Source organism: Callithrix jacchus, chromosome 11 (assembly GCF_049354715.1).
Source record: "Callithrix jacchus isolate 240 chromosome 11, calJac240_pri, whole genome shotgun sequence".
NCBI classification, from domain to species: Eukaryota; Metazoa; Chordata; class Mammalia; order Primates; family Cebidae; genus Callithrix; species Callithrix jacchus.
In genome coordinates this window covers 124,057,484-124,129,572 of record NC_133512.1, presented here as the reverse complement: position 1 = coordinate 124,129,572, position 72,089 = coordinate 124,057,484, and the positions used below count along the sequence as shown (strand labels likewise).

Sequence of the window (72,089 nt, the reverse complement as noted above, 5' to 3'; positions counted from 1 at the left end):
TTTGGTCTTAATTTTATTTTATTTTATTTTTATTTTTATTTTTATTTTTTTGAGACGGAGTTTCCCTCTTGTTACCCAGGCTGGAGTGCAATGGCGCGATCTCGGCTCACCGCAACCTCCGCCTCCTGGGTTCAGGCAATTCTCCTGCCTCAGCCTCCCGAGTAGCTGGGATTACAGGCACGCGCCACCATGCCCAGCTAATTTTTTTGTATTTTTAGTAGAGACGGGGTTTCACCATGTTGACCAGGATGGTCTGGATCTCTTGACCTCGTGATCCACCCGCCTCGGCCTCCCAAAGTGCTGGGATTACAGGCTTGAGCCACCGTGCCCGGCCTGGTCTCAATTTTATTTAGTTCTTCTGTGATTTTTGTTATTTCTTTTCTTCTGCTGGCTTTGGGTTTTGCTTGGTCTTGTTTTCCTAGTTCCTTGAGGTGGGACATTATGTTATTGATTTGTAATTTTTTTTGATGTAGGCATTTAGCACTATAATCTTTCCCTCTTAGCACTGCTTTTTCTGTGCCTCAGAGGTTTTGATATGTTATTTCCATTTTATTTATTTCAAACATTTAAAAAAGTTCCACCTTAATTTCTTTATCGACCCAAAGATTTTTTAGAAGTCTGTTGTTTAATTTCCATGTATTTTTAGTTTTGAAAGTTCCTCTTGATTTATTTTTAGTTTTATTCTGCCTGTTTGGAAAGATACTTGGTATGATTTCAGTTTTAAAAAATTTATTGAGACTTGCTTTGTGGCCCAGCCTTACAGTAGGGGACTTCAACATCCCACTTACTAGACAGATCCTGGAGACAGAAAATCAGCAAAAAAACTGAACTTAAATTGGATTTTATATTAAATGGACCTAGTAGACGTTTACAGAACACGTTACCCAGCAACAGCAGAGTTTAGGTTCTTCCTAATAGAGCATAAACATTCTTAAAAGTATAATTTTTGAAATTCATTTGTTTTTTCATTTAGGTGTGTTGGTGGTGACTGCTAGGCCCACTGCTATCTACTATAGCAAGACTTGCTATTGGAGCAAGAACTCCATGCACAGTTACAAACCTGTGATACTATTTAAGTGTTATTGTACGTTTACTTTTGGACTTTAATAAGATAAAATAGTTTAGTTGATACATCTCAGTTAACCTGCAAATACTATCAAAATTTGATGTTTGAACAAAGAAATACACTAACTTAATTTTTCATTTTTTCTTCAACCAAAATATGAAATTCCTTTTAAATTTACAAACTTAATTATATTTAAAACTAAGCAAAGCTAATTAAAAGACTTTTTTAGTATAAGACAGCCTGCCAAAATAGCAAACATCCTCTGAATTTAACTTATCTATGGAGGAGTTCCTATGGTTTCTCTACAATGTTATTTATTCATTTTGCAACTATTTTTTTTGCACTGTGTAAAACATGAAATTAAGAAGTAAACTAAAACTTACTTTTATCATATGTGCTTGTTTTTAAGCCATTGTCATTTAGTTTTAAACACACTCTTTTATATTTTGCCTTGTCTTAGTGGGTCTGGGGCTCTGCAGACTACATTTCCACCTTTTCAGCTGCCTTTCTGTTAGGCTTCCACAATAGTGAATACTAAGGGAAGAATGGAGTCCTGGAGGAAGTAAAAAGGGCATACGACTTTTCTGATTTCCTTCCTTCGACTGTCAGTGTCACCTGAGCAATGGTTTTTCACCCTGGAAACGGTAGTAACAACAGCAATTGGTTTCAGTTATTTCCCCCAGATCCCTACAACCAGCCTCATTTTGCCTTCTTAAAGAGACTAGCACCAGTTGACTGACATCCTATCTTCAGAATCCTGGCTCCCTGAGGCCTCTCCTCTAAGATCATGAATTACAAGCACTGCAATGCAATCTCTCCTCAAACGACTAGTTTTTAGTATTCCCACACTCAGCCCTTTTTTACCCCAGCCTTAGAAGTGGTACCTTGCTTACTGTAGTTGCCACTTTTATGATACTTCACTGTTCCTTTTTTGTCGGTTTCATCTGCTAGTGCCTGTTAAACACACTCCTTTCTATTAAATTCTCTTGTTAAACTCTCTGGTGTGATTTCTGCTTTTCTGACTGATAGAACATTTCTTAATCTATGCTTTTTTTTTTTTTTTGCAAATAAAAGAAACCTACTTTAACTGGGTTAAGAAGAAAACAGACTTTATCATAAAAATATAGGCTTCCCCTGGAATCCTGGGACAGGAAGTATAATTTGGCTTTGTAAGCTTTGGAGAAGAGCCCGTAACTAGGTTATTCCTTTTTGTTTCTCTGAAACTATGTGGTCTCCCACCTTTTCTATTATTTCCTCACCTTAAAAAAAGTCTCTTATAGTAAGTTTCTTCACCTTTATATCACAACACATCATTGCTCTGGGTTTGTTTTCAGGTCAAATGATGCTTACTAGTTAATTGGAAGTCCAGTTGCAGATAGGATGAAAGAGATCCTGAGTGCTCCTGTTTGCAGAAATGTCTGTACCTGGCCTAACCACCTAGAGTCATTACAAACACAGCTGTTGGTCTCCCTAACTGGGGTAAAGAAGGGCAGTGCTCAGAGAGAGAAATTTTGTGTTATGTGTACAGTTCAAAGAATTACTATTTTCCTTTTTTTTTTTTTTAATTAAAAGGGATCACACCTTAAGAAGATTTTTTGGAGGATATATTTGAGGCATAATCCATTGTGTACAATAGTTACTAGATCACTTTAAAAAAAACTTTGTTAAGTACATGTTCACTGCACAAAATTATAAATATAGATTAGTGGAAATAAAAAAATATAGATCTCATACAAACTGACTACACTGATATACATTACCAAAATTACATTGATTCATAAGTAAACCTTACTGTTTTTAAAAATTCTTTACAAGATGGGTTTTCCTATTAGCAATTATTTTGAATAACTTTACATGTCAACAAGCATGTCTTAAGAACCTCATTGTAAAAGAACTACTCAATAATTTATAAAACACAGTTACTTAATGAACCAATCCTGGATTACTGGACATTTTCAGTCCTTAATAATATAGTTACATTTTTATAGATACTAGTAATTATTTCCTCAGTAAAAAAAATTTAGAAATCTATATATACTTCAAGATATTTGACATATAATTTTTAATTGCCAGAAAGTTTGCCTACATATCACCCAGTTAGCAGTAAGGCAATATCAATTAACACTGTCCCCATCAATATAAGGCACTATCTGTTTTCATTTGTTTTTTGTTTTTAACACAGTATTTGTTATCAATTTTTAATATATGGCAACTTATGAGGTAGTAAACAGCCCTAATGTTCTATGGTATTTTCATGTATATTTTCTTTTTAAATATTTAGTCATTAATTATTAATATTTGTTGACCACAGTTTTTGTTTCATGAGTTGCCCCCTTCCACTAGTTGTTCTTTACTTGTGTAATTTGTAGCAGTAAGAGAAGATACTCACTTTTCATTTTAAGCTTTAATGTTTGATCTTTGAACCCATCAACTTTGAAAGTTCATATTATATTAACTTTGTAAGTACAACTGAGGTTTAAGCTAATTTCTCTGCCTTCACCTCCTAATCTCTTATTTTATTTAAAAAAAAATTCTATCACTGAAAGAAATGTTCATTACCTTATCAGGAATTGCACATTAACCTTCTGTAAGTGTGGTCAAAAGCTAAAATACAGATCACTTAATAAACAGCAGTCAAAATAATAAATTCACGAACAGAGGAATTGAATTAGTTATAAAGCTTACCTACTTAAGGCTCAATGAACTATGTATATTAAGTAATTTGATTACAAGATGTGTTAGTGAATGATAATGGCTAAAATACTTATTCCAAGTATCACATTTAAATTTAACAGGATATTTCTGGAGACTAAATATTTTAATATAAAAATTCATGAAGTTCATGCAAGTAAGACATATTATGGGCACTTGTATGTTCTCTACTGTTCAAATGCCATCAGCAGTCACTTACCAAGCTCATCTGGAGATGACAATTCAGTAGAGAATTGGCTAAACTTTTAATACAGAAAATGAAAACAAATATAAGTAAAAGCAAAGTAAAATCCTATAGAACATGAAATATAAAATAAGCCTAATTTAAATAATTCAAAATGCAAGGGAAACATTTTAAGCCCATGCAATTACTGGAAGATTATTGCAAAGCTGTAATTTAAATAGTTTGTAGTCATTCTTTCCTAATTTTTTATATTCACATTGCATAGTCTCAAGTAATTTAAAGCCCTTTGCCCATTTTCCTTGTACATGTGGCAGAGATGTTATCAGCAATACAAAACATTAAAAAATACGTTAGGCTTCTTAGGAAAAAAATCACCCCGAAACATTCTGGTTCTCTTTTGTTATATATCTTCTGATTCTGTCTTGTGAACAACAAATGAATCACACATGCTAATGTTTATCCTGGCACTACTTGAAAGAAAGAACTCTTGCTATTGCCAAAGACTCTGACTTATCTTATAGGAATTAGAGTAGTCTAATGAAACAACCTCAGACTTGATGAGAATTAAGTCTGGGAAGGCCTGAGATTGGTAGTGGTTCAGTGCAGACAGATGATGCTAGAACATAGGAAACAAAGTATAGTTCTCAATTAGGGAGGAATCTGTATCAGTTAAGAATATGCTCAGCCTGGGCGCAGTGGCTTACACCTGTAATCTCACCACTTTGGGAAGCAGAGGCAGGCAGGAGGATCACTTGAGCCTAGGAATTTGAGACTAGCTGGGGCAACATGTTGAGATTCCATCTCTACAAAAATAAAAATCAGTTGGGTGTGGTGTCATGCACCTGTAGTCCCAGCTACGGGGGAGGCTGAAGAGGAAGGATCGCTTGAGTCTGGAAGGTGAAACCTCCAGGGAACCATGATTGTGCCACTGTGCTCCAGCCTGGATAACAGAACAGGACCCTGTCTCAAAAAGTAGAGAATATTTTCAGTTGTTTAACATGCTATCAAGAACGAAGGATCTTTCCATCCTTATATTGTGCCTTTGTTTTCCTCCTATGCTTCTTACCTCATTTCTGTCACAAATGGCTGCTTCAGCTCAAGGTTTTACCTTTAAATTCTAGGAAGTAGAGAGGATGAATACCACCAGCTGCCTTTCTTTGTCACCCTTTTCTCAAGAAAGCTTTGACTTTTCTAGGCCACCTCTTTTCCTGGCACGCAGAGTTTTGCTTTCATCTCACTGGTTAGGACCCAGTCACATAAACAGAATTAGATGCAAAGGAGTATGGGAAGGGAGTTTTCACCTGAGCACATTGACTTCATTAATAAAATTTGGTATCTGTTGGCAAAGAAAAAGAGGGACAAAAAGAAGTAGTTGGTAATTCTAGAGTTTCTGCATACTATGAGGCATCTTGAAAAATGAAAATTCATTAACAGAAATCTTTATATGACTATTTCTTAGAGTTTTATTTTCTTTTTAGTTTCCACTGGCAATTATATGACTATTGAAGCCTAAGAATTTCACAAAAATGATAAATTGGTTTGATAGTTTTAAAACAAAACTGTTTTCTGAAGATAATAACATGTGGCAGGCCCTAAATGAAGGAAAAAATTGAGACAAATTTTAAAACTTAAAGGCATGTATATTTTTCTAATGAGGACCAAAAGTATAATTTCCTGAATTCTAAGAACATTATTGACTAATAGAAAGATGCAACCTTTGAAGCAAATACATTAAACACAAACATGAAGAATCCTTTAAGGAGTTACAGCTTACATAGTTTTTCAATCTTCTTCCTTACTTTAGGTGTAAAATTTTCAACATAAGGCCTTTGGGTAACATTTCAAATGTGTTTTACTTATGAAACATAGTTTTCCTGATGGTGTTTTGTTTTGTTTTGATTTAAAAAGCTGTTTTGGGGTATGGATACAAATAGAAAATTTTGTCAGGGAAAATTTGTAAATATTTAATCTATCGTGTCTGTAACAGTTAGTTGAAGATTTCTTACCACATTCATTAGCAAAAAAATCCTGAGCTTAAGATCACCCAAATCTAATATCTGAGCCTATATTTACCTTTTAAAAAATTATTGAAAAAAATTTAGGTAATATGAGAAGTAGGAAGTAGAGGGAAAACAAAAATCAACCCAATCTAATACCTAATTTGTATTTTTTTTCTGTTGTTTTTCAATGATAATTATGATAGCAACATCCTTTTCTGAGTACTTTTTATGTTCTTGGCCCTGTGATAAGTGCTTTAAATAAATTATTTATTTCCCTTTTTAAAAACCTCAGCTACATAGTTATTATTATCCTCAGTTATACGTAATGGAACTGAAAAGCAAAGAAATTAAGTAAATTATTGTGTTAATTTGGGTCCCCTGAGATGGAATTAGACATGCAAAAGATTTATTGGGGGAGATGTTTGTGACCTATCCAGAGAAGGGAAAGGGGAGGCATGGAGAGCCTTAGACACTTGTTAAAAGGGAGGAGAAGGAAGGACGGTTGTATAGGAAGAAACTCAAACCATAGAGCAGCCCTTGGAAAATCTCAGCCAGGGGTTGTCACAAATCTTGGCTCTAGGTGGAGGTGGTGCAGAGATGTCTTCTGGGGCAAAGTTTGCCTCTTAGAGGAGAATTCTGCCTTTGGGAGAAATGGCTTGGTTCTCATTCTCTAGCCATACTCAGTTGTTACATACGTACTTCATTATTACATACCCAATGCCAATGACTACAACGAGCATTTATACTGTCTGGAGGCCACCTGGGGAAACTGTTGTCATGGTAAAATTTGGGATAGATCTAATGATGGGGCAGCTGTCAGCCAACTTAATACCTCAAAGCAAATTCTCTTGAAAGCAAGTCTGAGCAACACATCATGACTCCCACACTAGCCACAAGTCACAAACTGAAGAGTATCAGTTACATTTCAGAGTTACAATTTCAATTATTTCCCAAACCTATGATATTAAAATCTCTACTATAGTTTGTAGACTTTACATAACTGATAACATACTACTTTTTGTACTTCAAATATACTGTGCATAATTTTCATGTCATTATTGTTGCAACAAAATTGAATCATTAAATAAAATATGACTTCTATTTTTGGCAATATGGGAGGCTAGTACCCTGATTGACATGCTCCCCAAAACAGCTAAAATTCTGGATAAAATGCTACTTACATTACACACATACACACACGCATGCATGCGTGCACACATACACACACACACACACACACATATACATACATACAGAGGAGAGAGAGAGAGAGTGAGTCTTGCTCTGTCACCCAGCCTGGAATGCATTGGTGCAATCTTGGCTCACTGCAACCTCTGCCTCCTGGATTCAAGTGATTCTCCTGCCTCACCCTTCCCAGTACCTGGGATTATAGGTTTGCACCATCATGTCCTGCTAATTTTTGTATTTTTTAGTAGAGATGGGGTTTCACCATGTTGACCAGGCTAGTCTCAAACTCCTGACCTCAGGTGATCCACCTGCCTAAGCGTCCCAAAGTGCTGGGATTACAGGTGTGAGCAACTGCACCCAGTCCCCTTATTTGTAATTTTTAAATGCATTGTTGAGCTTAGATCAAAAAGAAGCCAAGATGAAACTCAGAAATGGGACTGCTGAGAAAAATTTATTGTAACAAAACTTGGCTCTAGGCTGAGTGGGCAGGGATATCACCTTAGAAAATTGATAGCCAAAAATGTGGTCCCAAGATGGATTCGCAGCCCACATATCCATTACGTGTAGTGCCTTCAACTGTTTGGTAGAAAATAAAAGTAAAAAAAAAAATAAAATAATTGTTGGAGCAAGTGATAATCAACAAAGCCTCAAAATAAACTCCACAATAAAGTATCAAGGAAAAACATATTAATGTATGTGATGGTAACATTTTTCATCTATAGAAACATATCACAAAATATACAAAATAGACATGAAAAAGATTTACTGGGGAGATTCTTCCAAAGGACAAAGAGGAGAGGGAGAAGGACAAGGCAAAGTAATAAGAACTAAAATAGATCTATATTTATTGTCATATATTTAAGGGAAGATATGTGTAAAAGCTGGTACAAAATATGTTCAATTCAGTGCAAATGTTGACCACATAAGTGTTTGTGAAATTGCTAACATAAATGCTTATTATACTGATTAGCATTGGATATGTAATAATGAAGTACATATGTAACAATTTAAAGTATGTTTTACAATTTTTTTGAGAGATGAGAATGATCATACACAGTAAATATAAACTGATTTCTAGAAGACAATTAGGCTTATATGTATGAAGGCCTATATGTATGTATGAAAATACAAACACTTTGACCCATTGATTTAATTTACATAATTTATTACAAGGAAATAATAAGGGACATACATAAAGTTTTATTTACAACAACCATCATAAGATCATTTCGCACAGTAGAAAATCAGAAATGATGTAAATATCATAAATTAGGTTATCTGTTAAATAAGTTAGGGCATAGACGTATGATAGTACGCTATATTATGCCTGCTGGTTTTTAAGACTTTGTGTTTAAATTTTCCGAAATTTCACTAAGGTATCTATCTCCCTCCCTCTCCCTCATGTTCTCTGGATGTTTTATATTAAAGAAGGAGTTACCTAAATTCTTGTGGAGTGAATACCCCACACCCAGCTATGCTGAATTAGTTAGGATGAAAAATATGCTTCCTAAATATATATAAATACAGTTGAAAAATAATTTGGTTTTAATGTAACTCAGATAAGTCAAAAAGCACAGGCTCATACCTAGACAAGTTGGGAAAGTCTTGCCTGTGATATGTTCTGGAAAAGCTTTAGGTTTTTCCAGAATCAACTTTAGAAGTATATTTACTCAGCAGCTGGGAAGGGGAGGGGAATGGATACTTTAATGGACTTTTCTGGCCTCTTCATTCCCTTGGCAGGGGAGACTAGCAGCAGTTCCCAGCTGACAAGTGTCTTAGGTCATACCTAACCAGATTCTTCACTCACCATTTGGTTCTTGGCTTTCCCTAATCTAATATTTCCAGGGCAGCAGAAATCCTCTAAAGCAAACATGGCCATTAGTGCAAAAAAAAAGGTAATTGTGTAGCAGTTATAACCAAACCAAACTATAGGCAAGCAGTTTCATATAACTTAATTGATTGATTGATTACAGGTCAAAAATGTATTCAAAATCTTAAAAATTATTGTCTTTTTTTTCTTTAATTGTACTTTAGGTTCTGGGGTACATGTGCAGATCTTGCAGGATTGTTGCATAGGTACATACAAGGCAAGGTGGTTTGCTGCCTCCATCCCGCTGTCACCTGTATCTGGCATTTCTCCCCATGTTATCCATCCCCAACTTCCCCACCCCCTGCTGTCTCTCCCTTAGCCCCACCCCCAACAGACCCCAGTGTGTGATGCTCCCCTCCCTGTGCTCATCTGTTCTCATTGTTCAATACCCACTATGAGCCAGAACATGCAGTATTTGGTTTTCTGTTCTTGTATCAGTTTGCTGAGAATGACAGTTTCCAGATTTATCCATGTCCTTACAAAGAACATGAACTCATCCTTTTTTATGGCTGCATAGTATTCCATGGTGTATATATGCCACATTTTCCTTGTTCAGTCTATCATCAGTGGGCATTTGGGTTGGTTCCAGGTCTTTACTATTGTAAACAGTGCTGCAATGAACATATGTGTGCATGTGTCTTTATAGTAGAACGATTTATAATCCTTTGGGTATATATCCAGTAATGGGATTGCTGGGTCAAATAGAATTTCTATTTCTAGATCCTTGAGGAATTGCCACACTGTCTTCCACAATGGTCAAACTAATTTACCCTCCCACCAACAGTGTAAAAGTGTTCCTATTTCTCCACATCCTCTCCAGCATCAGTTATCTCATGATTTTTTAATGATTTTTTAATTGAGATGGTATCTCAATGTGGTTTGGATTTGTGTTTCCCTGATGACCAGTGATGATGAACATTTTTTCACATGTTTGTTAGCCTCATAAATGTCTTCTTTTGAAAAGTGTCTGTTCATATTCTTTGCCCACTTTTTGATGGGTTTGTTTGTTTTTTCTTGTAAATCGCTTTAGTTCTTTGTAGATTCTGGATATTAGGCCTTTGTCAGATGGGTAGATGGCAAAATTTTTTCCCCATTCTGTTGGTTGCCCATTCACTGTAATGATTATTTCTTTTGCTGTGCAGAAGCTCTTAAGTTTAATTAGATCCCATTTGTCTGTTTTGGCTTTTGTTGCCATTGCTTTTGGTGTTTTAGTCATGAAGTCTTTGCCTACCCCTGTGTCCTGAATGATTTTGCCTAGGTTTTCTTCTAGGATTTTTAAGGTGTAAGGTTTTATGTTTAAATCTTTAATCCATCTGGAGTTAATTTTAGTGTAGGTTGTAAGGAAGGGGTCCAGTTCCAGCTTTCTGCACATGGCTAGCCAGTTTTCCCAACACCATTTATTAAACAGGGAATCCTTTCCCCATTGCTTATTTTTGTGAGGTTTGTCAAAGATCAGATGGTTGTAGATGTGTGGTGTTACTTCCGAGGCCTCTGTTCTGTTTTATTGTTCTATATCCCTGTTCCATTGGCCTATATCTCTGTTTTGGTACCAGTACCATGCTGTTTTGATGACTTTGGCATTGTAGTTTAGTCCGAAGTCAGGTAGCCTGATGCCTCCAGCTTCGTTTTCTTGCTTAGGATTGCCTTGGCTATGGGGGCTCTCTTTTGGTTCCATACGAAGTTTAAAGTGGTTTTCTTCCAGTTCTGTGAAGAAGGTTAATGGGAGCTTGATGGGCAAGCATTGAATCTATAAATTACTTTGGGAAGTATGGCCATTTTCATAATATTAATTCTTCCTAACCATGAGCATGGAATGTTTTTCCATCTTTTTGTGTCCTTTCTTATTTCCCTGAGCAGTGGTTTGTAGTTTTCCTTGAAGAGGTCCTTCACATCCTTTGTTAGTTGTATTTCTAGGTATTTTATTCTCTTTGAGGCAATTATGAATGGGAGTTTGCTCATGATTTGACTGTTTGTTATTGGTGTATAGGAATGCTTGTGATTTTTGTACATTGATTTTGTATCCGGAACCTTTGTTGAAGTTGCTTATCATCTTAAGGAGATACTGGGCTGAGATGATGGGGTCTTCTAAGTACACAATCATGTCATCTGCAAATAGAGACAATTTCACTTCCTCTTTTCCTAATTCAATACTCTTTATTTCTTTTTCTTGCCTGACTGCTCTGGCTAGAACTTCCAGTACTGTGTTGACTAGGAACGGTGAGAGAGGCCACCCTTGTCTGGTGCCAGTTTTCAAAGGGAATACTTCCAGTTTTTGCCCATTCAGTATGATATTGGCTGTGGGTTTATTGTAAATAGCTCTTATTATTTTGAGATACATTCTATCAATACCTATAATTGAGAGTTTTTAGCATAAAGTGCTGTTGAATTTTGTTGAGACCTTCTCTGCGTCTATTGAGATGATCCTGTAGTTTTTGTCTTTGGTTCTGTTTATGTGATGGATTATGTTTACATATTTGCATATGTTGAACCAGCCTTCCATCCCCAGGATGAAGACTACTTGATTGTGATAGATAAGCTTTTTGATGTGCTGTTGGATTCAGTTTGACAGTATTTTATTGAAGATTTTTGCATTAATGTTCTTCAGGGATATTAGCCTGAAGTTTTTCTTTTTTAGTTGTGTCTTTGCCAGGTTTTGGTAACAGGATGATGTTGGTCTCATACAATGATTTAGAGAGGATTCTCTCTTTTTGTATTGTTTGGAATAGTTTCTGAAGAAATGGTTCCAGCTCCTCTTTGTAATTCTGGTAGAATTTGGCTGTAAATCCATCTGGACCTGGTCTTTTTTTTGGTTGGTAGGCTATTTATTGCTGACTCAACTTCAGATCTTGTTATTGGTCTATGCAGGGATTCAACTTCTTGGTTTAGTCTTGGGAGGGTGTAAGTGTCCAGGAATTTATCCACTTCTTCTGGACTTAGTGGTTGATGTTCATAGAGTTGTTTGTAGTAATCTCTGACGGCAGTATTTCTGTGGAGTTGGTGGTGATATCCCCTGTCATTTTTTGTTGCATCTGTTTGATTCTTCTCTCTTTTCTTTTTTATTAGTCTGATTAATGGGCCATCTATTTTGATTCTTTCAAAAAACCAGCTCTTGGTTTTATTGATTTTTGAAGGGTTTTTAGTGTCTCTATCTTCTTTTGTTCCATTCTGACTTGGTTATTTCTTGCTTTCTGCTAGATTTTGAGTGTTTTTTTTTTTATCTTGTTCCTGTAGCTTTTTCAATTTTGACAATAGGGTGTCGATTTTAGATCTTTCCTCACTTCTCATGCAGGTATTTAGTCCTATAAATTTCCCTCTAGATACTGCTTTAAATGTGACCCAGAGATTCTGGTACTTTGTGTCTTTGCTCTTAGAACATCTTTATCTCTGCCTTCATTTCATTGTTTATCCAGTTGACAGTCAGGATCAAGTTGTTCAGTTTCCATGTAGTTGTGTGGTTTTGAGTGAGTTTCTTAATCCTCAGTTCAAATTTGATTGCAGTGTGCCTGATAGACTGTTTGTTATGATTTCTGTTCTTTTGCGTTTGCTGAGGGCTGAAGATTTACTTCCAATTATGTCATCAATTTTAGAATAAATGTGATGTGGTGCTGAGAAGAATGTATATTCTGTGGATTTGGGGTGGAGAGTTCTGTAGATGTCTATTAGGTCCACTTGGTCCAGATCTGCCTCAAGTCCTGGATATCCCTGTTGATTTTCTGTCTGGTTGATCTGTCTAATATTGACAGTGAAGTGTTAAAGTCTCCCACTATTATTGTGTGGGAGTCTAAGTCTTTTTATAGGTCATTAAGAACTTGCTTTATGTATCTGGGTGCTCTTGTATTGGGTGCGTATATATTTAGGATAGTTAGCTCTTCTTATTGTATTGATCCTTTTACTATTATGTAATGCCCTTCCTTGTCTTTTTTGATCTTTGTTAGTTTTAAGTCCATTTTATGAGAGACTAGGATGGCAACCCGGCTTTTTTTTTTTTTTTTTTGCTCTCCATTTGCTTGGTAAATCTTCCTCCATCCCTTTATTTTGCATCTATGTATGTCATTGCATGTGAGATGGGTCTCTTGAACACAGCACACCAATGGGTCTTGACTTTTTATCCAGTTTGCCAGTCTGTCTTTTGATTGGGCCATCTAGGCTATTTACACTTAAAATTGATATTGTTTTGTGTGAATTTTGTTACTGGCTGGTATTTTGCTCATTAGTTTACATGGCTTCTTCATTGCATTGTTGGTCTTTATCATTTGGTACATTTTTTAGTGACTGGTACTGGTTTTTCCTTTTCATGTTTAGTGCTTCCTTTAGAAGCTCTTGTAAGGCAGGTCTGGTGGTGATGAAGTGTCTCAGTAGTTGCTTGTTCATAAAGGATTTTATTTCTCCTTCACTTATAGGCTTAGTTTGGCTGGATGTGAAATTCTAGGTTGAAAGTTATTTTCTTTAAGGATGTTGAATATTGGCCTCCACTCCCTTTGGCTTGTAGGGTTTCTGCCAAGAGATCCGCTGTGAGTCTGATGGGCTTCCCTTTGTGGGTGACCTGACCTTTCTCTCTGGCTCCCCTTAGCATTTTTTTCCTTCATTTCAACCCAGGTGAGTCTGACGATTAGGTACCTTGGGGTTGCTCTTCTCGAGGAATATCTTTGTGGTGTTCTCTGTATTTCCTGTGTTTGAATGTTGGCCTGCCTTGCTAGATTGGGGAAGTTCTCCTGGATAATATCCAGAGGAGTGTTTCCCAGCTTGGATTCATTCTCTCCATCACATCAGGTACACCAATCAAGCATAGATTAGATCTTTTCACAAAATACTGTATTTTTTGGAAGCTTTGTTCATTGAATTTACTTTTTTCCTCTAGTCTTGCCTTTTCATTTTATTTCATTGAGTTGATCTTCAATCTCTGGTATCCTTTCTTCTGCTTGATCAATTCAGCTATTAAAATTATGTATGCTTTGTAAAGTTCTCATGCTGTGTTTTTCATTCCCATTAAGTCATTTATGTTTTTCTCTAAGCTATTTATTCTGCATAGTATTTCATCTAACCTTGTTTTTCAAGGTTTTTAGTTTCTTTGCATTGGGTTCCTTTAGTTCAGAGAAGTCTGTTATTACCCACCTTCTGTAGCCTGCTTCTGTCCATTCATCAAATTGTTTTGTTCCCTTGCTGGTGAGGAGTTATGATCTATTGGAGGAGGAGAGGTGTTCTGGTCTTTGATGGTTTCATTCTTTTTGTGCTGGTTTCTTCCCATCTTCATATATTTATCTAGCTTTGATCTCAGGGAGCCACTTGATGATGCAGTTTGTCCTTTATTTGCCTGTAGAGGCCCTGCTGGCCTGCCACAAACTCAGTCTGGCTGCTGAGTAGGCTTTCTATGTTTTTTTGTTTACACAATGAGATTAGGCCCACCTCTATAATGGCGGATGCCCTTCCCCCCACCGAGATTGTTCTTTCTGGGTCAAGCTCTAAGTGAAATAAATGCTGGCTGCGAAAGTGAGAGGGCTTCACCCTGCTGTGCTTTGTTGTGGGAGGGACCCACCTCACTTATCACCTGTCTCCCTGCTTTTAGCACCCCCTCTCTCCGGGGGGCCTGTAGCTCCATTCCACAGGCTCTCCCTGCCAGTCAATGCATCCACCTAGATGTGTGCTGACAATCTGTGGCACCGGCTGGGGCTACTATTCAACTCTGAGCAGGTAACTCAGGCACTTTTCAGCCGGCAAAGATCTTCTGGTTTATGGATTGCAGAGGCTTTGGGAGAAGCTCAGTATCTGGACTGGTGTGCCAGAGTGGGGAGTCCCCCGATCCTCCTGTCAGATGCATTTCCCAGGTGGAGCAGTGCCCCTTCCCACCTTGGTTTGCCCTCTTTGGGCTATGCCCACTGTTCAACCAGTCTCTTTGAAATGAACCTGGTAGCTCACTTGGAGATGCAGACATTACTTGCTTTCTACATCTCTCTCACTGGGAGCTATGCACCTGAGCTGTTTCTATTTGGCCATCTTGGTGGAACTCCTCTAAAATTATTCTAACTTTATTTTTTTAAAGGATTAATTTGCATTTCGTTTTAAATGCTAGTAATCAACTTTTTGAGTATGGCTTAAAAACAGTTTTAGAAAATACTACTTAAAATATACATCCAAACCAGAAAATAATTTTTAAAATTATACCTTGTGTCCTGATTTTTGTCCTGCTTTGGAAAATGTTCACTATATTCTTTTAAATTGGAGAAGTTAACAGAAGTCAAGTTTTTACCTTTAAAAAAAATCTCCTAAAATAACATAAAAGAAGATGAAAGTTACATTTTATTTCTTATTTGTCTGCACCATTTGAAGAAACATGTATATATGGGATGCCTATATTACTGTCTGATGTTTGCCAATTGCTGCAAATTCCAATTGCTGCAATTTCCAATTGCTGCAATTTCCAATAAACACATTTAGGCATTATTGTTAGTTTCTAAACTTCTAATTTGACTTCTGTGAACTCAATGAGCAATAATGTTTAATGAATACCTATAATAGGTTTTGTGAGAGTCCACATATATATAGGTGATGTCACTGCCTTTAAGTTGCTAGTAAAAGTTAAATCAAAATTAAAATAAACTGTGTATTATAAAACTCAAGAATCAATATAAATACTCTGATATCTTAATATAGAAATTGACTCTAAATTATTCTGATTTTAATAGATTAGACCTTTCCCTAACTTTTGATTTTAGCCTTAAAACATAGTAAGAAGTATAGAAGTAAAAAAAAAATCCTTCCCTACACATCTTTTGGACATCAGTGATTCTCCACATTTTGGTGGACTAAAGATGGATTAAAAGATTTTCTCTAAGTGCTTTGATTTGGTATAACATCATTGATTATTTCCTTCCTGACATTACTTTGTGAAATTAGATTGGGACACACTTTTCCCTGAAGAGCTCTACATCCACAAATGTGTCCGATTACACGAAAGCCTTCAGCGTGTGAAGGGTCATCATTGGAGAGAAGAGTATCTGACTTTTCCCTATTGCCATGAATGATGGAATAAGATAATATGAGTTTAAATTGAAAGAGAAGAAGGGATTTGGCTTACCTATGGGCAAGGTTTTATTATTTAAACCTTTCTATCTTAGAGTAGCATGAACCTCCTACAGTTAATAAGAGCTAAGAGCTACATGTAACTTACTATGTGTCAGGGATTGCCTTAAGCCTCTTACCTATGTTAACTCATTGACTCTTTGCAGTAGTCCCCTTTTATCCATAGAGGATGTGTTCCAAGCCTACCAGTGGATGACTGAGACTGCAGATAGTACTGGACTCTATATACACTATATTTTTTTCTATACATACATACCTGTGATAATGTTTAATTTATAAATTAGGCATAAAGGAACAATAACAACAGTGATTAATAAACAAATAACAATATACTATAATAAAAGTTATGTAAATGTGATCTTTCTCTCTCTCTGTCAAAATATCTGCTTGTACTATACTCACTCTTCTTCTCCTGTGATCTGTTGATCTGATAACCCAGATAGGTACTTAGTGACTAATGGGCAGGTAATAGTGTTCAGTGTGGCTAGGCTGCCACTGCACAAATGAATGATTCACGTCCTAGGTGGGATAGAGCAGGAGGGCGTGAGATTTCATCACACTGCTAAAGATGGTGTGCAATTTAAAACATATGAATTGTTTGCTTCTGGAATTTTCCATTTAATATTTTTGGATTGCTGTTGATGGTGGGTAAGTGAAATTGCAGAAAGTGAAATGGTTGGTAATTGATATTACTGTATTACCATTATCCTGACTTGCAGATAAAGAAGCTGAAGCGTTGAGAGGTTAAGCCCCAAAACTTGCTGTTAGTGAATGGAAGAGTTAGGATTACAAACCAAGGAAAGAAACAGGCAAAGGAAAAATTTCCATGCTTTCAACTACTACATTTCTGGCACCTCACCCCATGCTGCCTTGGTTCCTCACTTACCCCAGCATCTTTCAAGCTTAACTTTTCTTATTGTTCCTACAGAGCTCACCTTCTCATTCTTGCTTATTGGCACTGCTTCTCCAACTCCTAGATGCTGAATCATGTAGTTTTAAATAACTCTCCCAGAGTATTTTAGAGGTATTACCCATTTAATGTTTTCTGGGGAGGTATATGCTAGGAAGAGTTCACCTCTACTGCTTTCTAATGAAGTAGTTCATACATTTCACATGGTCACCTAGCAGTAACATTTTCCAGTGACATTTTGTGTTTCTTTCTAATCATATTCATAAACACTTGCCTATTAGAGAACAAGTCAATTAAAAAGTATTTCAAGAAAGGTTTGGAAATAAAAATCTCTAACAAACAATATCAGATGACACATGGTTATGTTTAAGTTCTCTATAAAAGAAATTATCTATTATTTTTTTACAAAGATTCTAAAATCTCATATTATAGTTGACCCTGGAACAATGTTGGGGGTAGGGGTACTAAAGCCCTCACAGTCAAAAATTCACATGTAATTTTTAACTCCCCCAAAACTTAAGTACTAATAGCCTACTGTTGACCAGAAGCCTTACCAAAAACATAAACAATTGGTAACACACATTTTTCATATTATATATATCATATACTGTATTCTTACAATAAAGTAAGCTAGAGAATGGGAAATATTACTAAGAAAACCATAAGAAAGAGAAAATGTATTTACTATTTATTAAGTTGAAATGGATCATTATAAAAGTCTTCATGCTTGTCTTCATGTTGAGTAGGCTGAGGAGGAGGTAGAAGAAGATGGGCTGGTCTTGCTGTCTCAGGGGTAGTAGAGGCAGAAGTGGTGGAGGAGGAGGAAAGGGAAGGCAGGAGAGGCAGGCACACTCAATATAACTTTTTGAAAAAAATCAACATGTAAGTGGACACACATTTTAGGGTCAACTTTGTATAATACTGAAAGCTTAGATAATCTTAGTTAACTAAACTTAGTTTCTCATTGACTAGCTAAAGATTATGGTGCACTTTCTCCCAATATGAATCCTCATTTCCTTCTATGATGAGTTGTGCTTTGCTCCATTTTCCCTGCTTCCATCTGCTACTGGGCTATGATCTCATCAGGTTTCCAAGCCCAGCTGAGTGGGGTCTTCTAATGACCCTTATTTTGACAGCATCTAACAGCATGAAAATGATGATGGTGGTGAATTATAGCCACTTTGCATAAAGTAATCTTTGATACAGCATTTCTTCTTGTTTTGATGTGATAGGTAACATCTAAAACAGTCTCTTCTCTCTAATGAGTTCTCTTCTCGCTCTCTGGGTGTCTTGGTCCTACACAAAAGCAGAATTTAAAGAACCTTAGTGCAAGATTATGTGGCCAGGTAAAGCTCTAAATAGTTTCCAGTAACTCTGGATAAAGCACAGCACACTGAAAAAACATCAATTTCTTAAGGTTCTCTCTACAGAATTTCTCAATGAATGATCCTCTGCCACCTTCATCAGAACATTAAAGGTGGTTTATAAAAATGAAAGTGTTGGTCTCTAATTTTGTTCAATCAAAACATCTAAGCACTGGGGATGGAAACTTGCACTTTAAATAAGAATCACAGGCTGGGTGCAGTGGTTCACACCTGTAATCTCAGTATTTTGGGAGGCTGGGGAAGGCAGATCAAGTGAGGTCAGGAGTTTGAGACTAGCCTGGCCAATATGGCAAAACTCTATCTTTACTAAAAACAAAAAAAAAAAAACAAAAACAAACAAACAAAAAATTGAAACACCACCACCAAAAATCAACTAGCTAGGTGTGGTGGCAGGTGCCTGTAGTCCCAGCTACTCGAGAGGTTGAGGCAGGAGAATCGCCTGAGCCCAAGAAGTGGAGGTTGCAGTGAGCCGAGATCATGCCATTGCACTCCAGCCTGGTTGACAGAGAGACTCCACCTCGATAAAAACAAACAAATAAACAAACAAATAAATAAATAAATTAGCATCGCAGGCTAATCTTACCCATGTTTGGGAACTGATGTTTTATTTAGAAAATACCTACCTACAGAAGCAGTGATACCACAGAGGAATTGTGGACAAGTGCATCCTTTAGACACTTTCTTTAAAGATGAGTTTATGCTTTAAATTACTATGGTTTATCTAAGGTGAAGAAATTATACTAATACAGCTACCCATGGATCCACTGATGGATAGGTGGCCTGATAAAGTAAACATGTAAGGGATGAACATAAAAGTATGCCATCTGCTACTGAGATGACCTGCTACAAAATTCAGCCCAATTGGAGTGTTTCATAATGGGTGATTTCATCAATGTGAGACTGCCTCAGTAAGAAGTCAATTCCTAGTTTGAAATATCCTGGCTAAAAATTGGCACCTGTTCTGGTACTTCATAGAGCTCAGTGTAATCCTGGTCCTGGAAGTAATGCACATTTGTTGTTGTTGTTCTTTTCTCTTCAACTTTTATTTTAAGTTCCGGGGTACCTGTATAGAATGTGTAGGTTTGTTTCATGGGTAAACATATGCCATGGTGGTTTGTTCTCCTAGGTATTAAGCACAGCATCTTTTTGCTATTCTTCCTGTTGCTCTCCCTCCCCCAATCCCCCCAGCCCCCTGCCACAGGCCCCAGTGTGTGTTTTTCTTTCCCAGGTATCCATGTGTTCTCATCAATCAGCTAACACTTATAAATAAGAACATGTGTGGTGTATGGTTTTTTGTTCCTGTGTTAGTTTGCTAAGGATAACAGCTTTCATCTCCATCCACATCCTGAAAATGACATGATCTCATTTCTTTTTGTGGCTGCATAGTATTCCATGGGGTATACGTACGACATTGTCTTTATCCAGTCTATCATTTATGAGTATTTGGGTTGATTCCATGCCTTTGCTATTGTGAATAGTACTGCAATGAACGTATAAGTGCATATATCTTTGTAACAGAATGATTTATATTCCTTTTAGGCATATATCCAGTCATGGGATTGCTGGTTCATATGGTATTCTGCCTTTAGATCTTTGAGGAATTGCCACACTATCTTCCACAATGGTTTAATTAATTTACATCCCCACTAACAGTGTAAAAGCATTGCCGTTTCTCCACAACCTTGCCAGTGTCTGTTATTTCTTAACTTTTTAACAATTGTCATTCTGACTGGTGTAAGATGGTATCTTGTTGTGGTTTTGATTTGAGTGATACACCTTTGAACAGGAGTCAAGCCACTGAGATGGTTCTCATGCTTTACTTTCCAACGCATCCTTCCAATAAGCTGCTACTATCTCATTAGGCTCGTTTTCCCCTTGCAACTTCAGAGAGCTCAACAAAGAATTGTATAAAAACTAATTTAATAGTTTGCTATTCAGGACCAGCAAAAGGAAAGAGACCATCAGTAGAAGAAACAAAGCTATTTCCATTTTATAAAAACATCTAAGTCTCTAATGACCAGTTATGTTTATTTCTGCTCTCTTTTAATAGTAACAGAGCAAAAATTACAAAACCAGAATTCTAATTTGTATGAAAAAATAGTCTCGAAACTCAACACTTGGATATCATGCACTGAGCATGTTTATGGAACATTTCTTTAGAATTTTAAGGTTTTTTTTCCCAGGAAGATGCACATCGGTAAGGGGCTTAGGTACTTCCTAGCTGAATGTGGTTCAGTGAAGACAGCATTAGTGTAGAAGTTTGAAGAGTACTTCTCTTCTACTGTCTATGGGAATTCTTAAAAATTAATGAAACTAATAAACAAATAAACTCAAAGTATGTTAACAGTATATTGAATTGTTGGGTTGCAAATAGGAATAACGAAGTGGAAGGAAAATGTTCAAGAAGCAGAAGCTTTACTTCAATTGGAAGTCTCTGAGGTCATTGTTTTCTTCCTGGCTTTTGGCCAGGCGACCTCTTTCAACTTCTTGATTCACTCTCTGTTGAATGTGGCCCCCTCCATGTTAGCCAGCATGTCAAGTCTTTCTCATGCTTCGCATTTCTGTCTTTCTCATCTGCTTTCTTCAGCTGCTTGGGCTGATGTGATCACCTGGATAATCCATGACACTCTCCCGTTTTAATGTCAACTAATTAGTAACCTCAATGACCTCTACAAGGTCCCACTTACCATGCAATGTGCCATATTCATGAATATGATATTTCATTATACTCACAGTTCCTGGTATCAGGACAAGTGTTTGATTTCAATATTAAGAAGAGATAACTTACTCAGTTTATTAATCCAAGAGTATTTATGGATTATTTATTTTGGGCAAGGCCTCTTCTAAGTACTAGAGATTGAGTGAGGAGGAAAATGTTAGGCAAGAAGGTAGCTTATTTATGTAGGATGTTGTTTAGCATGGTCAGGACTCAGAGTTTTACTCTACTTTAGGTATCAAGGGAGATCATTGAAGAGCTTAATGTATGGGATGTAATGATAGGAGTTACATTTTAAAAGGACAAAAACTGGACTTTCTCTTCCATAAAGATGAAGCCAATGTCCTTTTCCCCATTCCTCCTGCTAAATACACTCCCCAGGTAACTCAAAATCCTGGATATTATATATGAAACAAATATAAGAGAACACTGAAAGGTGAAGATAAGGCTGACAGTCTAGGAACATTGGGACTCAAGAAACAACACGATGGTAAATTCTTTGGGTTTAAATTTGCCTTATATGTGCTAGCCATAGAGTTAAAGAAGTCAGCAACCAGAATATGCCAGTAGGCACAGACATAAATAGCCCCAAAGAAAGCCACCTCTCTCTAGACAAACGTCAATGAAATGAGCATCCAAGTAAGACAGAAAACTTTTAGACAATAGTTATTCTACTCTTAACGAAGGCCACAGGAATAAAACTGTGGTTTCATTTCCCCACCTCCTACGCTAGTAAAGGCCTAGACTTCCACCACTGATTGCCAAGCTGTAAGGAAATGTTTCAATTCCCCTGCTGGGAACGTGTCAGAGAAAGGCAACAGAGAGTGAGAACTTTCATTCCCACTGGGAATAATGAGACCTCCTCCCCACAGTGTCATTGGTTACCATATTGACAGAAGAGATTCTGCCCCATCCAGCAGTAAAGAGGTGTCCCTTCCTTTCACTGCTGGGCTGGTGTCCAGGGAGGGTTAATGGACAGTAATGACTTTTACCACTGCCCTTTGATATTGAGGTCACCTCTTTATCAGGGAGGCCACGTGGGGAGCAGTGTCAGGGAGGCCATGTGGGGAGCAGTAATGAAGCACTCTTGTCGTCTCCAGCCAGAATTGTTGACCACAAGTACAACCTGCAGAAGAGCACATGATTTGTTACAGTGATGACATCACTGGAAAGAAAAAGCAACAATGTGCTAGCGTGGTGAAGGCCTTAATAAGACACTAGAAGATAGGAGAGAAAGCCTATGAAGTTTAAGGAAATGAACACATAATAAAGCTTTTAGAGGCCAGTTGTCTCCTGTTGGCATAGGAATTCAGGCGGGTGTATCACGAGGTCAACAGATTGAGACCATCCTGGTCAACATGGAGAAACCCCATCTCTACTAAAAATACAAAAAATTAGCTGGGCATGGTGGCGCGTGCCTGTAATCCAAGCTACTCAGGGGGCTGAGGCAGGAGAATTGCCTGAGAGAACCCAGGAGGTGGAGGTTGCGGTGAGCCGAGATCGCTCCATTGCACTCCAGTTTGGGTCACAAGAGCGAAACTCCATTAAAAAAAAAAAAAAAAAGAATACACAGGTGTGGAAACCAAGGAATGGATGCAGCATTAGCTGCTCTTACTATCAATCACAATAATCTGCTGGGAGACTTTGTCCTTCTCATCTCCACAACTCTGGGTTTGTTCTACAAGGTAAAAAGTCCTAATCTCCAAATTATGCTCACTTTTTATAGGAGACACAGCAAAGGTCATGTTGAAGTACAACCTTGCTGCAACCCAAGCACTTTAGTGTCCTTGCATCTATGAACAAGTCAGAGAGAAGAGCAGTCAACATCTTAGCAGGGGTAATTGACACCAGTCAGAAGAAGGAAGGAGAAGGGCTGCAGTGAAACAATAGGGGTAGGTAGGATAATTGTGGAACTCAGGTGATACACTTAGATGCCTCTTGTCTTATTGTATTGTCAATGGACAAGTGAAGTAATCCACACCTGAAGCGTATGATGACAATAGGGACAGAACCCTTAGGAATGAGGCACAGACTGCTTAGGAATGTGAGTATGGGTCACACTACCAGTAAGTCAGGAAGAACTGTCAAGATGATGGCTAAGGGTAAAAAGAATTTAGAATACATTGTGTAAGGAAAAGACACTGACTACTACTAGCAGACCCAAGACAAACTGCAGGGATGAGGACTATCATTTATCCCACTAATAAATTTCCTTTTAGAGATAGAGATCCAACAGAACCATAGAGGAATTTCTCTTGAGTGTGTATGAAGAAGTGGGTCTGCACAGTGTAGAGGGAAGACTGTTGCAGCCATGGGGGTGTACCACTCTGCTCTCCTTCAGGAGACAACCTGCCAAAGGAGTACAGTAAGCTGACAGCCTCCAGTTGAGATACCTTCAGAATTTTCTACAAGCATTCAGCTAAGATCTTGCTCTTTCAGGCAATTTCCAGCCAATGAATGAGCATGTTGGGAATACTAGGCCTAATGTGAAAATACTCTGGCCTAATGTGGAACTCCTCTGTGAGTGACCTGGCTCAAGATCCTCAATGGGCCAACCTAGACTTTTTCAAGGGTCCTCACAGGCAGAGGCTTGACCTAGCAACCTTCCTTCCTTGCCCCTCCTTTTTCAGGTATCAGAACTGCCTTTAGTTTGAAGCCCTTTGCTATGTATTTCTGCTTCCTCTCTCTTTACTTTTTCTCAAGCAACACCTCATTAATTCTTTCATACGTCTTTGAATTAGCATCTGTTTCTGCATGATCAAAACTGACCCATACCCCCAAAGATCCCCTGCATCCCTACGTGTCCCAATATGTAATAAGAACTCAAATTATCTTTGGTAGACATAATTAAAAATTCCAGTTAATGTTGTAATCTCTCTCTCTCTCTCTCTCTCTCTCCCTCCCCCTTTCTCTCTCTCTCTCTCACCTGTTGGTTCAGTTGTATAATTAGTTCAAAATAGGTCATATTCTCAGCTTCAAAACTAAAGAACAATTGCTGTGTTTCCTTGTTGAAGTATTCATTCCTTGGACCTAAATCAGTCGAGTTTAAAGTTGTGGTGACAAAAAGGAAAATACTTGTGAGGGGATTCTTAGAAGTGCTAATAGCAGGAATCACTCTCATTTTCACCTGGTGATTTCTAGACCCAGTAATCTTTACCACAAGACAATCACCACCATGTATTAACTTATGATTTGGAGCATATAGTCCATACTGGAGGATATTATCCAACCTCACAATATGTTGTTAACTTGCTGACACTAACTGAGCCTTCAAAAGTCCATTATAGCATAGTATCAGGCCAGCTCAGTGGATTTCATTAGCATAAGTCCAGTGATGAAGTTTATTTGTTCTACAATGAGTTCCTTGGTAGAGAGCCATTCTCTGTAGAATAGCTTAATGATAAATAAATTTTCCATAAATCAAAAAATGGTGGTTTTGTTAGATGAATTAGTGCTAAGGGAGACAAATACATACCCAGAATAAGTGCCTGTTCCAATGAGAATGTAATGCTTTCTTTTTCATAGTGGAGTGGTGCTGTTTGTCTCCAGGGAGTTATTTTAGAGAATCAGTGTTGATCTCTGCTATTGGCCAACTGGGAACTCAGAAGTAGTAAAGTCTCAGTGAGTAGAAGGCCATGATACTGAGTGAAAGCAAAAACTCCACCCCTGCTGCCATGACTCCTTTGTGCATGAACATACTGCCAAGGATGGAGTCGACTGTGGAAAGAGGCCGAGTGACAGTCAGAAATGAGGTATCTGGGCCATTTGATCATTAAGTTCCTCTTTTGCTGAGACTGCTCATTAGTGAGTATTTATATATGATATAAACATTCTTACTCTCTGTGCCTATTCAGAGGTGTCACATATCTCACCCCCAAACCTGTCTGTCATTAATTTTCTAACAGTGTTCATTCAAAATTTTTGACATCAGACCAAACCATTATCAATGCTCATGAATCTGTGTAGATCTGCATACTGACACATGTCTTTTTCTAAGCAAAATGAAAAATCAGGAGTATTGTTCTAAAGTCTGACTACTGGAAGGATTTCCTTTCATCCTTTAGGTCTACCCCTGAAGTGGGGCTGTAATGTTGCAGCCCTTCATTTTTGGGTCATGCCAGAATATTTTGCAGAATACGATTTCTTCATCTGAATATTTTCTTTATCATTCAACTGGTCACAGTGAAAGTCTCATAAAATGACTGGTGTAGACTGAGAGAGAGGAAATAGAGCTCTAGTGGAGCTACGGGAGTTGGATACATTTGCTGATACTCATACCTCAGGACCTACTCAATCCTGATATCATCTCTACTACTTTTTCCTGATGAAGAAGTATTGTTGTGCTCATTCAACTTCATAGCTTGGAGGTCCGATAACTCCCAGTTCATCATGGGTAGCTCAGAAAACATGGTAAGTTTAGGGCCAGTGATAGATATTTCATCTCTATTTAGCCTCACTGGTAAGCCATACCTATTTTTCAAAAGGGAAATAGTTGTCTACAGTGGATAGCATTACATTGCACTAAAATCTTACAGGTCTTTGCTATATTTCACCTGTAGTGACTGGTCAAAGACTCCATTCAGCATCCATATATGCCACAGACACTTCGAACACCGGTGAATCTTCTGGGTCAGATGACCCATCTTCAGAACAACTTGCAAAGCAGCCTGGAACTATTGCAGAGTTGCCTTGTGCTTTGGGCCCACTCAAAACATGCAGCCTTTCACATTTCTTAGTAAATGAGATTTGGAAGAGCACACTCAAATAAATTAGTTGATGCCCCCAAATTACAAAGAAGCCTCTAGGTCTCTTTCTTCATGGTAGGAGAGGCTTTTTCACCATAAGGGCCAATGCAATGTGCCTAGATGACTGGACTCCTAGAAATTTCAGTCATGTGTGAGATCCCTGAATTTTCATGAGAGTTCTTTCCCATCCTTTGGTCTACTTGTATCATACCAGTGTTTCCATTTCCTACTCACCGGAACATTCCAGTCAATCTGACGTCACTGTTCTAGATGAGCATCATGTTCTGTGGGATGAAGAGGTTATCAGAGTGCTTGAAAAGGAAAAATGACAGACGGATGAAGAGTTGGAAACAAACTAATCCTGGTCATCTTTACAAGCAAGTGAAAAGAAAAAAAAAAACCCATTCACGCATTAGCTCAATTGCTGCATACCAGGTACCAAGGGCTATGTTGATTTATTCTAGTCAAGAGACCACATGTGGAATAGTTGCTGCAACTGGAGTTACCATCTGATTAAATTTATCATAATTCAGTGCATTCACATTTCTAGTGGCTTCTACTTGGCCTTTCCTACTATAATATCCCTCACTTAATGAGTCAGGAAACAGCTTTGAGGACTCTGCCAATTGTTAAATATATCTATTTCAAATTTGCTTTCTGGGACTGAAGAAATTATTGCAGCGTGGCGAATAGAAGGCCTACTGGAGCCACTGTCAGACAGACATGCATCAAAGCTGTATCATCTGGCTTCCATAAAACTCTGTCTGGACCAGTGGACAAGAAGTGGGCTTTTACTTCTCCCAAATTAGATATAATTTAGAGTTAGGGTTCAAAAATTACCTCAGAGTTTGGTGTTTTCCTTTTTTCAATGCATTTACTTTGGTAAATGTCCATAGTCCCCTTGGGGAAGGCTAGGAGGAAAAATTACAAGATAAATTTGGGCCATATAGGAAGTTCACTCCTCAAGGAAACCCAGGCCTCTCTATAAACTGGCTCAAGTCTGGGAATTGGTTTAAGGACTAGGACTCTCTCTGGAGATTATTTAAGTTAGATTTCTGTTTACTATGATAAGAATTGTTCTGATTATTCAAATAATGTACATTTGCAGCCTGCCTTATATTTTACTTTTGTTGTATTATTATTATTTTGAGATGGAGTCTTGCTCTGTCACCCAGGCTGGAGTGCAGTGGCATGATCTCTGCCCACTGCAACCTCCACCACCTGGGTTCAAGAGATTCTCCTTGCCATATATTTTAGAATTAGGATAGCCATAATCAGTAAACCAGTACCAAAGATCATTGCTGTTTAAACTAGTCTGCTTCCTATTATAATAACCATACCTACTTTGACTCTGGCAATTAAGATCTGAAACTTGGCTCTTATTATACTGGGATTGCATTATGCCAAACTGAATTCAGATAACTTATTTTAATAGCAGCATTTCCCACTGTTACTTTTGGCTTCTAGAGAGTAGCTACCACAGAGGACTTCGAGGATGCTGGTATTCCTCTTCCAGTCTAAGTATACTTCCTGTGATATATAATTAGAAGATGAGTAAGTCAGTTATACTTAATAAAGTCATTATAGCATTCAATTTCCCTAAATATTTGATAACTTTTTCTACAGAATACCAAGATAATTCTGATCTCTCAATTTCTGTCTGCATAGACCATCTTTAGTTCTGAGTTTCAGTCAAGCAATTGAATCGACAGAGCCACTCCACACTACTTTAGTTAACACATTAAATGAAATCTGGTGAATTCCACTGTATCATTCAATTTGGCCACTTTTTCTACCTGATTTGAAACTCTTAGAATCCACTATGGTAAATATTCTCCAGGTTTCAGTTACTGTATATTGGTAAAACCTTGCAGTTAGTATGTAAGCTACCCCCTCACAGTTTGTATTTTGTGCTCAATACTCTAGATTTTAATTATATTATATGTTAGGAGTAATGAGAAGAGGAAGATTAAGATTTTCCTGCAAGGCAACTGTCTTGGAAGGATCATTGCATATTATTTGGGCAAAAGGAATCTAATCTCCTTAGATTGCAAGAATGGGATGCTTCTATGGCAAGGGAGTCACAGTGGAATTTGGAGGTTCAGAGTCCCTAGCTTCTCTGGAATGTGCCCAGATGCCCTCATGGCAATTTTCATGGTTCTCACTTTTGTCCAATCAATGTCACTGCTTTAACATCAGAGAATCTGTGGCTGTGAACTCTATGTACATTATAATGTAGCCACCTGAAGCATTGGACTTTGGGTTTGTCTACAAAAATCTCAACCCTTTAGCTATAGGATATAGGACTTTTTGAAGGAAGACAACTGAAGCTTTGTGGTTTATTCCCTATACCTTGAGCTGGGACTTGAAAGCTCATCATTTTTTTTAATTCTTCTTGTTCAAATGGACACAAAGTTGGGAACAGTAAGACACTGGGAACTATTAGAAGAGGAAGTAATGAGGAGGGTAAGGGCTGGTAAAACTAATTATTGAGTACTATGCTCAGTACCTGGGTGACACGATCTCTCATCCCCAAACCTCATTATTTCCTTCCTTCCTTCCTTCCTTCCTTCCTTCCTTCCTTCCTTCCTTCCTTCCTCCCTCCCTCCCTCCCTCCCTCCCTCCCTCTCTCTCTTTCTTTCTTCCTTCCTCTCCTTAAAAGCAACCAACCAATCTCATAATTCTTGTACTCTTTATTTCCACTAAAACTTTAACCTTCCATAGGCACTTGACTCCAAATAGCAAAAAGTGATCTCATGGCTTATCCCTACAGCTGGGGGTGGGGATCCATCCAAAGCAAATTACATGACCAAGAATGAGTGGAAAACAAACTGTTTCATGGGAAATCAGGGTACTGTTGGTGGAAGAGGTAGGAATGAAATCAGACACATAGCCAGTTACCCCGTCTATAGTCAGTCTTTTCTCTCCAAAGTTGAATATAACATATATTATACTGTTACCATTATCTATAAGCTCCTTTTCTGAGGACTACACTAGAATGGTGCAGATTCAAGGCTAGGACAGGGGAAAGAAGTACAAGAACACAGTAGGAGAGACCGTAAGGAGTTTCTTGAATGATTAGAAGAGGCCAAGAAGAAGATGAAACTGTAGGACAGCTAGGCTGGAAGTGAAGACATAGGCTCTGCCTACTTTGCAGTTTTGCTTAGAACTATATCCAATAACAACTGAGCAGATGTCCTCATATCCAGCACTAATTGCCCAGGCTGTAGTGCGGTGGTGCAGTCTTGGCTTTCTGCAACCCCTGCCTCCTGGGTTCAAGCAATTCTCCTCCCTCAGCCTCCCGAGTAGCTGGAATTACAGGCATGCACCACTATGCCTGGCTAATTTTTGTATTTTTAGTAGAGACGGTGTTTCTCCATGTTGGCCAGGCTGGTCTCGAACTCCCGACCTCAAGTGATATGCCCTCCCCAGCCTCCCAAAGTACTAGGGTTACAGGTGCCTGGCCTCAGGACTAATTTTGAAGAATAGATAGAAACTTTTTTTAACACTTAAGAATATTCCAAGATTTGAAAAAGAAATGGTGTTGGGTCAAATATGTTTGAATGAGAACATGCTCTGTCCAGAAATATAAGTGAATTCTTACATTCTGGTATCATTCAAGTAATAATTACTGTTATTCCAGTTATTCAATCATTGTGTTCACTTTTATATTGGAATGGCATTTATGTTACTTTTTGGGGAGGAATCTGTCAGCTTTCTGCTTGTCACACATCACAGTCGCTTCCAGGTTATTGGAATGTGTGATGTTATTTTCCCAATGGTAATATCCTGATGGATGTCATTTAAGATTCTTAAATGTAGGACATATTTCATGGACTTCTCATAACTGAAGTGTATGATTTGGGGTACCTCCTAAAAACTATCCCAGCACTGACAAATTCTAATCAAGCCTCCTGCAACTCCCAAAACTTTGAACAGTTGCTATGAAATTTCAGAATAGAACTTTATCAATTCTTGAGTAGACTTAAGTTGGATGAGCTGGGTGATAGAGGCATCGGGCTTTAACTTCTGTTTTTCTGAAGTTTTACCAGAGGGATTTTTATAATGACTCTGTTTAGCCTCATTTTCATTTGTCAGTGTCAGCATCTTCTGTAGGAGTCTTACATTTACCTTCTATGACCTGCTGGTCATTTAGCAGAGCTAAAAGTATGAGAATACCATTTTAGGCTTTAGTGTCAGTTCTTATCTTCAGGAAACAAACCCTAAATACATGCTCTTAATTGCTAAAATTCCCATCTTGCTTAACTGCCAGACTTTCCTAGATAAAGTCAGTCACATTGTGCAGGTTTTTAAAAGAAACAGCTCTAGACATTTCAAACTGTCTTTGCAGCTTAATGTCATATCTTTATATTGTGGACAATTGTTAAGGGACTTGAACATTAGGTCAAGGGGTTTGTATTTAATTTGGTATGCAATGGAACAAAGACATCATAAAATGTTGTAATGATAACAGTATACTAAATATAATTTCATCACTTCGGTGGTTGAGAAATCCCTTGGAACTTTAAACAGACTTCTATTTGTTCATCAATAAGCTTTCCCTTCTTTTCCTTTGTTAATGGAATTTTCAGTAAGCCATTTGACCAATCAGTCTCCATCGTATTTAAATGTGGCCATGTGGATTATTTCTTACCAAGATTTGTCATTTAAAGGGAGAGAGCGTTCTCTCTTTTGGCCTCCTCCTTCATTCGGCTGCTACCTGGGATGTAGACAGAATATGAATGTATCTTTGAATCTGTAGATGCTCCAGGGATGAGAGAGGAACAAAAAGAAAAATGGAAATTTCCTGGGCTACTTGCAATATGCCTATTACAGGAGAAAAAAAAATTTATTTCACATTTGAGCCTTTTATTTTTGAGATGGAGTCTTAGTCTTGTCATCCAGGCTGGATGGAGTGCAGTGGTGCCATCTCGGTTCACTGCAATCTCCATCTCCCGGGTTCAAGTGATTCTCCTGCCTCAACCTTCCAATTAGCTGGAATTACAGGTGGCTGCCTCCACTGTTGGCTAAATTTTGTATTTTTAGTAGAAATGAGGTTTCACCATGTTGGCCATGCTAGTCTGGAACTCCTGACCTCAGGTCATCTGTCCACCTCAGCCTCCCAAAGTGCTGAGATTACAGGTGTGAGGCATTGTGCCTGGCTACATCCGGGCCGTTTTTAAATTTAGTTACTAGTAATAGCAGATCAACCCATACTATAGTGCAATCTGGTTTTATACATGTAATTAACTATTCTTTAGGATAGAATATTCCCATGAAGAATAATACAAAATATAAATATGATAGATTTAGTACCAAGAAGTTACCTCTAATGGTAATGCCTCTTTCTTTGTATGGTAATGACAACCTCAGATATGGTGAATATTATTTCCCTTTGCGTTATTTTCCAAAGTTCATTCAGTCTTATACGACCTTCATTATACTTATTAGATCCATGTCTGCTTTTAATATTATTGATTTAATATTGTTTAAAAACTGACTTTAGATAACTATTTTTGTTGTTGTTGTTTTAGAGACAGAGTCTCACTCTGTTGTCCAGTTTGGAATGCAGTGGCATGATCAAAGTTCACTGAAGACTCAAACTCCGGGGCCGGGCGCGGTGGCTCACGCCTGTAATCCCAGCACTTTGGGAGGCCGAGGTGGGTGGATCACGAGGTCAAGAGATGGAGACCATCCTGGTCAACATGGTGAAACCCCGTCTCTACTAAAAGTACAAAAAATTAGCTGGGCATGGTGGCGTGTGCCTGTAATCCCAGCTACTCAGGAGGCTGAGGCAGGAGAATTGCCTGAACCCAGGAGGCGGAGGTTGTAGTGAGCCGAGATCGCGCCATTGCACTCCAGCCTGGGTAACAAGAGCGAAAAAACTCAGTCTCAAAAAAAAAAAAAAAAAAAAAAAAAAAAGACTCAAACTCCAGGGCTCAAGTGATTCTCTCACCTCAGCCTCATAAGTAGCTGAGACTACAAGCATATGCCACACTGTTCAGCTAATTTTTAAATTTTTGTAGAGACAGGGTCATGCTATGTTGCCCCGGATGGTGTTGAACTCCTGGCCTCAAGTGATTCTCTGGTCTTGGCTCCCCAAAGTGCTGGGATTACAGGTGTGAGCCACCTCCCTGGCCCAATATAACTAATTTAAATAACTTATATGACTTGGATTAGACATTATTTATAAAAATCAATGTGTTGAAATCACACAATAATTAAAACAAACTGTTATTGCCAGCCAAAGACCTTGGACCTGAGGCTTTATTTCTATCTATTTGAAGAGATCAGTTAGATTTAGAGACATATTAGGTCGAGTGTGGTGGCTCACGTCCGTAAGCCCAATCCTCTGGGAGGCCGACGTGGGTGGATCATTTGAGGTAAGGAGTTCGAGACCAGCCTGGCCAACATGGTGAAACCCCATCTTTACTAAAAATACAAAAAAGATTTGCTGGGTGTGGCGGTGTACATCTGTAATCACAGCTACTCAGGACACTGGGGCAGGAGAATCATTTGAACCTGGAAGACAGAGTTTGCAGTGAGCCAAGATTGCACCACTGCACTCCAGCCTGAGTGACAGAGTTAGACACTGTCTCAAGAAAAAAAAAAAGAGAGAAAGATTTAGAGGCATATTTAAGACATGCTAGCAAGAAGTTGAAACTTTCTTTTTGATGGAATCAATTGAAAGATAATTAAAAGGGAAAGTCTTTATATCTGTTTGATTAAATTTTATGTAATGTTTCATGAAACCTAAAATCATTCAGGACTACACATTGTACACTTCAGAAAATGCTATTGATTCTTTTTTTTCATAAACAAATAAGAGACAGTAATGATCGGAAAAATGGTGGAGATGGACATGTCAGTTGTATTACAGCTCTAGCATGTAGTATTGTTTTATTCTCTTCCTACATAATCCATCACTCTGAAAGTAAATGGGAAGGTAGTCAACTACCTAAACATTAGCAGCCCTTGCTACTTCTTGTATTTTCTCAAATTTTTGCTTTTGAACTAGACATTACATAATTTTAATAAGTAACTTCAGCTAACCAATTTGTGATCCCCAGAGTAAAATCCCAACATCACTGTGGTATAAACGTGAAATGAATATCAGGAGCAAACTGGCTAAGCATGAATGGACATTTAACCTTGTCCATGAAAATAATGAGCGTCATTAAAGAGCAAGATGAAAAGAGAGTGGGTCATTTTACAAGCAAATACAGATTTGTTTAATTTGAATGGTTTCTGATTACAGAGCACTTTCCAAGCCTTTGAGTAATTCTTGTTTGGAAACTGCGAGAATACAATGAGGTGCTGCTGCTGAAATGGCCTGTAAATGTGATGCCTACAAAAGTGGAGGCATAAGAGTGCTTTCTGTAAAAAGGAATGTGGTGTGGGCAGATGTTATACGAGCCTCCCAACAGGGCTTCTCTTACACACAGTGTTACCAAAAAAGGTCTGATAATTTTATTGGCATAGATTTGTCATTAACAGGAAACTTGAGCATGTTTTGAAGCATTTCAACATCCGTAATACATCTTATGAACGTTTCTGCTTGTAATTTAAAGTTTTGCATTCACGAAACAGTCTTTTTTCATAGTGCTTACCAAAGTGTGAGTTTCATTTGTTAAGGTTCTTCATCTAGCACTTTATATTATGCATCCCTCACAGAAGAAATAGTAAACATTTTTCTTTTCTGTTTTCATTTAGATTTCATCTGGATTTGGAAAACACCATGATTTAAAGATTATCCTATGTTTCAGATAGCTATGTATGCACAGTAATCTATTTCCCTGTGTTCCTGGGCTCACAGATAGACCTCACTGCTCACCCTTAAGTGATATTATGTCACTGAGGCCTAGTAAATGGAATGCAAGGGTTATATGCCACTTTCATTCTGGTCTAAACCTGTCCAACCCACAGCCCACAGGCTGCATGTAGACCAGGACAGCCTTGAATGTATCTTGAACACAAATTTGTGAACTCCCTTGAAACATTACGAGATTTTTTTTGTGATTATTTTTTCTTTTTCGGTTCATCAGCTAATGTTAGTGTATTTTATGTTTGCTTCAAGACAATTCTTCTTCTACCAATGTGGCCCAGGGAAGCTAAAAGATTGGACAACATGGTCTAGCCCATAAGGGCAACTGCATGATCTTCCCCATTGTCTCTCTTCCTCTGTCAACCTTCTAGTGTCATAGAATTCAGCTGAGGACTGTGAGCTCTGAGGAGATGGTGGGACTGCAGAACATAAACAGCTCCCCTTCCTCTCACTGACTGGACTTCATGTGAGCAAGAAATAAACTTCTATTGTGTTAATCCACTGATATTTTGAGGGAGTCCCTAAACAAATGCAGCTTGATATGATCAAAAGTATCCGGTTACAGATGATAGTAGTAAAGGGCCGAAACAGAACCCGAGATTGTCTAAACCAGGCATTTACCTGTCATCTGCATGAGCCCATGCAACACATCACCACCTTCCCGCAATACACGACAAGCAGGAGGGAGAGTGATGCCCTTTCCACCCTTTTCTCCAGGACTTTAGCATCAACATCTCTACAGGCTGAACTCTCCAAACTTAAAGAAAAAAGACACATGCCTCTTAATAAAAATTGTCCAAAATGTGTTCTACAGATGAAAAACCTGAGGCTCAGAGAGTTCAAATGATTTGTACAAGATCATTGATTTACTTAATCACTAAATCAGGACTATAGCCAAGTACCCTAACCTGTAGTCCTGGTAATTCATATTTACAGGTCATTAAAAGCAGCTCTGTTCTGAAGTACATTGGGATAATTATCAGGTATAAAGTTCTGAATTGCAGCCAAGTGAATATCTGTGGCAGATTAAAAAGGAGTAAGTCCTATTGACTTCTACTCTCCAAGTTTTCCCTTTCTGTTTCTCCTGCTCTCTGTTCACTCTATAGTGCATTCCTCTTCTCAGTGACAGTATTAGTGAAAATCCTTAGGATTTCATCAATTTACTTTTTTTTTCAGTGACACTTCTTGGAAGTTTGAAGCCATATACCAACGCCCCAGAATATTCTGTTTTTCTCTTTGTTTTAAATAAATGTATTTTTTTATTGTTGTTTTTTTTAATTTGCACTTGGGAGCAGGAAGTGTTGCAATCCAGTTTTGCTTTACCATCTTTTTTTTTCTTTTTTGAGACCAAGCCTCATTCTTTTGCTCAGACTGGAGTGCAGTGGCATGATCTTGGCTCACTGCCACCTCCGCCTTTCAGGTTCAAATGATTCTTGTGCCTCAGCGTCCCAAGTATGTGGGACTACAGGCATGAGCCACTACGCCAGCTAATTGTTATATTTTTAGTAGAGATGGGGTTTCACCATGTTGGCCAGGCTAGTCTTGAACTCCTGACCTCAACTGATCCACCTGCCTTGGCCTCCCAAAGTGCTGAGATTACAGGCGTCAGCCACCATGCCCGGCCTACTTATCATCTTTAAAAAGGCTTTTTGCAAACCCCCTTTGAACTACAATGATCAATGAACAGATTTAAAAGAAAATAATACAGATAATAAAGTGATTCAAAACTTTGACAGCTAAGAAACACTTAAAAGTTTAATTTAATGTGAGATACCATTCAGCCATAAAAAGAATAAAATGCTGTCATTTGCATCAACATGAATGAGCCTATATAACACAATATTAAGTGAATTAAATGAGGCACAGAAAGATAAATACCATATGTTCTTGCTTATATGTGGGAGCTAAAAACTTGAGCTCATAGAAGAAAATAGTAGAATTATGATTATTAGAGGCTGGGAAGCATGTAGGGAGGGAAAGACAGGAAGAGGTTGATTAAAAAATATAAAGTTACAGCTAGATAGGAGGAATAGTTCTAGAGTTCTATAGCACTGTGGGGTGAATATGGTTAATAATAATTTAGTGTATATTTTCAAACAGCCAAAAGAAAGGATTTTGAATGCTCATAACATTAAGAAATGATAAATGTTTGAGATGATGGATATGCTGATTGCCCTGATTTGATCCTTACACATTACATACATGTATTGAAATATCATTCTCTATCCCATAAATATGTATACTCATGTATCAAATAAAAATAAAAGAAAAAATATGAGTGTTTAAAAAAATTATAACAAGAAAAATTTGGTCTGTATTTACAGAAGACTCAGTCATACAATCAGCAATTATTAAAGGCTTTCTTATTTAACAGGCTATTTTATTGTTTTTGATGACGAACATAATGATAATAATGATGACGGCTAACATTACTGACCCAGGCACTGTTCAGAGTATATAACATAAATGAACTCAGGAAATGTGCCAAGAACCATATTGAGTATGCAACATGAAAAACAATTCAAACCTCAAAACAAACCTACGAGGTAAATACTATTATTATCGTGATTCTGTTGATAAAGTGAGGAACACAAAGGTTTAGTAAATTGCTCAAGATGTCACAATGGCTTTTTCTTTTAAAGCAATGAATAGTTTTAGTGCACATGATCCCAGAGAGAGGAGAAATATCAGTGGCTTGAGATCACAGGGGAACAAATTTCAGATTGATACAGTGAAGAAACTTTGGATGTAAAAGCATTTCTGCTTAGGGGACTTTGCCCTTATTTTCCATCTTCTTGAAACTTGCTTTTCCTGTAATGTCAGTGGAAAGTACTGCATGAGTCTCGCTTCTCCATGGGGATTTTCCAGATTTTGCCAATATTATTTTCATCTCATCCACACCCATTCTCTCTTTACACTATTGAACTATTAAAGAATTCATAAAAGCAAGTGTGGTTTTATAATTATTTGGATTTGTTTCTTGTCTGCTGCATTTAATCTACCTAAATGCCTAATACAGATTCTTAAACAAAGAATGGATGGTAGCAATTTTGATTGAATTAAAGAATATATTTCAAAAAGGCATTTATTCTTTACCAACCATTTACGTAGTTTGCCTTTGCACAGTTTCCGACTAATAGAAATTAAGTTTACTGATAGCTTCACTATGTATTCTAAAGTATGTTTTATTCAATGATTATATTTCCACTTCTCTAAAAATTTATTCTTTAGAAATTCCACAGGACAAATGGATTCATAATGATCATAAAATCTGTAGGGGTATAATCATCGAATTTTTTAAAATGTGAAGCCTTATAGTGTTGGCATTATATGGAGTGAAAATAAATGTTTGATAATATTGCAACCCTTAGTTTTTGGTGTTCCAATAGGTTTCAAATCTCATCTTTGCTTAAATTTACCAGATTTTAACATTCGTTACAAGAATATATAAAAAGAAACCAACTTGAATATGTTTCTAGCAACTCAAGCCTTAATAAATGGTCTTTCATTATTTAATAAATAACTATGCTGAAACCATTTATCTGAACTAGCAACCACATGCTAAATTGAATTATTACAAGTTGTGTGGGCAGTATTTAAGAATTTATATGTACTATAATTTAAATTCTTACAAACATGTTTTGTAAGCAATGCACTTCACCATGATTTTGCTTTCTAATTAGTATGCCATTTGATAGCAATGGGCAAAAAAGGAACTTTTATAATTGATTATCTTACTTTTGCTTTCATCACTAAAAGCATTGACTATATATGTTAACAATCCAACTTACACATTGTTCTTTGTTTTATATTCAACAGTAATACTACACCCCGCCTTCCTCATTGCCACTCATTCTTATGCTTCTCCCTTGACTCCCAGGCAGAACAATTTGGCTGGGTTACCCCTGAGTATTTCAAACTCAGGGCACTGGATATTATTCTTAGACATTTCCTTCTTTCTTCTTCTTCTCTCTCCTCCTCTTCCTCCTCCTCTCCTTTTCTACCCTTACTCCTTTTCATTTTTTTCATTCTCCAACTTCTTCTCTCCTTTTTTTCCTTCTTTTTGGTCCTCCTTTTGCAAAGGAGAGAATTCAATTGATGCCTCAAATGTTCAGCCAAGTTGCTGCAAATTTTTCTACATCTAATTTTAAAATGATCCTTTCATTTTGTTCTATACTTTGTGTATCTCCTATATTAAGGCAGGAAAAATTGGAATTAGAGGAAAACAAGAATGAAAAGAAGTGGAAGGAAAAATATTAAAAGTTGGAAGAAAAATACAGAAAATTTGGAGTGAGGTTACAAGGAAAAGAAAAGGTGTTTTTAAAATGAGATCCAAGAGCTCTGATAAAATATAGGTAGAAGTATCAGAATATGGTAATTAACTTCCCCATCCCACTCCCAGTCTTTATAGATGCTCTTTTAATATCTTAAGCTCAGTCACATTCAGTTTTCTTTGTCTGACTTTATTTCATAAAATTAAAAACATTTAAGACATTCTGACAAATAAAAACTAAAAAATAACAAAACCAGATTGTCATCTTCCAAAAGCTCTCTAAATCCAAGTGTGCTATAACCAACCTCTCCCATGCTGACCTGGTGCCTACCCCTCCAGCCCCTGCGGCACTGTGCACAGTTGGCTCAGGAGATACAGTATCAACTTAATTTTCTTTTCAGTCTTTTACTGTATTTTATGTCTTTTAAAAAAAGTCTCAACTACATATTGTGATTGCTCACAGCTTTATAAGATAGAATTTAATATTCTTTTTTGATATGACCACACATCTAATATTTGCGCTCCTCTGCTCCCTATATTTTTTCTTAATATAAGTCCCTATTTCTTCAGATTTCTTTGTGGTTCAAAGTTGGTTAATCACTTTAAATTAGTAGCGTGTCTGCCTGCCATTCTACTCCCCTGTCCCTCACCCCATGACTACATAATCCTTCTTTTTTCTTTCTTACCTTCCTTTCTCATATGATTTGGATATTTGTCTCTTCCAAATCTTATGTTGAAAAGTAATCCCCGATGCTGGATTACTTTTGCCTTTGCCTTCCGCTGTAATTGTAAGCTTCCTGAGGCTCTATCAGAAGCCAGTGCTGGCACATACTTGTACTGTCTGCAGAACCATAAGCCAATTAAATCTCTTTTCTTTATAAATCACCTAGACTTAGGCATTTATTCGGAGCAACATGAGAAATAACCTAATACACCTCCTTTGAATGATTTTTTTTTCTTTCACACTAGAGAGCTTCCCAGTTCCTCAGCACAAAGGAAGTAGGTGTTATTTCCTGAGGGAGAGACTACATCAGCTTCTAGTGTTTACGCATCAAGACCTTAAACTGTATAAATACAAGCTGTGCTCTATGTAAATACAAGGACCTTTTTACGCTCTTAGAGTTGTTTAACTGAACGATTGACTGAAATATACTTTTCAGAGGGGAATGAATACTTTACTTGTGATCCTGATCTTAGCTTATAATAATTTCTCTCTCTGATCCCCATCCTTCCCCCATAATAGTTAGGAAAAGAGGACCAGGGAGTATTTTGTTACACTAAGAATGCAAATATGGGAAATAATTGATAAAGCAAATGTCTGAAATATTAATAATGAGGATATCTGTAACTGACGCAACATTTAAAGAGGTGATCCATGATGGTTGAGTGAGCCATAGTAGCAATATTAGGAAATGCTATTGTATTATAATATTACTGCTAAAATTTGAAAAAGCAAATGTTAGCTGGAGAATAAAACTTAAACACCAGAGCAGAAGCTGGTTTCAGTTTTCGCATATAAAATATTTATGTTTTAGTAAAAACAAATCCTTATCTGCCCTTTCCTGTCACCTTCCCTGTCTCCATGAGGCTGTTGTTTTTAAATTAGCCTTTCTTCTAAGAATGAAAGCAGGAACACCCTACAAACAGCTTTCTTTTCTTATATGGTTTGTCTTCATAAATGATTGGCTCTGCAGGACACTAAGATTCGTGGATATTACCTGTTTCATGCAAATCAACTTGTAACCTGGGCAACAGTGTGGGGGGCTTGGGCTACAATATTACAGGGTGAACAATGACATTCAATGTCTCATTCCCCTCAACCAGAGACAGTGAGTGTTCTGTCACTCCTCTGGCAGACATCAGCTAGACTGTGAGGAAAACAGCCTGGGAAAATAGATTGTAATTCCACACGGATATGTTCAATCACGATTTAACCTGCTTTTCAAATCATGAACATTGAGGATCTGAGGTTTGTATCTCCTGGTAGGGGAAGAGGAGGCTAGAATAGGTAGGCAAAGCCAGGTAGCTTTTGGTTAGGATAGGCTAGAGGCAGAAAGTTATGGAGAAACACAGGTTTTTTTTAGAAATCAAAGAAGACTGAAATATATAGGCCAGTTTATTTTTTACAGAAACCATGTGTTCAGGAATAACCTAGAACCTAGAATAAATTCTCCTTCTGTAGAGTAGCTGATTGTGTTTTCAAGAGAGACATGAAAACATTCAAATGACTAAAAATTAATAGGAAAGGATGTGGGGCATTAGAGAGCCTGGGAATTAAAACTGGTCAAGAGAGCTTTCTTTTCATATATTTTTTCTCTGTTTCTTCAAGTTCTTCCCCCACCTTCTAATTATGTAAGTAATCAGCATTTATTGTTGAAAAATTGGAAAATAGAGAAATGGCAAGATAAACAAAAATCAGTTGCGAACTACCATTAAGACAACCAATAATATCATCAACATTTTGTTGTATTTTCTTATTAATCTTTCTTCTTTGGGTTTATATCTCAAAATGTAGCTTAGGTTTAGTTTGTATCCACATTATACATGCAGAAGGCTTTAAAAGAACAAGAGTTCTGCAAAATTTATTAAGAGAAATGGTACTCTCAAGTTTTAATAGATTCTCTTGATATTAACCTAATTACTCTAAGTATCATGCTTTTTTTTTTTTTTTTTTTGCCTTTAAAGACATTTTTGTTATGGCTCATGCCCATAATCCCGGCATTTTGGAAGGCTGAGTGGGGCAGATCACTTGAGTTCAGGAGTTCATGACCAGCCTGGGCAAAATGGTGAGACTCCTCTCTATTGAAAAAGAAAAAGAGAAAAACCCCACAAAAATAGCCCAGCATAGTGGTGGAAAAAACAAAAACAAAACCCACAAAAATAGCCCGGCATGGTGGTGCATGCCTGTGGTCCCAGCTACTTGGGAATCTGATGTGGGAGGATTGCTTGAGTCAGGGACTAGTAGGGTGGTCAGAGGTTGCAGTAGGCTGAGATCATACCACCGCACTCCAGCCTGTGACAGAGTGAGACCCTGTCTCAAAAAAAAATAAATAAATAAAGATAAATTTTGGGCATTATCCTTTGATTAGAGAAAGATGAAGATTTGGCTATTGCTATAGTAGTTTTTAAAAAGGTAATATTACGACTGTCATGCAAACAAAAATGAACACATGCCAAAATCAGTGAATTGAAACAACTACTCACTTTTTCTCATGATTCTGTGGGTTGGCTGGGCAGCCTCTGAGCTGCAAGAGTACAAGAGCAGAGGCTGACAGGCTTGGTAGATCAACTCTCATTCCACCATCAGTCCACTTGTTGAAGCACTCAAGCTATATCAGATTCAAGGGAGTGAAGAAATGATGGTTGATGGGAGAATCAGCAACATACTCTGGCAGAGTGTGTGACCACAAAAATACAATTTCTTAGGGTCATATTTACTGCAAAGTTATTTTTAATTTTTGTTTCTACTTAGATCCTATTTACTGTGTTCTTGTTTCTTTGCTTTTCCTGTTAAAAGCTTTCTTCAAATATCTGGAGATCCTTCAAATACCTGGAGATACTGTTTAATGGTATGAAAAGATATAGCATTAGAAGGCTGATTGGAAGCTCTGGGCACAGTTTGGGGCTTGTTAAAGGTGGGATTAGCTGCAGAGCTGTCTGGCTGGGCCATTTGCTTTTGTCAAATTCTTCAGGAAATCTCTTGTCTGGAAGGCATAAACTTGGCTGCTAGGATTCTCTACGCTGAGTCCTGATAGAGGCAGATTTTAGTACGGTACTCTGTCTCAGCTATGCCAGTGTCCTCCATTTCAGTAACCCTCTGTTTGATCCTCTCTAGAGAATAAACCTCCAGGTTCTGCCAGAGGAGGCAGGGGAACTGTGGATTCTATTGCTTAAATAGACTTTAGAAAAACCTCTTGCTCTGACTTCACCTTCACTCCCAGAGGTGCCTGGTTCTTCATTTCTTTCATGAGTATGAAAAACTGGTTTCTTGGCTTTTCATATTGCCAGTTTAGGATTCGACTTTCTTGATAATGCTAAGTCAATTACCAAACATCTGCTTCCCAGCTTCCAAACTCTTGGTTTTGTTTTCTTTTCTTTCTTCCTCTTTGTTTGTGTAGGCTTATGCTCCTCACCTCCACCCTGCCACCTTTGTTATCATTTTTAGTGTGGTTTTAGGAGGAAGCAGTGACTGCTATCACATTCAATTTCAGCCAGAACTTTCCACTTTATGCATATTACACATACATATTAGCTACAAATTTATTGTGTATGTTTATTTTTTCAAATTTTGTTTCTGCAGAGACTAGGTCATGTGAGATGCTTGCAGTTACAGCTCTTCAGAAAACTGCAGTATTGCCATATCTATAGCTTCCATTGAAGAATCTGTAGGTCACAGGATGCCATGTTTTGTGCCATTACCCGGGCCCCACATGATTGAAGCAGAGATGAGCATCCAGTTCAAAGGAATGAATTCTGTGGGTTAAGTCATTGCCTTTGAAGTGGCCACACACAAGTGTCCTGGCCTGTTTGGATTATTCTATGTTGAATGATGACTGCTATTTTTCTAAGGAAGTTGATATTAGACACACACATAGAAAGAAAAAGCAATCTACTATTAGTAAAAACAAGAGCATTATAATTAGAAATTAGCTGAATCAACATTATAGTGAAACACTGGAGTAGGGAATAAGGGATGCCTGTCTCTGAATAGAAATGAAAAACATTGAGTTGGTAAGATTTCTATCTACTAACCTTCCAGTGTTCTGTGAAGTACTATAGGGTGTCTATACTGTTCACTATTTTATTTACTTTCCTGTAATTTGATCCAATAAGCCAAGACTAATTAGCATGAGCTAAACATAGCTCTGTTCCTTGTGCACTGAATATAATGAAGTTCCTATAACACTGAGTAATGGTGACTCCATTGCCACTAATACTTTGCTTATGATGATCCTGGAAGAAGGGATATGAAATTATCAGTCTTGTCTTTCATGGGGGTGATGGTTAACATTATGTGTCCACTTGACTGGATTGAGGAATGCCCAGATGGCTGGTAAAGTATTATCTCTGGATGTGTCTGTGAGGCTGTAGACAGAGGAGACTGACATTTGAGTTGGTGGACTGGAAGAGACAGCAAGACCCACCCTTAATGTCAGTGAGCACCATCCAATCGGTTGCCAGCATGGTTAGAATAGAACAGGCAGAAGAAGGGGATAACTTTGCTTGCTGAGACTTCTGGCTCTCTTCCTTCTTCCTGGGCTGGTCACTTCCTTTCACTCCTCCTATGCTTGGACATTAGACTCCAGGTTCTTAAGTCTTTGCACTCTTGGACTTGCATGAGTGGCTTCCCTAGAGCACTCAGGCCTTTGGCTGAAGACCGAAGGCTGCACTGTTGGCTGCAGTTGATTTTACTCTTAATTATATGCAGACACACACACAAAATCACTTTCAAATATAAATACATATCCCCTTCTTCAAATTCCTCATAATATCAAACATGTCTGAAATGAGGAATAATTGATCAGAAGACAGTGAGTAACTGTATAGTTCTCAAAGGAATAATATAAATTATATCTTTAATTAAAATGTAAATTAACTGGGAAAATATTTGCTACAGATAGAATAGAAAAATGTTTAATATCTTAATATACAAAGAACACTTCAAAATCAATAATAGAACATTAATACCCAAATAGAACAGTAAACTAAGATCATGAACAGGCAATTTGAACTTACATAATTAGTAAGCAAACAGTTTTTAAAGACCACATTCATTTTGCACTAGTAACGAAAGAAATCCTAAATAAGTATTAGCAAGATACTATATTTCATCTATCAAAATAGAGAATACATTTAAAAAGATAATACCCCATTGGGGAAGAATTGGTGAAACAGACGCTTTCATATACTGCTTATTAAATTATAAATTGGCATAATCTTTCTAGAAGGCAAATTGGCAGGAGAGATAAATAATCTTAATGAAATTGTTGCCTTTTAACCTTTCGATGTTACTTCTATGAATTTAGCCTAAAGGACAATTGGAAATGCACACAAAGATTTATGCAAAACTTGTTTATTTTAACACTATTAATAAAAGTGAAAAATAGAAAAAGAACCTAAATAGCAACAATCAGAAGAAAAGTTAAATAAAACTATGATAGTTCATATGAGGAATTATTATGCTTTTGTAGCATAATGAACAGGATTGCTGAAAATAGTCCTGGAGAGTCACTCTGGGTTGTCTAGACAAGTAACCAGCTGGTACCTGGGATTTCTGTTCTCCCAGAAGGAGAGGCTGTTCCCAAGCTCACATCCCCACAGACTGGATAGTGCGTTCTTTCTCTGGCAGTCAGAACTGCAAATTCCCGTGGTCTTCAGGTCTCAAGGTGCCTGGCTGATGTTCTCAGACAATGCCTGTGAATGGCTGGCATGCAGCTTATGTTCACACCAAGAGCCTGCTTTCTTATCTTTTTTGTAGAAAAAAACAAAAATCAAAAAACAAGAACTTCTATGAAGGTATGCTTCATTGGAATGCACACTTATCTTAGTATACCAGACCCAGCAGGAGTCCTTGAGGAATGATGGGAGGATTGGGTGCCCTGCTCCTTCTCTCCTCTTACTGATCCATAGCCTATGTAAGTTTCCCTTCTCTTAAAGAGAAAAACAAAAAGCCTATTTCTTCCCTATATGCTGTGATTTTGTGAAATTTATCCTGAAACTTGGTTAATGTTGGGGATGGGAGAGGGTACAAGAAGAACCTTATTTTGTGCAATTAGTGGTTATCAAAAATCATAGTTCTTAGCATTTTAATGGTATTAGAAAGTACCTCATTATGTAGAAAAAAGCAAATGAAACTCTATAACTTTATATTTGATATAAATGTTTTTTTAAAAAGGTAAAAGTACAGTACATTTATCAATTTTCTACTTACCAATATTAAAGTCATGGTGAAAGGATATTAGGCAAAAAGGCTTCGAGTAGAGATTTTAATGGGGAACATTATATTTTGTCACCAGAATTTCTAAAGTCATAGCCATTTTCTAAATAAACTCAAATAAAATAAACACAATATAACTAGATTTTCTGATTTTTCTTATTAAAAATGTAATTAGAGTAATTAAATTTTTTAAAGGTAAGCAACACAAAAATGTTCTGGGTAGAAGTACAATTTTGTTTATCCCTCTAGCTAATTGCATTCTACAGTACATTTTTTCTAGCTGTAAAAGCCAACAAAAAATAAAATGCTCCAACTTTTTCTTACTAGCTCTCTCTAACACTCACATACTTTCTGAAGGGACCAAGAGCCAAAATAATTTAGTTTTGGCAACTTGCACTTACTAGAGATTGAGTGGTGGGTTGAGGCTGGATGGAACAGCAGGTTAGTTATCATGACAACCTGAGAGAAGTCAACAAAGAAGGAAGTTTGGAAGAGATGAATGACTATGACTCCTGAGTCATAGGTTTGTGACCACATTCCAATTCCGATTCTAAAGTGTCACTAGATATGTGTAGATGTGTAAATGTCTCAGATTCCTAAATGGTTGGGTGGGAGGATTGTGGTTTGCTGGCTGGAGTAGGTGAAGAGCTTTTAGAATGGCACATTGGTAGCACCTTACAAAGAGTGACCCTTTTCTTACATATAAATAAGCATTAGTACCGCTTGGGCCTTGCTGCAGGAAGTCTTGCTAAGCATCAAGGCTAACTCCATGTTTTTCTCTGAGATAGGACCTTTTCCCTAGTTGGCAGTATTAGATCCATTAAGGGTTTCATTTCTTCGTGATTTTATAAAATTGTTATTTTTTTAAGTTTTTTTTTCTTATTTTAATTATATTTTAAGTTCTGGGGTACATGTGCAGACAGTGCAGGATTGTTACATAGGTCTACACATGCCATGGGGATTGGCTGCATCCATTCCTATAAAATTATTTTTTAATTGTGGGAAGAGCAAAGGCATATATACTTCTAAGACATGATTAAAAATAAAAAAAATTATATAAATGTTTATTAAGGAAGAGATGCCTACATGCTCACATGCACACACACACACATGCACACACGCTTTACATTAAATAAGTGATTAATGGCAGGGCTTCACATGGCTCAGCCTACATAAGGAGTCATTTTAAAGGAAGAATGGCCTAGAACCACAACTTATTAAAGTCAACTCTACATAATTCCCTATATTTCTTAAATGGTATTTAATAATGGCCCAAACAGATAGCCAACAGAAATCCTTCTCATAAATTCTTTTTTTCTTTTTCTTTTTTTCTTTTTTTTTTTTTTGAGAGGATCTCACTCTGTAACCCAGGCTGAAGTGCAGTGGTGCCATCTCAACTTACTGCAGCCTTGACCTTCTGGGCTCAAGCGATTGTCCCACCTCAGCCTCCTGAGTATCTAGGATTACAGGCATGCATTACCATGCCCAGTTAATTTTTGTATTTTTTGTAGAGACAGGGTCTCATTATGTTGCCCAGGCTGGTCTTGAACTCCTGAGCTCAAGCAATCCACCCACCTCAGCCTCCTGAAGTGCCGGGATTGCAGGCATGAGGCACCACGCCCAGCCTATAAATTTTTATTTCCTTCAGTTCTCTTGTACTCTGAAGCTACTACAGTCTCACATATTCCAAACCTCAAGTCTTGGCCAGAGGCTTTTTTCCCCTCTCATTCTCCCCCATTTCTAGCTGTTTATTATATAGAGTCACAGTTTCTCAGTCCTCATCTCCTCCTGCCTCTTTGGCACACTCACACATAGGAAATATTGCCTGTATTAAACACACATAAACAAAAGAGTAAAGAGGAACAAATGAAAATGTTTACAGTAGTTAACTCCTCATGAAGAAATTGTTACAGTAGGTAGCAAGTCAGACGTAAGCAAGGCAGGAGAGGGCCCCCCAGCCCCCAGCAGCCCTCCCCCTCCCCACCCCGCAAACCAGCAATCATCAGGTGATGGTCAGGTGGTTAACTATCGCTTTAAAATAACAATGGGTTGCAGCTGGCACCAGGAAGAGGCGGTCTCCCAGTAATTGGAAACACCTGAAACTTGTGATCAGTAGCTTCCCAGTAAGATCTCAGGAGTTGGGTGACTGGGCTCAAGCATGTGTACTGAGGGGCAAGATGTCAGAGTTTAATTGGTATATGACCTTCTAGGGACATTCAACTGGTAAGGGAAGAACGACTAAAGTGAGCATGCCAACAACTCCAGGAAACACACTGTGTGTGCCAGCTTCCCTCCCAGGTGCGAGCTGATCAGTAAGCATGAGTCCACCCACCCCAAGGGAAAAATCAAGAGAGAAAGAATGCAAGGCCCAGGAAGAATGCCAGTGTATAACACCCCAAGTCAAAAGGTCAAACCGTGCACTTGATCTCTCAAATTGCCTGCTAGGCCCTCTTCCACGTGTACTTTACTTCTTTTCCTTCTGGCTTTAAAGCTTTTTAATAAACTTTCACTCCTACTTTAAAATTTGCCTCCATCTCTCCTTCTGCCTTATGCACCTGTGTTGAATTCCTTCTTCTGAGGAGGTAAGAATTGAGTTCACTGCAGACCTATATGGATTCGTTGCCATAACATATTTTGGTACTGCATTTTGAATATGTTCAACAGTTAACAAAATTGCAATCATTTTTGGTTTTAATTTTTAAGCTTTCCTAAATTTTATAATTTTCTAGAATGAACATGTGTAATTGAAACTTTACTTTTTGTAATTAACTATTTACTTTAAATCTTAAAATAATGTGTAATGAACATGTGTAATTGAAACTTTACTTTTTGTAATTAACTATATACTTTAAATCTTAAAATAATGTGTAACCATAACATGAAATTTAAAAGAAACAAATAATAAGATAGAGAGTGAAAAGTAAATCACCTCACCCTCACTCCAATGCCTTAATCTTCCATTGTCTTCCCAGGAAATCTGTGCTATCTTCCAGAGGTAGTTTCTGCATAGTTGAAGATAGATCGCATGGCCTTAAGTGTTTTAGACATAGGAGAATATATTATAAGCACTCATGGAACTGTATTTTTTTAATTAAAATGGTCTTGGGGGTTGTTTCTTATGTTACATTGATGGATCAGTACCACTTTTTAAAAATTACTATAGCTTTATAGTGTTTTTTTTTTAATCTGGAGGACTATATCCTCTTATTACTCCTCTCACAGAATTTATGAGAACCTATTTTTGCATATTATGTTTCTATACAAATTTTAGAAAATGCTTATCTTATTTTAAAAAGTTGGAAACATTCTTAAAGAAAAATATTTACATTTATTTATTTATTTTATTTAAAAAATTTTTTTTGAGACGGAGTTTCGCTGTTGTTACCCAGACTGGAGTGCAATGGCACGATCTCGGCTCACGGCAACCTCCACCTTCTGGGTTCAGGCAATTCTCCTGCCTCACCCTCCCGAGTAGCTGGGATTACAGGCACGTGCCACCATGCCCAGCTAATTTTTCTATTTTTAGTAGAGACAGGGTTTCACCTCGTTGACCAGGATGGTCTCGATCTCTTGACCTCGTGATCCACCTGCCTCGGCCGCTCAAAGTGCTGGGATTATAGGCGTGAGCCACCGCGCCCGGCCACATTTATTTATTTGAGAATCAACATCTATATGAGTCATTTTGTTGACGATTTAAAAATGCCCTTGCCTTCAATTAAGTCTTCGTTTGTGTTCACCAGCAGCATTTTAAAGATTACTCCCATAAAACTTATGTGTACGTTCTTCCTTTTATCTTGATTCAGTCACTTCCTGATGTTTGTATTCTATTTTTGAAGTAAATAGTTCTTTATTTTTGTCAACTAAAAACATTTTATTAAATTTATTAATTTCACTTTATTTTTATCTTTGCCTTAATTTCCTTAAGAGTTAATTCTTCAATTTAATGACTTGGATATTTATATACTGATTTTTTTCTTATTAATATAAGTATTTATATTTGTGGTTACCTTTATGCACCTTATGTTTTTAATACTAGCTTCTAGCATTACAATTCTATAAAGAAGAATGCTGTTTGTGCTATTCCTTTTTGAAATTTGCAGAAGCTTTTGGTTGCTTAATATGTGTTCATGTTTTGTGAATGATCCATGGAAATGTTATTAATTTTTACCAAGTTTTTAATCTATTTGATTTATCATTAAATTGGAAAAGCAAATTACAGAATTTTACTACAAACATACCCTTCTTTTCACTTCATGGGTCACTTAATTTTAAGTGTTTTTCTTGATTTTAACATATAATTGTATTTTTCTTTATAGTCAAATCTGATAAACTTTTTCTTTTAGTAGATGTTTATTTAAATTCATTGATGTATCACATACATTTAACTTTATTTTTGATATATTTTGGATGAACATTATATTTTAATAGGTCTTTTGCTTTTTATCTTTGGATATATGACCTACATTTGCTTGACTTTTGTAAATGCATTTATAGTATAATAATTTGAAAAGCTTATTACCCGTACATAGTTATCTAATGTTTACCATGGCAACTAACTTTATGTAATACGTAAAATTTTACTTCACCATTAACTACAGAAATGTGTTAATTATATTAATATTATTGTTTCTATATCAGCGTAGTTTAAAACATAAATGTAATTGTTCAATGATTTTCCTCAGGGTTGTTTTATTTTTCAACTAATATTTTGAAAATTCAATGCTCTCTGCTGGTCATTTTCTTTCTACATGAAATGTATTATTATTATTATTTGTGACAAGGTCTCACTCTGTTACCCAGACTGGTATGCAGTGGTATGATCCTGGCTCACCGCAACCTCCACTTCCTGGGTTCAAGTGATTCTCCTGCCTCAGCCACCCAAATACTGGGATTACAGTGTGCACCACTACACTGGGCTAATTTTTATACTTTTAGTAGAGATGGAATTTTGCCATGTTTCCCAGGCTGTTCTTGAACTCCTGGCCTCCTGTGATCCACCTGCCTTGGCTATTCAAACTGATGGGATTATAGGTGTGAGCCACTGTGCCTGGCCAAAATCTGTTCATTTTCCTGGAATATGCCTCATTGTTGAAAGTTTTGTGTTCATTTCTCTCAAAATTGGAGTAGTTTTTCATTCTGTTGTTTCAGATCTCTCTGGTTTCAGAACAATTTTCTTAAATTACATTTTGAAATATTTTTTCCAGTGGTGATTTTTCTCTTCCTCATGAAGCAACAATAATGCCTATGTTGGATCTCCTTCCATATTTATGATGTTTCTTCTCTTTTTAAACTCACTTTTCTTGAAGTATACCTTTCATATAAAAGTGAACAAATTATAAATGCATAGTCAAGGAGTAATGATAGTGGAACTTACGCTTAACTACTGCCTTTTTTATTCTTCAAAAAATGAAACATTACTTAACACATCAAATACTCTACTTTTCCAAAAGTAATGGCCATCCTAATTTAAACTCTTTTCTCTTTTCGATTTCATTTTGTTTTCTTATCTCAAGCCTGTTTGCCATATTTCTTAGTTTGTATTCAGCAGTTTTTAAAAAATTTTTTCTTTTAGCTGTAATGATATTATTGTCCTCATGCACTTCACAAGTTTACATTTTTATATTTTTTTCTCAAATGTTTCATATGTCTTACTGAGTTTTTGCTTTATAGAAAGAATATTTTCATGGCTTTCTTTGAGTTTTTTCAAATATGTTTTATCATAATTTTAATCTTCTGCATCGAGACATTTGCAATAGTGTAATTGTCATCTACATTCTTGTTCTTTCCTTTATTTTTGTGTGTTTTCCATATGTTAGATATTGGTTTCTAGTAAATTGTTTTCCATTATTGAATACTGTTGAGTTCTACCTGGATTAACTATTTATAGGAGACTTGTATGTGATAGGAGCAAGTTTAGTGGTCTGAGCTAGCAAAAGTTTTTATCTAGCTCGTAACATGGATTTCATGTTATAGATTTTGTGACTCTGCATAGATGAGCTTGTTTAGTCTTTTTATTAAATTGAAAAAAGATGAGATATATAAAGATATTTACCAGGGAGGCTTCTATAAGTAGCCCAGATAATCCAATTTTGTTGCCCTGGCATCCTAAGTGTTTATTTAATAGGATACTGCACTCGGTTCTGTGAGCTTTTGCTGAGATATATGTCGTGTCTTGATATCTAAACTTATCTTGGTTGGATTTTTATTGTGCTTTCCTACCTTTCCTTAAATAAAAAAAACTTTTTAAGGTTTTAAAATTTTTAATTTAATCATAATTTTATCAAATATGAATGTTCAATTTCAGCTTCTTAGTCTCCCTTATGTTTTGGCATAGTTTAATAGAGAAAAGAGAAGTAGTCATTTTTACTCTATCTTCCCAAAAGCAGATATTTGAAATTGTTTTGTATTATATGCAGGAAAATCAACATAAAACTGTAATTGTGATATTATTTTGATCATTATCTTTTTTTTTTTAACTTTGAGAAGTGTTTTGTTTTGTTTTTTAAAAGGAGAGAAGGAAAGAAAGAAAAAAAAGGAGTGAAGGAGAGGAAGAAAGAGAAAAAAAAGAGGGAGAGAGAACGGGAATATTGCTTTATTCTAAAAATGGGTATGAATAATGGCCGATCAATATTTTGTGTATTTAAAGTGGAGAGCTCTATAAATATTTATTAAGTTTACTTGTTCTGGATCTGAGTTAAGTCCTGGATATCCTTATTAATTTTCTGTCTCGTTGAGTCTGAATCTGTTTATGGGTCTTATGTATCTGGGTGTTAGGATCGTTAGCTCTTATTGTCTTATTGTTGTATTGATCCTTTCATCACTATATCTTGTTGCTTTGAAATCTATTTTATCAGATGCGAGAATTGGAACTCCTGCTTTTTATTTATTTATTTATTTATTTATTTATTATTTTTGCTCTCCATTTGGTTGGTAAATGTTTCTCCACCCCTTTGCTTTGAGTCTTTGTGTATCTTTGGGTGTGAAATGGGTCTGAATGTAGCATACTGTTAGGTTTTGGCTGTATCTTTTTATTGGGGAATTTAGTCAATTTAAATTTAGGGTTACTGCCATTTGATGTTAGCTGGCTATCTTATCCATTCATTGATGTAAATTCTTCTTTATGTTGATGCTCTTTTCTTTTTGGTATATTTTTAGAAAGGCTAATACTGATTGTTTCATGTTTAATGCTTCTTTCAGAAGCTCTGGTGGCTCAAGCCTGTAATCCCAGCACTTTGGGAGGCCGAGGCGGGTGGATCACGAGGTCAACAGATCGAGACCATCCTGGTCAACATGGTGAAACCCCGTCTCTACTAAAAATACAAAAAAATTAGCTTGGCATGGTGGTGCATGCTTGTAATCCCAGCTACTCAGGAGGCTGAGGCCGGAGAATTGCCTGAACCCAGGAGGCGGAGGTTGCGGTGAGCCAAGATCACGCCATTGCACTCCAGCCTGGGTAACAAGAGCAAACTCCATCTCAAAAAATAAAAAATAAAAATAAATAAATAGATAAATAAATAAAATCTGAGTACTTGCTTGTTCATAAAAGATTTTATATTTCCTTCAATTGTGAAGCTTAGTTTGGCTGGATATGAAATTCTGGGCTGAAGGTTCTGTTCTTTGAGGATGTTGAATATTGGCCCCCACTCTCTTCTGGCTTGTAGGGTTTCTGCTGAGAGATCTGCTGTGAGCCTGATAGGCTTCCCTTTGTGGGTAACCCGACCTTTCTCTCTGGCTGCCCTTAGTATTTTCTCCTTCGTTTCAATCCTGGTGAATCTAACGATTATGTGCCTTGGGGTTGCTCTTCTTGAGGAATATCTTTGTGGTGTTCTCTGTATTACCTGGGGTTGAATATTGTCCTGCTTTGCTAGATTGGGAAGGTTTTCCTGAATAATATCCTGAAGAGTATTTTCCAGCTTGGATTCATTCTCTCCGTCGCATTCAGGTATACCTATCAAACATAAATTAGGTCTTTTCACATAGTCCCATATTTCTTGGAGACTGCTCATTCCTTTTTATCCTTTTTTTCTCTATTCTTGTCTTCTCGTTTTATTTCATTTAGTTGGTCTTTGACCTCTGATATCCTTTCTTCTGCTTGATCAATTCGGCTATTCAAACTTGTGCATATTTCGCTAAGTTCTTGTGTTTTTCAACTCCATTCGTTCATTTATATTCCTCTCTATATTGTCTATTCTTGTTGGCATTTCGTCAAACCTTTTTTCAAAGTTCTTAGTTTCTTTGGATTGGGTTAGAACAAGTTCTTTTAACTTCCAGAAGTTTGTTATCATCCACCTTCTGAAGCTTACTTCTGTTAATGGAACACAGTCCTTTTCCATCAGGGCTTGTTCATTATCTATCTGTATAGATTTTTGTGTGTGGGTTGGGGGTAGTTGATATGTTTTCTTTGTCTCCTTCTCCTATTATCTGCTGCTTGGGAAGACAGGAAACAGATTGGTAGAGAATGCTTAGTGACCTGTTTTTCATTATAAAGAGACTTTAATTACAGATGGTTATATTGACAAGGAAGACCCCCTTCTCCTGGATAGTTATGCCAGTTAGAACTTATTCTAAGTGATCAAGAAAGAAAGAGAAGGGGATTATAATGGTTCCATTTCCCCTATTCCTTCAACAACCCTAACCCATCTCTCTTCTCACTTTTCCTTTATGAGACTTTAGTGTGAGAAAGAGCAAGGATTCATCCATTAGGGAAGGGGTTGGAAAACTATGGCAGGAAGACCAGATCTGGCTGGTTGCTTGTTTTTGTAAATAAAGTTTTACTAGCATAGAATCATTTTTTGTTAGTTTATATATTGTCTATGGCTGCTTTGTAGATTTGTAGCAGATTTATTCCAGTAGTTGTGACTGAGACTGTGTGGCCCAAAAAGGTTAAAATACTTACTCTTTGGCCTTTTCCAGAAAAAGTTTGCTGACTGGCCTTTTGGCACTCATTTTCCCACTTTATCTAAATTATTCAGTATCCTTTCTAAAAATATAGATTCCTTTTTTTTTGAAATATCAATCTCAGTAAGTCCCTGGAGATTTAGCATTTTAAACACTTTAAGTAATCAGAAAATTTAGAGCCAAACATTGATAAACACTGACGAAGAGTTAAGAATGAAGGTATAAGAGGTGGTTTGTTTCATCCATTTTCCCCAAATTAGAAACAAAACTCAGTACTTTTTGTCTTTCCTACAAAAGACAAAGTTCTCCTCATTAGACACTCTCCCTTTTATCTAAGACAAATATATTTGCATTGAAGTATAGCCCTGTAAATTTCACAAAGAGGCTCTCAAACTAGATTCAGTATGAGACATACTCTCAAGAGGTTTGTAGCAATGATTTCACTATTTGCCAGTCATGTGTTCATTAATAAATTTGGATTTGTTCTTGCTTACATAATTTAACGTGCACTAGAATAGTTTTTTTAAGCTTATCTTTTGTCTTTGAAAAAATAAATAGAATATTTGTTTAGTTTGCCATCAACTTTTCACTAAAATTTACTTACCATAAGTTGTATTCAATATTGAGTTTCTTCTGCTCATACCTCCAGAACAGTTTAACAAGCACAAAAACAGTTCCTAGTATTTAATATTTTAGTGTTAAGCACCAGTATTATCATGCCTTGATCATCAGAAATGATTAGCTACTAATAAGAAAATGCTGTCCAGGACAAGAAATTGTGAAGAGACTGTGTTCTAAGACTTTTTCACAAAGTATTTTGATTTTAGAAATACTATGGGTTTTGCTTAATAATGCAGATTCTCAGGCAATTCTCTCAGAGAGTCTAATTTTTTAATCTGGACTGGATCTCAAGAATCTGTATTTTTAATAAAAATTCAGATGATTCTTATGACAAGGAAAGTTTAGAAAACACTGTTAGAAGTTTAGATGTTACTAATCAATGGTAATCATTGCAGGCCTTTATCTCTGACTTTTGAGAATTATAGAAAAATAAGGTGGGCTCTGTTCTCTTACCAGAGGCAAAAGGCTATGTGAAGGAGAAATAAGGAGCATCCTTATTTCTCCTTCACATAGCCTTTTGCCTCTGGTAAGAGAATACAGATGTTTGATTTGAATCTGTGTCATCACCTCAGTACTTGGGTTGTTTGGTATTTGCAACATTTGGTTCACATGCGCTGAGTTCTTAGAGGGGGCCTAGTTCTGTTTTATACCATCCATCTTTTAACCTTCTCCTTGCAAAAAAGATTAAACCTAACCTCCCCCACTCTGCCTATTTTATATGTCCTCATCCTTGTGACTACTATATTTATATGCAGTGTCTATATAAAGAATTTGATGTATAATAAACTTCTCTCTATAGGTACATATATAGACCAAAAAAATCTGGTTGGTGGGTGTTTGGAATAGGTGAAATATTTTCAAACTGAGGAGGAAGAAAATTCCATATGGTGTTTTTAACCAGAATTAGGAAAGGGATGTATAGTTTGAAAACATTCTCAATATTATAATTTTTTATTTGTAAAATGAAACAATTATTTCTATGCTTTTCATGATTTCAGTGGAAGGTAAAGTAAAACAAATATTTTTTTGATTAGTGGAGTTATGCAGAAGACATAGTCATTTTTAACTAGAAGCAGTCTCCTCTTGAAGGGAAGATGAGGAATACAATCTAGCTTTAACGAAGGAGGACATGGTTTAAATATTTTAAAACTAAGATAGATGTCCTCTAATATTTCTTCCAACATTAATATTCTGTTAGCTTTCAAACATTTAAAATATCTTGTTTTAAAATATATTATTCTAATTATTTTCCTTCCTCCTACATGATGGTTGTATATGTAAGATTAAGGAAAAGAAAAATCTCTGGTGTTCTGCTTGCTCTTAGAATGTAGAAATCTGAAAAGAATTTGCTCTCATATCTAAATGAGAAAGAGATGAATAAATAACAAAAAGTATAACTTTTCTGGAACTCATCAGATACCTGAGGACACAGGGCACTGAGCTGTGTGAAATCCATGGAGGACCAACCTCCTTCAAAAGGGGAAGAGATGAGTCGAACTGATCACCTGTGTCAGAGCAAGCAGGGTGGAGGTATCAGCCACCATACATACACCCTGACAGAGAAATGGCTTGCTGGCCTCTGGGCACAAATATCATTTATTTTAGATTCTACTAGTCTACACAAGATGTTTGGCATTGAACCAAAAATTATATGATATGGAAGTAAGAAAAATAAACCTACTCTCAAGAGACAAAAAAAAAGTCCACATGTTGGAAATATTAGGGAATTTAATATTTTTTTCATAAAGTAAATTTCACATTTTAGAATAGTTTTGGATTTAAAGTAGTGTTGCAAAGGTAATACAAAGAGAATTAACACCTGGTTCTTTTACTGTTAATTAGGATATATATGTGTGTATATATATATGTACTGTGTGTGTGTGTGTGTGTGTATAAAGAGAGAGAGAGATCATATTTATAGTACATGTGTCACAACTAAGGCTTCAACATTGGTATTTTACTATTGGATAATCTCTAAGATTTATTTATATTTTACTAATGTTTCCTCAATGTCCTGTTCTTCTTCCAGGAATCCTCCCAAGTTATCACATTGCATTAGGCCAGTATGCTTCCTTAGCCTCCTTTGGTCTGCAACAATTTTTAGACTTTCCAATAATCTGGACAGTTTTGAAGAATAGTGGTCAGATATTTTGTAGAACATCCTTCGATGTGGGTTTGTCTGATGTGTTTCTCATAGTTAGACTGGTTTTTTAGGGAGAAGACCACAGAAGCAAAATGTCATTCTATCAGCGTGACATATCACTGATAAGGTTAATTTTGATCACCTGACCTAGGTAATATTTGCCAAGACTCACCACTATAATTTTTTTCTCTCTTTTTGTACTCTGCTCTTCAGAAGAGAGTCGTTAAGTACAGCCACAGTGAAGGTGTGGAGAGTTAAGCTCCCCTTCCTTGACATTGGAGTACCTACATAATTTTTTTCTTGCTATTTTCTATTTGTTTTCTACTTAACAACGTTGAGATTAGCTATTTTCTTAATTTGTGTTCTCTGGAAACAAACCCAAGCAGACTCCTATTTAAGTAATATATGGAGGGAATGTTCTTATGGGAAAATGAGTTATGCTGGGTAAAACAAAGGGGAAAAAGCTATGTGAGGATTTGGCCTAGGCTGGAGACCAGTTTTGAACTGAGCCCAGTGGGTGTTCTGAGCATGAATTGCACCACAGAGTTAGTCTGGTTCAAGGGGGCTGGACTATTATACCTCCATGTCATCCAACCATTAGCTAGCTGCAGGCTGCAGTATTATGGGATGGGAATAAACCCCCAAGTGAGGCTGTTCTTGTTGACAGTTCTCTCAAAAGAAAAGGTACCTGGGAGCTGTCAGCACTCAGTACTTACAACAGCTAGAAAATAAGTGCGCTGACTTGGTAAAGTGAATTAAGGGAGAGAAATGCAAACCATATTCTACAGCTAATAATCTCTTCTTCTGTTCCTTATCATTAAATTCTGTGTTTTATTTTTCACTGGTTGTCCTGCAGCATGTACTGTCAAGCTCACTGCTGTCTTACAGGTCTTTCTGCATTTATGTTTGTTTTTTTTTTTTTGAGACGGAGTTTTGCTCTTGTTACCCAGGCTGGAGTGCAATGGTGTGATCTCAGCTCACTGCAACCTCCTCCTCCTGGGTTCAGGCAATTCTCCTGCCTCGCCTTCCCAAGTAGCTGGGATTACAGGCAAGAGCTACCATGCCCAGCTAATTTTTTGTATTTTTAGTAGAGACGGGATTTCACCATGTTGACCAGGATGGTCTCGATTTCTTGACCTCATGATCCACCTGCCTCAGCCTCCCAAAGTGCTGGGATTACAGGCTTGAGCCACCATGCCTGGCCTCTGCATTTATGTTAACAGCCCTGAAATTATTAGACTTCAGGGTCCTTGATTATAGCAATTGCCAAGGTAGCCGCATTTAATTATCCTTGTTTCTTTTCGATTTTTTCCCCAGTACTAATTGTTTGAGAATGTTCATGATTTATTTTCGTATCCATTTCAGGTATAAAAATATTTATATGATACCTAATTTTTAAGTGAGTGAACAATATTGATAGATGTGAGATGTACACCAGAGCCTATAATTTACAGATTGTAAGTATTTGCATAAGAAAGTTGTGGAGAGATTGCTCTTTGTCTCACTTTGCTCCCTATTTGCCCAGTCCTGGGAGCCTTCAGTGGAAGCTGGAAAGGTAACATGACGTTCTTCAGACACATAGAGGAGCTGAGGTTCTATATATGAATCAGGTTCAGCCAAGCAGAGGCACCCACTGGAGTCACAGAGGAAGTAGGCAAGGTAGATGGTGCTGCTGGCACACAGTGGTGTGGGTGGGCATTTCTTCTGGTTGCCTTGCTTCTGCCATTTTCCTAGTACTTTCTGAAACTTTATATGCTACCTAAAAATGTGCAGTAGATTATCTCTCCTCAGACCATCTCGACCAGATTTCATTACCTACAACTAAGAACTGTGAACTTGGCAGTGAGAATAATAATCCTAAATCTCAGCAGAGTTATTCTCAAAATAATATCTCAATGAGTACCAAAATGATGCTGCCACATGCTAGGTCTGCTTCGTTGCTTTATGGGCCTAGAAACCCATTCTTATTGTTCTCCAGGATGATCAGGTTTAGAAACATATGTATACACCTGAAGCTGAAGCTCTAAAAAAACAAAAAAAAAAACTGAGTGGACACAACCACGAATTAATTAAATGGTTGAGATGTCAGGGAAATTTCTGCCTCAATTCAACCTACATGATTATAAGCCTAGGTCAGGAAAACTGGGACTGAGTGTGAAGATGGCCAAAAGGAATCTCACAGACACCAATATATCAATGTATACAAGGATCAAAAACGTAACAGCAGAGGCATAATGAGCACAGCTTTGCAATATGGCCCTTCTGTTTCTCACAGGATGCTCTCAGCATGGGGATGAAGGTGGCAGAGTGGTCTGTGTGGGGATCAGCCACCAGCCCTAACATCCTGAATGGGACCCAAAATTCTTACGCCATTTTCACATATGCACGTGTGTTTTGCATCCTCCATTTACCTGGACACACAATCACAACATGAAATGCCAAATCATAAATCAAATGAGTGGGCGAAGGCCTGCAGGGTAAAAGATGAAGGAATTTGTATGACTTTGTGGCAAATTCCTCAGATAATAGTTTGAAGGACTTGGCAGTAGGACTAGAAAGCTTCAAGTTGGTTGACCCAACATCCCCCTACTCTGGGCTGGTGTGGATGAGCATAATGAAGTTCAAATTTATTACCTTTTTATCTGCTTGTTAAAGCTTTTTTTAATACCTGCTTTACTTCTCCTTCTAGGTAATTTACTGCAATCTGGACTCTGTTTTGACCTAATTCCTAAGGTTTTGCTGGAAAACCTTCTAGTCACCCATTTTCTGGTTAATTCTTAGATTGATTCATTTAGGGCAGAAGTAGGAAGGCAAGTTGATTTCTTGATTTGCCCATCAAAAGACAATCTTATTTCCAAGTTCTTGGAGTAAGCCTCATTCAATCCCTCAAGTACTGACAACACTGATCTGCCAAGATTCTCAAGAAATACCTACCTACACAGTCTATCTTTAGGCCATAAGAATGAAGGCTGTGAAATTTATCTTGCCTCTAATTTTAAACTTAAGTTTTAAGATCTACTTTTCCCTGCAAATGCGAATGATTATTCTCAGTCATTTTGATTGCACTGTGGTTGTGTTTGAATTATTTTAAAAATAAAAGTTGATTTTTTAAAAATTCAGCATTTAGATTATGATTTGAAGAAAAAAATGTATGACACAAAATTTATCTTTTATTCAACCAATATAGCCTGTCACTTTTTTATAAATTTTATCCCATAAATGATTTGAAGGAACTTGGCAATTGAGTTTATCTTACTATGTCTTTGCTATCCAAACTAGCAAAAAGCCAGTTTACACTTGGCATAGATTTTGTAAGTTTATTAAAAATAGAAAAAGTGGTCTTAAATAAATGTTACTTTGGAGTTTGAGACATGCCTAATGGGTTGTAAATGCATTTCAGGGATTCTATTGAAAGCTGTGTGTAGAAAGGCCAAAGAAGATGCATTTTCCCTTCTATTAGGGAGAATTTTGGCAATATTTGTAGACACAGAAATCATTAAATAACACCAGTTGTAAGTACATGCTCCTCTAAACTTTATAAGTGTTTCCAAAATTCTGTCCTTTAATATGCATTTCTGGAACAAAAGTAAATCTGAACAACTAAAATATATAGTTTATCATTTAATTATGCCATTATTGTTTTATTGCTGCAGAGCTACTCATATCATTATCCTTGATAGTCTTTCTTTTCTTTGCTCTTTCTTCGTCTCCTTTTTAAAGCAGCACGATCAAGTACGAAAAGCATTTGTCATAATTTACAAGAAAAATAAAAACAAGCGCCATTAACAAAATATAAACCCAAACACCAGAATGGAAAGAGAATGGAAAACTCTATGTTAAAATTTCCCAGATATAGAAAGGTATTGTGAAGAAGCCCCAAATTTAATGTTGGTCTGTCTAAATTCCTTGGCCTTTGGTTTAATCCTCCCTCTCTCCCTTCCCTCGTCCTCCCTCCTTCCCTCCCTCTGTCCCTCCGTTTCTTTTGATACAGAGTCTTGCTCTGTTGCCCAGACTGGAATGCAGTGGCACAATCTCAGCTCAGTGCAACCTCTGCCTCCCAGGTTCAAGTCATTTTCCTGCCTCAGCCTCTCAAGTAGCTGGGATTACATGCACCCACCACCATGCCTGGCTAATTTTTTTGTATTTTTAGTAGAGATGGGGTTTCACCATGTTGGTCAGGCTTGTCTTGAACTCCTGACCTCAGGTGATTCACCCACCTTGGCTTCCCAAAGTGCTAAGATTACAGGTGTGAGCCACCGCACCCAGTCAGCATCTGCTTTTTAAATCATATGTTTTTTCAAATTAAATTATTGCTCCTTTAAAATTTATCTCTTAGTGCCTTCTCTCTTCCATTGACTTCAGATTTGGCATTAACTAGCAGTGTGAATTTAGGTAAATCACTTGATCTAAGAAGATCAAGGTTTATTTTGCAGCTTGTTTGGATTAGGTGATCCTGACTTGTCTTGCAGTCCAAAATAAGAAAATGTGTGTAAAATCTTTTTATGAACAATTAGGTGCCATTAATGTAAAAGTTAGTTATTATTTCTGTTTGTTTTTTTTTTCTGATTTCTGGACCCCCCTCAACTGCTTCTAACACTCCCACCTTATGCATATTCTGGATAAGTTTTGCATTGCACTTTACTCAAAAGAGGACAGTGAGAGTACTAAAAATATTTAACAGCTTCTGGAATAGTGCCTGCGTATGTGACTGCAGGGAGAGGGGGTGTTCTTTTTTTCCTGTTCTTTATTTATACACATATTAGGGAAACGGCTTCTATTTCTTTCAGCTATGTGAGGTTTTGAACATGCAAGACCTCATCTGGATGTGGATACAAATGGCAAATAGAAATAGAATCCTAATTTCACTGGCTCTTATTCAATTTATTCCATCAGGATTCCAAACCCTTGTAACCCATGTCCCCACCAGCCTCCTAAGCATTCCTGGGAGCCTCTAGTCAGATAACTCAATGCCAATATCTACCTTTTTTTTTTTTCCTTTTTTCTTCTCAGACCCATTTTAGCTGGTTAGGACTCTGCTCCCCAGCCATTACTGCATCCACCAGGTTTTGTCCCACCTCCTGCTGCAGTGGAACCATTGGAGCTGGGGAGACACCATGGCTGACAGGCTGCTGCTGTGGAATGGGACCGCATGCCTCACACCCGTCCCTCTGCAACAGTAGGAATGCTGCTGAGATATGCCAAATGGCACAGTCTTTGGTGAAAGTGGTCTTTCAGTTTTTACTTATGTTTCACACCTTCAGTTTCAGATATGAATTTGACACAGAGACAAATCAGAGTGATAAACCCACGAACAGATCAGAATTTCCATTCCTTTCCAGGATTGAGCCATTCTTTCACAGTCAAGCTTGAGACACTTGCATCCTTTCCTTCATAGGTTGGTTTGCTTTCAGGAAGTGTTTCAATCTTCTAATGGCAGAGACTGAAGATCAGTTTACCTGACATGCCCAATATATTCAAAAGGTGGAAAACATTGTATTATTAACTCTTGGTACCAGAATGGTGTAAGAGATGCAACTGACTTTAGGAAAAATACTTTAATAAGTATCTTGGGTAGACAGAGGCTGAGACCCAAAGGCCTAGTGGTTGGACGTTACCAAGGCACATAGCTCCGAGTAGGTGAGGGTGAAGAGGTGGTAAATGAGGAGCAAGATGCTTTGGAGATAAGACATCATGGGGTCCTGCAAGGGAAGAAGGTATGAGAGAAACCTGTCAGATAGGGAGGTAGAAAGAATGTCAAAAGAATGAGTATGTCTTATAAGTGATTTTTCATTGATTACTGTGTGATTCCTATATTCTTATTCATTTTGACTTTGGACAGAATAAAAGATTATAGAAAATGTAAGCCGATGCCATTCAGATGTTATGAGGTAAGAGTGGTTCCCAGCTGACATCTGGATTGTATATGGGAAAAAAACCAACTATGTCTCAATGTGGAGATGTTCCATCAAATTAACTCCAACTTACAGTACAACAGAGAGGCAAAAGTTGAGCCAACGGAAACCATTTATAGTTGACGCAATTAAATTGTCAATATTTGGAGCGGTATTAAGGATGAATCTGGATTGGGTAAATTGTCTGCTATTCTGGGGAAGAGTATAATGTTTTGGTGAATGGAAATGAAGAAGGAGTTAAATTTTGACCTGAGTTGTAAAGGGATAAAGATATGATATCTGTAAGAAAAACAAATAAGAAAATTTGTATCATTACATAAAAGTCCAGAAGAAGCCGGAGGAGAGAGAAAAAGAAGTGGAGAGAGCAAAAGAGAGAGAGGGAGAGAGAGAGAGAGAGTGACCCCTTGACTAAAGAAAGTTAACTGAGGGCTTAGTATGTGAAGCATTCAGGGTACAAACAATACGTTTTTGTGGGATAGTATTCATATTCATGTGTGAAGTAACTGGCAGTCATGGGAAGGTTAAAGTAATGTGTAGACCCCAGGATTTTGACTGTCTTGTGTAGAATGTACCAGGTGTACGATTCCAGAGTTGGCAAAGACAAAGGAAACATGGGGTGGTCTTGAGAAAGTCGGAACCAACCTGAGGATTATGAAAGGGAAAGAAAAGCAGTGGAAAAGGAGAGAGAAAGGGTTGATTATTTGGAAATAGATGGCTGTGAAAATGGAAAAGCATGAGGCCTGAATTCATGGTGATTCGCAATGAATTGATCGATAAGAGCAATACTCTTTACTGATACTAATTATATCAGTTGCACAGGAGTCTTGTACCCTGTGCCTCAGGCAAACTCTAGGCCTAGCACTTTCCCTTTAGAATCCTTTTCAGTGTAGGGCTGCTCAGCATCAGTGAAGTGGAATGCATAGAGATGAAAGCATAGATGAAAGCTTCCCAGACCCATAACCAACAACTCCTATCAAATAGAGTACCTATAATACTGATAAGTATGGTTAGAAAGTAAGAGGTAAACATGATAAATAAGATGGCAAGGGACCTCAGGGCAGCGTAGTGCGCTTTCATGCTTGGCTTGCAGTGACCAGCGGTATGATGTTGCATCTGTTTGGTCAGTGACACCATGAGCAAGATGTTGGAGGACAGGAACAGGACAAAAGGAACAACCAACGAGAATGCTCTATAATACCGGAACAGATACTGATAAATCTTTTGAAGTTTGTCAATTTCGGTGCTGTTCCTGGGTAGATGCTCCATGGTGAGTAACTGAACATGAATGTAATGCCCAATAGCTGAAGGGATGATTGTCACACAAGTAATCATCAGAGAACCCAGTAATAGACAGGGAACCAACCTCAAAATTCTCCACCTCAGCCAGAGAAAGATGGGATGGGTGAAAGAAGAGATCTTGATGCAGTAGAAGACAGCAAGCAAGCTGTTTAACCAGAATGTAAGGATATTAAAAAATTCCCAGGTAATTTTTAAGTTGCAAAGTACAAAATTAAGGTTAAAATAGGCGCAAAAATTATTCTGCATTGATGCCCACTGTAGACAGAAGCAAGAGATGCCCAGGCTGATGAGAATCATGTCCACAGGAATCAGCCTTCTGACTTGCAGCAATTCTCTGCCCAGCATTGCAACAATTCATCTGCTCTGAACAATAATTGTCAAGGACTCAAGCACATAAATAATCATGAAGAAGACGGTGAGTTGGAAGGATATCATTCTTCTATTCCAAAGTATCTTCCTGGACAAAGACTCTGAATCTCTGTACCAAATTCCAGGTAGAGAATGGGTTCCTGATTCCACCAGTGTCTGGTTCAAAAAACACCTCCCTCCAGAAGCAAATTTTCCCAAGCTCTTTTTTAAATTTTGCCATTTTCCTATCTATAGAATTTCTTTATGCTTTGCTTGCTGATTTGCTATTATATCCGAATATAGGGAAATATTATTTAAATGTAGATTCTGCACCTAAGGTGCTTTGACTATTCCAAAAAAAAGGCATATGTAGTTCATAACCATGTTGTTTATTTCCTCTTTGTCTGAGGTGCACTTAGCTTATTTTTTATCTTCGTTAAATGACATCTTCACTCTTTTAACCAAAAATTTGAGCTACAGGAAAGATGAATCTTTCCCTGTTCATTCATTTCCTGCATGTTTCTGCTGCGTTGAGTGAGGTAACAAAGGGAATCTCAGAAACCCTATCTTCCCACTTCTCATGGCAGCCAGTGGTGGATGCTATAACCAAAGTGTGAGGGTAAATAAAAATGATAATAAAAAGTCTTTCCTCTGAAACTCCACAAAATTGGTGGAACCCCAGACCTTCAAGTATTTCCATCCAATGCAGGCCAGTCTCATAGCTGCCATTGAATTCCCCCACTCAGAGAAATCAAACTGCAGAGAAAACACTGCACACAGCCCCTGTTAGCTATTGTTCTTCTGCCAGTTCCAATGCTTTGAGCATATGCCTTACATATTTTCAGAAATTATTGTCTTATTAACAACACTGTTGTTGTTGTTGTTGTTTCTCTTACGTGGCTAGCTTCTTTTTGTCACTGCTCCCATTACTCAGGAAGAATTGAAAGAGGACCCTCTTACCACTAGTAAAGCACATTTCTTCTAAATGTACAGGAATCATTTCATAGCTATACAAGCAGGCTAGAAAAGGAATACATTTTCCTTAAGTTAAGGACAACTCTTCCAAATAGAAACCAAATATTTAATAAGTGGAGAAGTGAGAGATGATTCTAATAATTGCTAGTTAGTGAGGGAGATGAAGTGAAAGTCATTGATCTTATGTATGATAAACTCAGAGTCTGTACCGACTTTTAGTCATTCAAGGAAGACAACATAGAAGCAAGCAAACATGAATCTTAGAATTCTTGTAGACAGAACAAGAAACTACTGAATTCATGATGGAAAGGTAAGCAATAGCTTAAGAAATTACAACCAAAACAGAATTAAGTGTAAGAAAGCATCTGCTTTGCATTCTCAATAAAATGCAAGAAACCGGAAATAAAAAGCTGAGATGACAAAACAATATCTATTATTAAAAGATAAATTGGTTGAGATGTATCCAGACATAAGGGAGAAAGATGAGATATGAAATGTTCGTATGTGAAATATGCAATTCTAATAGCATTAACATCTGCCTCATGTCCTGAATATACCAAGTATGTTGCCTGCTAAATACACTGCCCCATTCTGAGTAAACTTGGAAGGACTGTGATGCCCTCAATCTCTGTCTGAGGGGTTCTGAAAGTGTGGCTGCCATACTAGACCCCTCATGACTGGATGCCAGCCACAACAGTATGACCAGCTGTAAGTTTCTGTCCAAAGCATCCCCACATAGACTGGCCTGAAGCATGAGAGATGGCTTGGCACTACTTTACTCCATTGGAGTGTTTTCTATGTGCTAGTGGCTGATTAAATAACCCAGATACTCTTTTGGGGAAAGTTTGAAAATGAGACATACAGATGTCCACAGAATGGTGATTGATTTTCCCTGGGGTTAGGAGTTAAGAGTCTGGCTCTTTTATCACGTGTGCATGTGAAGTTTCTGGGGCCACCTCTGGGGTTTCCTCATTGCAGTGATCCCAATTCTGGTTTGCCTTCTTCCACTCTCCTTTAGTACATACCCTTTCCCTTATCAGCCTGGGGATTGTTGCTGATTAACTAGTCCTGGTTGATCAGGTGCTGTCAAGGTGACTGAAGCTCAGCTGCCTTCTGCAGTGTACACTTAATCTACGGCAAACTCAGGCACTTGTCAGTCAAAATGATAAACAGCAGGCTGGCCCATGCTGTGTCCCCTCTCTACTCTGTCATCTCCCTAATTCTTTCTTTCTTCTCAGATAGACATGAAGGAAGGCCCACCAGTTTGTTTCCTAATGTCCAACTGGAAAAGGGAATGCCAGTTTATCTTTATAGGAATCTACAGTCTTCCAATCTTCGCTATTAGAGTTTTGTCTTTTTCTCGTTCCTGGTTTCCCTGAGCATACTCCTAGTTTCCTCTAATAATTTATTTACTTCCCCCTGAGGGAGGCAGACTGTTGTATCCTATTTGCAAATTTGGTAGGAGTAACCTGCTCAATTCTAGATTTTACTATTATCAAGCAAACATTTTATATATATCAATATAAAATAAAGGTGTTTCTAGATACTATTTTTTGTGTGTATGTGTGTGTATTTCATTAATAAATTTTAAAAACAGGAAAATAAAAGAACAGTCAATTCACCAAAGAGTAGAGAATAATAACAATAAGTTCATAAAAAGATGCTTAACCTCAGTAGGAATGAGAAAAGCACAAATAATACTTAGTAGACACTTTTCATCTTTAACATTGCAAAAACAAAATAAAATTTGACTATTAACTCTAAGTGAAGATATGAAAAAATCAGAGTCTTTATGAATCACTGAAAGGAAAATGAATAAAGATAGTTACATTAGAAAACAGTTTGGTCATATTTAATAGAAAATGTGTAGACCTTAATCTACAGGCATCCTACTTCTAGGTATATTTGATATATTATAGAGAAATCCTTACACATATATAACAAAAAAAGAAATGTACTCATCTGTTTATTTCAGAATTGAAATAAGACTGAAAACTATGTACATGACCATCAGTTAAGTAATAGATAAAATGTGGAATAATCATATGATGGCTTAAACCCATGTAGATGTTTGGCTCTGCCAAGCTACTTTGCTGCATTTTTCCCTTATAAGCAGACCCTCTCTCTTTCTGGAGAGGCTTTAAACGCTAGACCCTTAGTCTGATGTCTTCTTTGCTTGTTCAGTTTGGACATGAGAATCAATTCTGGGCAATCAATGTAAGCGGAGAAATCTGCTGAGACCTTCTGTGACAAACATTTCTCTCTGATAAGAACAGAGATTCATGAGGAGAGATTCTTTCCTTTCCATTCTGTGTTGGATATTATTCTGTATTGTGCATGATGCTGGATCTGTGGCAGCCATTTCATGACTCTGAGGGGAAAGCAAGGAAGATTGCAAAGAAACCAACACAGGGCCTGGTTTTGTTGAATGCTTCTTAGTTCTGCACCGAAGTACCTCTGAAGTATTTTTACTTGAGCAGAATATACCCTGATAGTTTAAACCACTTACAACTAGCATGTCGGACTGAGCATGTGAGATAACACTGAGAGGGAGAAAGAGAAAGTGTTTTATTTGATAATATCTTTCCCTCACTCAGGAGTATAATTAATTGAATAAACTTATTTCTGTGTACCTCAGTTCCATAAGTAAAACATAAGGAATGATAAAAATGATCACCAAGATTCAATAAGAACATAGATTACAATATGTGGATAAGGTAGTAAATGTGTTCATATGCTCATAATCATGTGTTCAGTAAAAATATATAAATTTAAAACAATATCAGAGAAATATATTCCCAGCATTCTAACTTATTTGGGGGAAAGTAGATCAATATATCTGGTCATTCCCAGAAGGTAAAGCAGCCAGAGCAAGAAACAGTATCACACTTTACCCAGCTACACGTGGAGGGAGGACATCACAGAGGGAGCACTGGGTGCTGAGAGGCCAGAGAAATGTTTGCCAGCAAGAAATAGAAATGTGCGTTTTGTCATGTGATTCTTCTGCTCAACTCAAAAAACTTACCAGAAAGACTAACATAAATATGAATACTTTTGAGTTGTAAAGGGAAGGGACTCTGAATCTGGTTCTGATGAAAGGAACTACTGAGAAATGCTTGTGGCCTCAGGAGTGTAGTCTTGAAAAGCCAAGAAAGTGAGATGTGGGTCTTGGAAAAGCTGACTGCCATAAGTCTAGAATTGGGATTTTAGTCAAACTTTACCTGGATCTCAAAGGCTCATGTGATGATTGAGTTATATTTTTGGTTTCTTTACAAGGGTAACCAACTATATATGGGATTAAATTATCCTAGGATGGGTGACCCAAAGTACAATGTAAGTATTTCTGATTTCTGACAAACTCATGCAGAGGAGTGGAAGCCAAGCTGAACCATGCCAGAATGTTTCTTAGAATTCTATTCCAGAGTCAGTCAAAATGAACAGAAATGCTCAGACAACATTACAGAATGAGAGAGGCATTGTTTTGGATTTTTAGGGTATTTCAGACAAAGCTAGATGAACTTAGTCTAAGAGATTTTTTTTCATGTCCTGTTTTGTTTTTAATTGATTAAAAATAATTATATATATTTATGAGGTAAAATGTGATGTTTTAATACATATTTACTTTGTGAAATGATCAAATCGGGCTAATTAAAATATCCATCATTTCAAATACTTATTATTTTCATCACTTCAAATACCTATTATTTCTTTGTGGTGAGAACATTTAAAATCTACTCTTTAAGCTATTTTGAAAGGTACAGTACATAATTATTAACTATTGTCACCATGCTGTGTAAGAGATCACCAGAACCTATTCCTCCTGTCAACTGAAACTTGGTACCCTTTGACTAACGTCTCTTCCTTCCCCGTCTACCCTCCCCAGCTTTCCCCTGCCTCTGGTAACCACCATTTTACTCTCTACTTCTATGAGTTCAACTTTTTCAGATTCCACACAGAAGTGAGATCATGCAGTATTTGTCTTTCTGTGCCTGGCACATTTCACTTAGCATAATGTCCTTTAGGTTCATCCGTGTCATCATCAATGACACAATTTATTGCTTTCTAAAGGCAGAATTGTATTCCATTATGGACACATCAGTTGTTTCCATTTCCTGGCTTTTGTGAGGAAGGCTGCTATGAACATGGAAGTACAGACATTTCTTTAGCATAGGGACATCAATTTCTTTGGATATATACCCATAAGTGGAATTTCTGATTATATGGTAATTCTATTTTTAGTTTTTTAAAGGAAATTCCATACTGTTTTCCAAAATGGCTATACTAATTTATAATATTAGGTTGGTGCAAAAGTAATTGTGATTTTTCCCACTACTTTTAATGGCAAAACCTTCTACTACTTTTGCACCAATATAATATCACCAACAGTATACAAATGTTCCCCTTTTCCCACAAGTCTATGAGAATTTGTCAGAGTCTCAAATATTCCTTCTTTAAGTCACAAGCTGGAAGTTGGTGTTAATCACCCTCATTTGGCATGCCAATTTTTAAACCATGGAGACCCTTTCCTTGGGGGCATTGAGCCACTTCTTCTACCAGAAGTCAGTGACATAGTCATGGAATGGAGTTCCAGGGACTGGAGAGGTAAATGCTAAGTTGTAAGGCAGTGGAAGACTATACTTTCAGGGATCATTTCTATGGTTTGTAAAGGAGTGAACCACTGAAATGTTGCAGGAGCATTGGTAGAGATGGAGATTACAAGGGAAAATTGGAGTTGCATGTGGTCTCACAGTTGTATAGGTCTCCCTGTGTGACCTCCGTAGATGAATACTTAATGGTACTCCACTGGCATGTGATAGCATGTATGTCAAACTGCTGACCACAGGTTAAGAAAAGAGCTCTCTTCGACACATGTGTTAACCAGTTTTAGAGCTTGAAAAGATTCCACAATTTGTTGTGGAGTAAAAATTTTAAAGATCAGGCCTAGTTCAAGGAAATCAGAGGGAGAATAATATATAGCAAAATTGTACAAACTGTACATGAAAATACAGACTTAAATAGATAAAGAGACATAAAGAGCTTTATTTCCCCCGTTCCCTCAAAGTCTAGTTTTCAGATGTTTTCCAATTAGCCAAGCAAATTTTCTTCCTGTATTATTAACATTCAGTAACAATCAGAATTGATATTTTTTCATGTGGCAATAACTCCCAAATGATCTGCGTTTTAAAATATATAAGGTAAATTACGTATTAATTATATAGAAATTAAAATATTTGCTTAAGCTCAATGAATGATAAGAGACCAATGGCTTTTAGTGAGAACACTAACAATCAGGTTTAATTTTTGGTTTGAAGGTGAAGTGCTACATAAATGGGTGTTCATAGGTCTCTTGATTCAGCAACTAGGACACAGTAGCACAGAGTAGGTGCTATCTGTTGAATGAATGATGAGTACAAGGAGAACAGACTGGAGAACTCTATATTCTACTTACTATATTACAAGTGCAAGGGCCTAGAAAATCATATAACAAGCCTCCTTAGTAGAGAAACATGCACTGTTATTACATGTAATTATATTCCTAAGTCATTCTAATAACTGAAATTGGCAAAGATGCCAAAACATGAGTGTGCCCAAATTGGCTTCTTTTTAGAGAGAAACGTACATTTTGGGGCATTTCATCTGAACAAATACATTAAAACTAAACAAGACAAATGATGAGTATACGTTCTTCTAAATCATAGATCATCATGTAACATTATGATAAGAGTGGTTCCATGATCTGCACTGCTGTGAAATGTGTATTAGAAAGCAGTATAGATCAATGAGATGTGTAAAGTGGATGCGCCAAGTTACGTAACCTGAATTCAATCATTCTTTCTGGTCATGCCCCCATTACATGTTAGTTTCCTTACACCGTTGTAGACAAAATAATGGTTCCTCTAAATGTTTACATACTAATCCCCCAAACCTGTGAATACATTAGCACATGTGACAAGCGAGACTTTGCAGATGTGAACTGTAAAATAATAAATTTATATTTTTTTCAGCCATTAAGTTGGTGGTAATTTGTTATATTGGCAGTAGGAAAGTAATACACACACCACTCTAGGGAGCCAGATAACCAAACTCTAGTGTTACTTTATTTGTAATTTATAGGCACCTGTACTGAGTAACTATGAAAATAATGAGTTCATACACAAGGGAAATGACAGTAGACAGAAGAGACTGAGACTACTGAGGCAAATTGGATTATACAAAAAGATAAGTCATTTAGGAACTATTTATTGAATACTTGAGTCTCACTGGAAAGGCTCGTAAGTGTCAGAGTTGCACTTTGAAGTCAACCAGGGAGTTTCAAAAACAATAACTGAGGCGTGGATCCAATCTCTAATATTCTGATTTGTCTGGGGTATAAGTGCATATCAGGATTTTAAAATTCATTCCCCTGATTTTTTTTTTTAATTTTTCTTTTTTTAACTTTTATTCTAAGTTCAGGGGTACAAGTGCAGGTGTGTTACATAGGTATATTTGTGTCATGGGGTTTGTTGTACAGATTATTCATCACCCAGCTATTAAGCCTAGTACTCATTTGTTATTTTTCTTATCCTCTTCCTCCTCTCATCTTCCACCCTCTGAAAGGCCCCAGTGTATGTGTGTGTTGTTTTGTTGTTTTCCTCTACGTGGCCATGCGTTCTCATCATTTAGCTTCCACTTATAAATGAGAACATAGGGTATTTGGTTTTCTGTTCCTGTGTTACTTTACTAACGTTAACGGCCTCCAGCTCCATCCACGTCCCTGCAACTGACATGATCTTGTCCTTTTTTATGAATGCATAGTATTTCATGATGTATATGTAACATATTTTCTTTATCCAGTCTATCATCGATGAGTTTAGATTCCATGTGTTTGCTATTGTGAATAGTGCTACAGTGAACACACATGTATATGTGTCTTCAAATAGAATTATTTATATTCCTTTAGGAATATGCCCAGTAATAGGATTGCTAGGTCGAATGGTATTTCTGTTTTTATGTCTCTGAGTAATC

The 72,089-nt window shown here is 37.2% G+C and overlaps 1 protein-coding gene and 1 long non-coding RNA gene across 3 annotated transcripts; both read right to left on the bottom strand.

Moving 5' to 3' along the window:
- Positions 1-24,037: 24,037 nt before the first annotated feature.
- LOC144578291 (uncharacterized) lies at positions 24,038-45,339 on the bottom strand. 2 transcript variants are annotated; one of them, XR_013523787.1, is made up of 3 exons: positions 45,290-45,339; positions 41,156-41,280; positions 24,038-26,137 (listed from the first exon to the last, which is right to left on the bottom strand). It is a non-coding gene; the product is annotated as an uncharacterized LOC144578291 (long non-coding RNA). The 2 variants fall into 2 exon arrangements; XR_013523786.1 differs by lacking the exon at positions 24,038-26,137 and adding an exon at positions 26,694-26,764.
- A 17,978-nt stretch (positions 45,340-63,317) lies between these two features.
- Positions 63,318-64,196, bottom strand: TAS2R16 (taste 2 receptor member 16). The gene is given in 1 exon segment (XM_002752064.6): positions 63,318-64,196. A coding segment is annotated over 1 exon segment (879 nt).
- Between the last annotated feature and the right edge of the window lie 7,893 nt (positions 64,197-72,089).